This window comes from Vidua macroura, chromosome Z, assembly GCF_024509145.1.
Source record: "Vidua macroura isolate BioBank_ID:100142 chromosome Z, ASM2450914v1, whole genome shotgun sequence".
In the NCBI taxonomy this organism is placed as follows: Eukaryota; Metazoa; Chordata; class Aves; order Passeriformes; family Viduidae; genus Vidua; species Vidua macroura.
In genome coordinates, this window is record NC_071611.1 from 16,808,583 (window position 1) to 16,879,713 (window position 71,131).

Here is a 71,131-nt window from a genome sequence, read left to right on the forward strand (position 1 = left end):
AGCTCTGACGGGGCAGGTCAGGGCAGGAACCCTTCCCAGGGACCGAGTAGGCGCGAGGGAACACCCCGAACTCCCTTGCCTGTCCGGCGAGGAGGGGAGTTTCCTCCGGGCACATTAGAGGGGAAGGAAGGGGCCGTGTAGCCGGGGGTAGGAGAGGGGCACCCCCACCGAGTGCCGCGCCCCGAGGCGGGAGCGGGCGCCGGACCTGGCGGCTCGCCCGCCTCCCCCCGCTCCCGCCTGTCAGGCCGCCTCCTCTCCTCCCCGCCGCGGCCGCTCACCTGCCGCCGGCCCCTGCCCCTCGAGCGCGCCGCCGGCCGCGCTGCCCCCGCCCCGCCGCTTCGCCGCTTGCTCGCCGCTGCCTCAGGAGCCGCCGCACTCGTCACCGCTCCCGTTTGGGGAGGAAGCGGCCACCATGTTACTTTCTCCCCCTCCAACGCCTACAGGCGGGTCCAGGGCCCGCCCCGAAAGGAGGCGGTGGCGGCGGGGCCGGGGAGCGGCGCTGCGGCGGCCAGGGGGCGCCGGCGGGAGCGGCCGGAGCCCGGGGCTCGCCCCGCGGCAGGGGCACCTGCGGCGGGCACCCCGAGGAGCCGGCCCCGTGTCCCCTCAGGCGGGCAGCCGGGCGGGGGTACGGGGGTGCTCTTGTCCCCGCTGCGGCTTCGGTGAGGTGTTAGGTTGTACCAGGAAAAAAGTAGTAAGAAAGGAAACTTGGCGAATCACTGAATATTCTGAGTTGGAAGAGACCCACAAGGATCATCGAGATTCAGTTCTTAGTCCTGTATAGGACAGCCACAAGAATCGAACTGAGAGCATTGTCCAAATGTTTCTTAAACTCTGTCAGGCTTGGGGAGCCTGTTCCAGTGCCCAGCTACTCTCGGGGTGAGGAACCTTTTCCTAATATCCAATCTAAACATCCTTTGACGCAGTATCTTATAATTCCCTCGGGTCCTGTCACTGTTCACCAGAGAGGGGATCAGCACCTGCCCCTCCACTTCCTTCCATGAGGAACCGGTAGACTATGATGAGGACTGTCCTCAGCTTCCTCCAGGCTGAACAGACCAAATGACCTCAGCTTATCCTTGTACAACCACTATCATTTCAGCTACCTACTGTGATGAGACTATGCACTTTATAGGTGACTCTCATTTAACCAAATAGTGCTCATCACATTTTCTGAAAGATATAAAAGTGTAGTGGTATAGACAAGGTCAGAGGAGCTTACCTTGAGTGAAGGGAAGATGGTAGACACAGTTTTTCTGTATTTCAATGAGGTTATTTGTATTTGCACCATCCTTCTGGACAAGTTGTCCAGCAGTGAGAGGAGCAGGTTCACAGTGCAGTGCATGAAGAACTGGCTGAAAGGCAGTACTCAAAGTGTGGCAGTCAATGTGGCTACATCTGGCTGACAGCAGTTCATAATTGGTGTTCCTCAGGGTTCAATTCTAGGGCTAGTCCTGTTTGATGTTTTTATCTGTGATCAGGAGGCAGGAGTTGAAAGCACATTTAGTATATTTGCTGATGATACTAAATTGGGGGCTGTTATTGACTCTCTTGGGGGACTCTTTGGATGCAGAGCAATCTGGATATATCAGAGCATTGGAAAATAATCAGTGTCGTGATGTCTAACAAGAACAAATACCGGATTCAGCACCTGCGCTGGAGGAACACTGGACACAAATACAGACTGGGAGAGGAGTGTGTGTAGAGCAGCCCTGCAAAAGGGATCTGGGGTGCTGGTCGGCAGCAGCTCAGGCTGAGCCAGCAGTGTGTGCCCAGGCAGCCAGGAGGGCAAACCCCATCCCGGGGTGCATCAGACACAGCATCACCAGCTGTGATTGGGATCACAGCTGCTGGATTCAGCCCTGGTATGCTGAAACCTGCTGGATTCAGCCCTGGTACAGCCTCACCCTGCTGAGCACAGTGCTGGGCCCCACTGTCTGAGAAGGGTGGGAAGGTCCTGGAATGGTCCAGAGGAGGGGAAAAAAGGCTGGTGAAAGGGCTGGAAGGAATGTCCTATGAGGAGCAGCTGAGTTTGGGTTTGTCTAGTTTGGAGAAGAGGAGGCTGAGGGATGGCCTTATTGCCCTGAACAGCTGCCTGAGGAAGGGATGTGGAGAGGGAGGTGCTGTTTTTTTCTCCCTTGGACCCAGCAACACGATGTGTAGGAATGACTCAAAGCAGCACTAGGGAAGGTTTAGACTGAACACTGGGAAGCATTTCTTTACAAAGAGGGTGGTCAAACACTGAAACTGACTTCTTAAAGTAGAGGTCAATGCCCTAAACCTGTCACTGTTTGAGAGGGTTTAGGATATTGGCATGAATAAAGGACTTCTAACGTTTAGTCAGCCTGGGAGTGGTCAGGCAGCTGGACTAAATGATTGTTATAGGTCCCTTCCAAGAGGAACTATACTATAGTTCTCTATTTGGTTCTGCCCTCAGGTGTCTTCCTTTCTGGCTGCAGATTTCTACCACCTCTCAGCAACTCTGACATCCATCAGGTGTTCCACTATTCTGGTTTTATTCAATAACTGACTAGGGAGCTCAAGGGGTGCTTTAATGTGTTCATTTTTTTTCTGACTTCTTGATTGAAAAAAATATCCCAAAAAGTCACTGAGTAGCAGATCTGCCATAAAAATTGAGATGACTGTCCTTCTAGTAGCTCTTAGTCATGGTATTGTTCATGCCATCCTTAAATTCCACCTACCCAAAGGAAAGAATGAGGCTAAGAGAAAGGCAGCTAATTTATGTGGTCTTGAACCTATTTCACCCAGAGAGGTTAGCTCTGATCCTTGCATCTAAAGAAATAGTGGGTTGTGGTTTTTCTCTTGGAATACCATGAGTTTCTGGATCCATTCTGCCCTTTTTGTCTTTTAACCAAAGCAGATAATCTAAGCATCAATGGTTTTTTTAAATAATCCTCTAAATCATGCATGTGTCAGGTAGCTTGTTACTGACCCTGAAAACCAATAATTTAAGAATTTTTATGTTATTTATTCTGTTTAATTTGTACTTGAGTAGCAAAATATCTCCCTCTGTTCAATGTAATTTTGGATAGTTTTCAAAAATTGCCTTGATTTTGATTAATCACCAATTGCCACATTAATACTCCAAGTAGGCCTGATCGTTCAAACTCATTGAAGCAAATAATTTGTTTATTTTGAGTGCTTGGGAATAAAAATGCCTTGCCTTTTCAGATTTCTGACAGAACAATTGAAAATTTCTTCATAACTGCTGGAAGATTTAATTCCTTAATCTTGTGGTTGCCTCCACTCATATGAATTATGGAAATTACATCAGAGACCACTTCATCTTCTCTGGTTTTTGGAACTGACAGATGGAGTAGGAGTTGGGTCTATAAAGGGGGTAGTGAAAATTAATAAAGGGATGGTTGTCTGCTGCCCCAGGGAGTTCTGCTGATCGTAATCTATTAAAGACTGTGTGAGGTAATGCTATCACTGTAATACGTGGAAGATCTGATCACTTTACTTTTGAACAGTTATAGCTTTGTTGTGGAATTCCATGTAAGACAGAAAGCTCTGAATCCGAGTGTTTCTTCTTATTGTGTAGCTGGTTATGGTTTCACAATTTATTTGCTCAGACTGTATGGTATGGGTGGGAGTTGAAGATTCACAAGCTCTCTCTGGCTTTAGTAATTTAATCAGTGACATACAGAGATGGGATAAACATAAAATCATTGTCATATATAGCTTCAGCTTAAAACATGTATCCTGTAATTGGCAACTGTATTTCAGCAAGCCCATCTGTTGAAAAAACATCATATTGTCTGAAAGTGTCAGGATTTCAATCCAGTATTATAAATTTTTGCTACTTGTCGCTGTGTTATGAGATCAAAACCTAAGTTAGGCTATTCTTGCTGAAAGGTCTTCATGAATACCAGCAGGGGAGGGTAAGGATACCTTTCTTTATATTAATTATTTTTAAATGAATAATATGTGCTGCTTAAAGTACTGGCCTAAATTTGAGAGTACTTTGAAATTAATAACTTTAAAAAATCTGGTTATCTTGAACTTTTCTGCGTGAAATGTGGCAGGATTTTTTGAGATATTTATCTTCCAAAGGCTTTCTCAGTATATTTTTCTGAAAAATATCACGTTCCCTTTCCTTGTAAAAACTTTTGGTTAGAGTCTCTCTGTGTCCAGCTTAGAAGGCAAGAGGTCTTAGAATTGTTTTCAAATGTTTATGATTCCCTCAAGTATTATTTCTTACATAAGTCCTCAGTAGTTGGAAAAAAGATGTTATTTCTGCTAAAATTTATTGAGCATGATACCTCTTGGTTTTGGCTGCGTGTAGAAAATGGGGGTTTCTGAAAGCACAAGCTTGTTGCAATGCTGTAGAGGAATTTCTCATGGAACAAGGGCATGATATCCTTGATGGTATTTCTTTGCAGGAACTGGACAACCCTGGCCTGCAGATTACAGAGATATTTTAGTTACTTTAGAAGTATTTAGGACATCCTTGAGAAGACAATAAGCTTTGTACAAACATAATAGTCAATGCTGGATGCTGAAAACTGTCACGTACTATAACCTGATCAGATGCTTGTAGTATAACAGTCAATCAATAGGTGACTTGTATATGAAATCATATCATGTTAGCCAATGAATGTTAATTAGCTATTGTATTATGTAAGGCAATAAGGTATAAAATACGGATAAATTAGACAATAAAGGAGGATGACATCTTGCCATATTGGTTTGAGTGTCATTACTCTGGCTGGCTCTCCGTGGGACCCTCTTCACAATGCCTGTTTTTGCTAGGACTCGCTCTGTCTGCTTTTTGCTGTTAGATCTGGCTCTGTATTTTTTTAGCAGGTTCCTGGGTTAGCTGTCATACAACAGTCTCTATACTCACAGAAGGTTCTCTATGCTGTTGCATGGTGAACTTGACTGATCAGCCTATGTGAGCAAAAAGGCAGAAAAGACAGTAATTTTTTAAGTACACTCAGGTTTGTGTTTTGTGTAATTTTTGATCCACCTGTAATTACTGAGATAATTGAGCCTGTAATAGGAACGGTTCTGAACATAAATGCTGTTTCAAAGTCCAGGTCACTTTATGCTGACTCACTTTGTCCTTCACTTACCTAACCTGACTTCTTAACTGTAGGTACTTACTCAGGTCTTAATGGCTGGTTTTAGTAACATAACCTCATTTTTTAATTCATTTTCCAAGAAAAATCACTTCTTGGAAATGAGAAAACTCTTTTTCTTGAGCAAAAACTTACTCAGTTTATCAAAAGATTTGGGTTGACTTGATTGAAATAAATAGGTACCTTCACAAAATCTAAATAGGACCTTTTAATTTAGAGAGAAGAAACAAAAAATAATGTCTGGAATATAATGTCATGCAAATTGCACCTGGGTGGGGGAAATCCCTGGTATAAATACAGTCTTGAAGATGAACAGATGAGCAGGTGGATGAGAGACTGGACATGACCCAGCAATGTGCACTCACAGCTCAGAAAGCCAAACGTGTCCTGGGCTGCATCCAAAGCAGTAGGGCCAGGGAGGGAATTCTGTCCCTCTACTCTGCTCTGCTGAGACCCCACCTGCAGGGCTGCATCCAGCACAGGAAGGACATGGACCTGTTGGAGAGAGTTCAGATGAGGCATGGAGCACCTCTTCTAAGAGAACAGGCTGAAAGAATTTGGATTGCTCAGCCTGGAGAAGAGAAAGCTTTAGAGTGGCCTAATTATGGCCTTCCAGAACCAGAAGAAAGATGGAAAGAGATTGCTTACAAGAGCATCTAGTGACAGGACAAGGGGGAGCAACTTAAAACTGAGAGCAGATTTAGATTAGATATTAGGAAGAAATTCTTTACTGTGAGAGTGGTGAGGCACTGGCACAGGTTTCCCAGTGAAAATGTGGATGCCCCATCCCTAGGAGTGTTTATGGACAAGCTGGATGGAGCTCTGACCAACCTATTCTAGTGGAAGTTGTTGCTGCTGAGAGCAGGGTGTTTGGAAATAGATGATCTTTAAGGTCCCTTCCAACCCAAGACATCCTATGATTATCTGAAACTCAGATATGAAATAAGACATAGTTTCTTACTGTGTAATTATAAGTGATAGAACCCACTGAAGAAAGGTAGATATTTAATTTCTAGATGCTTTTTGGGGCAGCATTGTTTATTTATGTGTAGTCTAAAGAAGGCAATATGAGCTAATAACTTTTCTAGGCTTTAACATCTATGATTAAATCCAACATTTAGCTCATTTATTTTATAAAATAGGTCCACCCAACTGATCTTTAATTGGTCCTCTGAGCACAGACTGGAAATGCATAACAAATTAATTTGTCATTTTATCCACACTTAACAGAAAGATAGAAGTTAGACATTGTCAATATTAATAGGATGTTCCTTGTTCCTTGTTGAATCTCAGAGATACTGCTGGAAATGGGCATTATCCTGCAAAGCTGAACACAAGAGAAACAGGACACAAGAGAAAAGGAAGTGGAGGCAAGTAAATATAAACATTATCATTCTATTGCCATTTTAGTTTAAGAATTAGAGAAGCAACAATTCTTACACTGGGGGAGAGCAAAATGCTTTCTGGGAAGAGAGTAGGGATGTAGGCTGGGGACTTCTGTTGTGAGGATCTTTGGCTAAGAGCCCAGGTGTCTGGGAGCTACATGGCATCAGTTAACTCACTGGGAATACATGAGGGTGTTTCTTCCTGAGAGTTAACTACGTCTCTCTTGCTGGACTGTAGCTTTCTCAATACTTTGTCCTCTGACTTTGCCCCTCCTCCAGCGATTTCTTCCCTGTTGACTCCTGTTCTCTAATCTCAGTGACAGCGGAATGTCCTCAGTCCTCAGTCACCTCACTCCATGAGGATACATATGAGGGGAAAAACTCCCTCATACAACATATGACAACATATATAATACAACATCCTTGCTTATCCTATTAAGTAAGGCTATTATACAAGAATACTTGACTATATACTAATGAACACTAGGTTTTCTGTGTCTGCAGAGACAGATGTCTTAATGTAATCTGAAACCTGTTAACTCAGGTTGTGATTCCACAAAAACTTCAAGCCAATTGAGGAGGCCAAAAAGCACAGGTTTAGCTTTCTTGTGGCTCCAGGGATACCACAAAGACATCAAAACAAAGGCTTTGTTTTCCTAGCAAGAAAGCACCCTAGCAAGGGTGCTAGTAAGAGCACCCCCTTCCCAAGCCACTCAGTCTACTTAAAGAGTTCAGAAAGTACCTTTGAAAAGTGGTTGGAGACTCATAGTAATTCTAGTCACAGTGGAAGCAGGTAAGTACTGTTTGATGTGTGGGGCAGCAGGTAGAGTTGCCTTACTCAGACAGTTTGGGTTTCTATTAAAAAAACCTGTTTACATTTGGTGTAAGTGAACTTAAAAGCTAAATGGATTTAGTAAAGTCCACTTGTAAGATTTTAATCCTGGAAGCATTTATCTGAGACACTATCTCAAGGGGAAAAATAATCACACAGTGTGACTAATGGAGTTTGGTCCCATGTTCCAGAGCATATGTAAATACAGCAAATGGGTGTGTACGTTTGGTTTTGTTTTTTCCTTTCACAGTTCCTTTTTCATTTATTAGGTGCTTTACAGGGAAAAGAATGGGAATTGAGATAGGACAATAGACTATGTACAGAGGCTGGTTTGTATATAGAAATAGAATATTTGATCCTATTGGAGCATTCCAGAATAAAGAAGTGATTCTCTTGCAGGACCCTGCAGGTAAACAGTTAGCTACCTATGAATGCTGCCTAGCCCTTTTCATTCCTGAGCTAATGGTGTTGTCATTTGAACATAAAAGACTTCAGCATTCTCAGAGGTCTCTCTGTTCAAGTTTTCTATCTCCAGCTTGAGAAAGCTGGAGGGAATGACCTTTTAACATATTTCTGGCATCAGATGTGAGAAATGAGGTCGGATATCTCCCTACACTACCGTACCCATTGGCTCAGGAGTGACTCAGCCTTTCATCACGAAGTAAATAAACAGAGTTCTCTGCAGTGTACCATGGGGGGTGGTTTCACTCATGACCTTAGAAGTTTGTATTCGCTTTGCTCCATATATTTCTCTTCAATTTTTCAGAAGAGTAACTGCTCATTGTACATTTTTTCCCTGAATCTTTGTTGTGCTTCTCCACTCCTTTCCTAAATTTGTAACATTTCACATAACAAAGAGAAAGCCTAGATGTATGATCAAATCAGTGCCATTTGATGGCAAAGTGTGCAGATATGTTCCAGATGCATGCTGTTCATTTATATCTTTTCAGGCAACAGGAAAATCTAGTAGCCAGAGCATATCACACAGGTCCTGTATTTCCACTTCTTCCCCCAGGATTTTTAACTACCTTTTATGAATTCCTTAATCTCTCGATGCTAATTATAATATTATATAAATAATATTTTCTGAAGCATTTTGCAATATCAGGATAAAAACACATCAAAAGTGTTAACTTTTTTTATGTTACTACTGACTAACTAAAAAACCTAGTACTCAAACAGAAAAATATTTCTCTGCTAGAACAATGTTTTCAGACTTCATTTTACTGTTCCATGGGTTTATAACTATGGAACATTGCAAAACCCTGTAAAAATTTTGTTTCAATCAGAGATAATCCAAGCACATAAAAACAAGATTTTCCTCAAATTGTCTGAAAGCAAAAGTTATTTTACAAACAGAATGAGTAACAGCAAGAATAAACATATAGTTAGCACTGGGTGAAAAACACTTATATGAATTAGTTCCAAAACAGTTGCCTGATAAAGTAGTCAGCCTTGCTAACATGTTGCCCAAGCACAACTGTATATAACTGAGAGCATGGCCTGTTAGGCTGTGATTTTTGTTATTTTGACTATATTTAAAATAATAGAGTGATAAATACTTGATATAGAGCTTTAAAGGCTCATAACTGGATACTGTTGTATAGCAGCAGAAGCTGTTCCTCTGGTGTTTTACATTACAAGCATATATAAACAATTTAGTATGTGGATACTAATATGAATATCAATGAATTTCAGAATAGCTGTGTACTGTAGTATAAAGTCTAAAATTGCTTATTCACACTAAAATACATACATTTCAAAAAAACCACAGGCTTTCCTATTTGCAAAACTGTAGAAATAGAAAAGATGCTTAATGTATTTAAAAAAAAAAGGTGAAGGAGCTTGACTGTCATTAGAATCTGGATCACTGGAACACAAGTGTCTTAACAAGAAATCAGTATTGTGTATTCCACAGTTTAATGTATTTCTATTATGAGTTTACTGAGTTTTTCTAAACATAACATTTTGCAGAATAGCCAATTTTAAAGCAATGTTACAATAAAATAAAAAACTGATAAAACAATGACAAAATAATTAATAGCATATTTTTCTTTTAAAATCTAATAAAAATTTAGTCGGGGTAGCTGATTTAGGTATAGCAAGATTTCTCCTTAATGCTGAGCAAACTAAGAATTTTTAATGGCCTATTAAATGTAATTCTGTTAGGACATGTTAATCTACTTTTTAGGGTCTACTCATTCCTCTTGTCTATTTAATGCTGGTTTTCCTCTCATCTCTGTGGTTGTGTTTTTTTGTTTGTTTGTTGGGTTTTTTTGTTGATGTTTTTGTTGTTGTTGTTGTTTGGGGTTTTATTCCTGTTTTTACATAAATTACTTGGAATTTCCATTTCAGCTGTATTCTGTTCTTTCATAGAAATTTTTTAGCTAAGACCAAATCTGCCCATACTTCATGACAGTATCTAGAACCAGAAGCACATACTGTAGGACTAAAAGGTATACTATTGGAGGTAATCTGTGTATGTCTTAGTAAAGGTATGGATGATTTGTATATTATAAGCCTGAGAACAGAATTATTTTTGGGAAAAAGACAAACCTTTTTTTCAAACCTTCCTTAGTAATTTATGGTACTTTGGGAGAAATTTTTGTATCTTATTATGTATTGCAGTGTTCATAAGATTATTCAAATTGGTGTTTTTAATTATATCCACGGTAGTAAATACAGAATTTTTCCATATCTACATTAAAAAAAACCACCAACCTGATCCGCAGGATGTCACTGAATTGATCTGATGGGCTGTGCTGCAGGTTCACACCTAGTGAAAAAACCTCATACCTGCAAGTACCTAGTGAATTAGCACATAGATCTTTGAGCAGCATGTGTGAAGGGCTTTGGTTTTATCTGGAGAATTCATGTTACATGAGTAATTGGTACAGTATGGAACAAAGCTTCAGCAAACAAAACATGACATAAGATCTTCATCAGTGTAATTTCAGGTAGTTCACTCAAGTGCTGTCAGTCTTTACACACAAAGGACCTTTCCCATTATTTAATGTACAAATGCAGCAACACTCAGGGCATTCTCTGTTCTTTGGAAACTACCATGATGCCATTGATCTAGTTCCAAGGGTAGCAAAAATCCATTAGCTATTGAATGCATGAGGTAAAATTGCTGGTGTTTCTTAGTTATTGCTGCTGTAAATTCTACTTATAGTGTTATTTTGATATAATTATATTTATTACTTTGATGCACCCTATTCAGTTGTGTCTCCAAACAGTGGTTGTGTGGTGTACAGAAAACCTTTTCCTTTATGACCATTAGGTGGAGCTAAAAATCTCTTATACGGGAAAGTTATTAGACTTTCCATCAAATTGTTCCCACCTCTATTTGGTTTTGTTGTGTTTTAGTTTTCCCTGACAGAGAGTGGCAGTATTGTATAATCTTCTTTCAGGAAATTTCAGACACTGGAGTTGGTGTTACTTCAAAAGCTCAGCAATAAAATCATCATAACGAAGGCTTCCCTAATTATGGATGTTGTCAAGCTTTTAAGTTAAAAAAATGTTTAAGCACGTTACTAGGTTGTGTCTTACATATGCCTTATATGTCTGGATTGCTGCACTAAAATACCAGGTGAAATAAACCTGCATATCACATGGACCCTAAATACATAATTACCTGTCTTTCTGATATCAGTTTTTAAAATTGTTAAAACCAGCTACAGTTTGTGATTTGGGAGGTCCTGATACTTAAACATAATTCAAATGTGTTGTTTCCTGCTGGTGTTGCATGGACTTTCTTTAGGGCAGAGTGCTGCTACACACAGATACAGTTAAAACTGGAGTGCAAATGTCTTAATTTTATTTGTAATTCACAGGGCATGCAGCTGTCCTGACCAGAGGGAGGAAGGTGACAACTTGTGGTTTATAGCATTTATTCTTCTTTGTAATGAGGGAAGGAAGCACAAGATATTCTACACATTTTAACAATAGTGTGATTTTTGTAAGAAGAGAAGGAAAAGTATTCCAAATTATAGGTACTCCTTCTGAAAATCTGTAAATAAGTTTGTGATTATTATAAACAGGCAAAGCTGCTATTTGCATTCTATTTTGTTTATATTCCACTGAGATAATTTGAAGAATTCCTGCATGTTCCTTCATACTGTCCTTCACACTATGTATAAGGTTCTAAAGATTTTGTAATTTTTAAAATGATGTAGTATTCATAAGGTTTTTAAAATTGTGGTTAATAGTCTAAACTTTAATTTCTGCTGTGACACATGTTTCTTTCCAAATCTGATACAAAATTCAGAAGCCAGTATTCTTTTAATTTGTTCAGTTAATGATTTTAATTTTTAATAGCATGTAAGCTGCAAGCCATAGAATACTGTTAAATTGGCTAGATGATACTTGCAAGGCAGAAGCAAATCTTATAAGTGGTTTTATGGAGGAGAAAACACTTTTCTTTTAGGAAATAAAATGGTATTTCTGTGGTATTTAAGGGACAGAAATCATAATCCATCACTGGCTGTATTAGGGCCTAATACTGTTTTCACTGAGAAGATAATTTCAGGCTTTAATGGTTGTCACTGTTTTGGAGATTCTCCTGAGTGAAACTGGTTAATTGTCTCAGTTCATTGAAGGCTCTTGTAATCTATGAGAGTCTCTTCCTGCCTCTTGTCTCACTAAAATCTTGTGTGTTTGAGGAGTCTTGAAAAGTCAGGAGGAATTATATTGATGTTGCTTGACCTCTAAGAATGGGTTTTCACAGTAGCCACATGACTAGGGCTGGCCATCCTTTAGTATTTAATAAGAATAACAGTGTTTCTTAGATGTAAATTAGTAGTTACCCCGAGAATGACATAATTTTTTAAAAATTCATATGATATATTAATCTTACTACTCAGCAGATCTGTATTAGTGTAACAGGAATTAAGTTTTCACTTCAATTATTATTTTTGTGTGGAACTGGGCAGCACTTTTGTCATGTTACTATGGTTATGGGTTTCTTATATGTCTTATGCAACTTACAAAAGTAAGTATGCTTACTTCTGAATAATTTCTTCTAGAATGATTGTTTCACTCTTATATAGCTAGTTTATCTGTTGTTGTATGTGGAATTGCACACCAGATCTCCTACTTTCATATGAAATTTTGATCAGAGTCGTGTTAGTGACAGGTTTTATGTTGTGTATCCATATTGGGTTTGCCTGGCAAGGTTTTGGTATCAGGGGGTCTGCAGGGGTGACTTCTCTGATAAACTCCTAGAAGCTTTCTCAGTGTCTGACAGAGCCAATGACAGATGGCCCTGAAAGGAGCCCACTACTGGCATTGGCAGTGGTGGTAACACCTCTGTGATAACGTATTAAAACAGGTATTGAGCAGATGTAACAGCCTCTAGAGAAAAGCAGGGAGAGACTACTTGAGAGGAACCACTCTGCAGTCACCATGGTCACTGGAGAAGGAGGGGGAAGAGGCAGTCCAGGCTCCAGACCTGAGATTCCCCTCCAGCACATGGTGCAGACCACAGTGAGGCAGCTTGCAGTCATTCTGCCACAAGTTACAATGACTGAAGATTGAGAAAAGTCTGTGAAATTTGCTGGTCAACATGGCAAGGACAGTAGAACAGAACTGCATTTTATTCACTTGATAAGGTCAGTAGGACAGAACAACATTTGATCTTATCAAGGATAGTAAAACACAACAGCACAACTTTGGAGAAATAAATAAAGGATGTAACCTAGACAAACAGAAATCATGCAAAACACAAGCAGGATGCCAGCTCAGCTCTACAAGGCTGGCAAAGTAGAAGTTGTGCAGAACAACAATATTTCACTTACTCAGAAGCAGAGGTCAAGGAACAGCCACATAGAAAGGACACTGCAGACAGATCCCAAAGAATCAGATGAAGACTTCTAATAAGGGGTATGATTATGTCAAATAAAGTCAAGTAAGTGGGGATAGCTAATGAATATATAATCAGTGTGTATGATAAAAACTCTCTTCACTCAATTCTCAGGGCACTCAAATGGAGGAAGGCCCCCCTAGGCGACCAGTATGCTTTCTAATACTCAAAACTGTGTTAGAAATTTTCTATCCAGCCATTATCAAAAATACTAAGGAATTAGAAGAGCTTGGTGTTCCCAAGGATTTTGTAAATACTTGTTTTTCTGGTCTTCAGAATATTTGTTTGCATCCAGTAATAGAGTTAAAAGTTAAATACTAAATTACATGAAGTTATAGTGATAAAAGTTACCAAAAATATAGAGTCTGCTTTAAGACTATATTCCTCAGGGTATAGATTTCTTCTTTATTCCTGGTCTTATGACTGGCAAATTCATCTCAAGGGTTTGAGAAACAGAAATGATCACCAGTAATGTAGTGAGACAAAATTCATGGCCAACATTTACACTAAGTTCCCATTTTTTTAAAATATACATATAATGCCATCTAACACCAAAATCTATTTTTGTTTTTTTAATTATTTAGGATACTATAATGCTTTCATAAATAATGTGGAATTTATTCAAGAATATGTTAGCTGAGTGTTTGTCCATGAGAAGGTACCAGAACTATTTTTATCAAAAAATTAATGCATTGCTCACATCCAGCTATGAATTTAGCAAATATATGTATAAAACTAAAATTACTTACATGTGAACAGCCTTGGCTTGTGATAGATCCACTACCTAAACAATTTGGCTACCAATGGTACTTACAGGTACATTAAATAACGACTAGTGGAGGAAATTCAAGCGAAGTTACAACAGTAAGCAGAATTAAGAGGCCAACTGAATGAGGTTAAACAAGGCCAGATGCTAGGTCTTTCCCTTGGGGCACAACAACCCCATGTAACACTACAGGCTGTAGGGGGCAGTTTGCCTGGAAAGCTTCCTGGTGGGAAAGAACCTGGCAATGCTGGTGACTACAGCTGAACGTAAGCCAGCTGTGCCCAAGTGGCCAAGAAGGCCAACTGGCCTGGATCAGCAATAGTGTGGCCAGCAGGACCAGGGCAGGGATTGTCCTTCTGTGCTTGGCACTGCTGGGGCTGCACCTCAAATCCTGTGCTCAGTTCTGGGCCTGTCACTCACTGCGGGACAGACATTGAGGGGCTGGAGCATGTCCAGAGGAGGACAATGAGGCTGGTAAAGGGTCCAGAGCACAGATTTTATGGGGAGGAGCTGCGGAAACTGGGGTTCTTAAACCTGGAGAAAAAGAGGTTCAGGGGGACTTTATCACAATCTATGACTATCTGAAAGGAAGTTGTAGCAAGGTGGGAATTGACCCCTTCCCCTAGGGTAGCTAGTGACAGGACAAGGGGAAATGGCCTGAAGCTGAACCAGAGGAGGTTCAAGTTAGGCATGAGAAAGAATTTCTACCTGAAAGGGTTATCAAGTATTGGAATGAGCTGCCCAGAGAGGTGGTGGAATCACTATCCCTCTGAGTGTTCAAGAGATTACTGGAATGATGCTTAGTGCAGTGGTTTAGTTTGGTCAAAGTTTGGACTCAATGATCTTGGAGGTCTTTTTCAATCTTAATGGTTCTATGATTCTTCATCTAAAAGCAAGAAAAGAAATTTACTCATCTTGAATTTTGAAGCTTTGTGAGAAAAGCTTGGAAGATCAGTACTGGGTTAAGACTATCAACAGAAAAATGTTGAAAAGCTGATAAAGACATAGCTGCTAAGGAGGAGGAATATTAGTAGGCTTAAGAATTGCATACTTAGTGACCTTAACCATCCATAGGTCACAGCCACCCATTTTTTATTCAAATACAGATACTCTAGAGTTTGTCTAGAAATCAACAAACCTGAGCAGTTCGAGTAAGTTCATAAGGGTTGTCTTTGAAAGAGGGATGAGGATGTAAGTATGAAAGTGAAGTCATTCTGATGGTAAAAGGTTTCTAAAACCATGGGAATTCAGGGACTTGAGCTTGGTAGGACCTGGGAAAATGTTACAGGTAGGCCCTGGGAAGATGTTAGACCTTGTCTTTGCTAGATCATGTGAAACTGCACTGCACCTGTGTAATTATTATATGAAAAATTATATGATTGTTAGATGTAATGCATGCTTAGTAATTAGATATAAGTATTGTTTGATCATAACAAGAATCATGAGAACTATGTTTGGGGGTTTGGGGGGGGGGTCACAAGAAATCCATGCTTGGATGAAATCAAGGTATACAATAGACCAATATAAGTTTAATAATTAATATGTAGTTATATAACAATAGAATATAAAACATGTTCAGCTCAAAACCATGTCAGTCTGAAACCCCTGACTTCCAGAGCTCTTCAAATAAAAGCACATGCATATCATCATATTTGTGATTATGTGTTCCTGAATGCTAACAATTCTACGAAAGCAAATGCAAGACTGTGAGGCTTGTATTGAGGCACCTGAGGGAACAGAGTGCATCAAAGCTATTAAGTTGCATGTACTCTCATAGTTTATACTGATGCTGACCAGCCATTTTATAGCATGATGCTTTATTTTTGTATTTTGATTTAGGTCTAAATGAACCGTTATCTGCCAATAACCTAAGAAAATAGGAACTTTTTTTTTTTGTCCAGAAAAGGACTGACATAGAAGAATGGCCTCCAAACCTTGAGAGATTTTTTCAGTACCTGTTGGAACCTCTGTCTGCTCATTAAGGGATGTTTGACAGATCACTTGCATTCTAATCCAAAGTTTAGTGAAGTTAACAAGTTTCTGATGTATTTTTTAAGTCTAAGAATTAGGACTGTCAGAAGTGGAATGCTTGTTTAATAATAACAATTTTTAAAAGCCCTTTTGCTTCTAATTAAGTTTTTATACACTTTATTAATTATTGGTGCAAAATAATTTTGAATATCATTATTATTTAGTGTTATTAGCATAATTTCCACAAGGAGCACCATGTTTTGTGCTTTAAATAGTGTATAATGCATTTGAGAAGATCATGTGGTTTTGGAAAGTTATAATTTTTTCTTTGGAATTACATTTTCAGATGTCACTGTTAGTGGTTCCAAAATTTCAAAGTTCTTATGAAGCAATAGCACAGAGCTGGGGGTATTTTTGTTGGTTTGTTTTGGTTTGGTTTGGGTTTTTTGGGTTTTTGTTTTATTTTGTTTGCTTGTTTTTGTTTCTTTTTTTTTTTTTTTCTTTCTTTTTCTTAGTTTCAGCTGCTATAAGAAATATTACATGTCTGTAAAGGAAGCCATGATGTCTGTTTTCTGACAGAAGCTCCATAATTTTGCAGCTCTATCAGTAAGAGAGCTTTATAAACAGGCGATGCTAAAGGGATTTAGCAAAAAGTGAGGTATTGACATTAATTATTTAGGAGAATAAATTAATGGATTTCTGTTACCTGAATAGTTCTGTCCTTACTATTTTTGTAAATGTAGTTACTGATCAGAGGGATAAGCAAGTAAAAAAAAAAATCAGGGAGAATATACCCTAATTTGTGAATCTGTTGGGTTTCCTTATTTTTGAAATCAAGGGTGTTTGCTTTAATACAAAAGACTATGAACATACAAAAAGAAAAGCAAGAGAAACTAGAGGAAAGGTCAAAAATTAAGTATTTAGCAATTCTGGTAAATACATACAGCAGTCTGGCAATCTTTGTCTGAAACATCCCATTGCATTACCGAATAGAGGGGAAATAGAGACCACTGACTTCACTTAGGAAGTTTGTTGTTGGAATAGGTTTAAACTCCACATGATATAGTTTGTTTTTCTGGGGTTTTTTTAAAGGCAGCCTAGCTAGAACAGAAATGCTGACTAAGCCAAAAGCATACCTGCTTAGTGCAAATAAAACCTGATTGTGACAAAGTAAGAAAAGTTGAAGAAACATAGGCTTTTGGTAGGCTGCAGGAAAAAGACTAGAGATTGACGCTGTTGAGCAGGACGGGAACAGAGAACTCCAGATCAGAAGGCTAAGAAAATGAACTCTCTCCTTTATTTCAAATGCACCGCTCTATATATAGAGAACATCGAGAAGACTAATTTCACTGGTCTTAGAGTAAAAACATGTCACACCATTGGTGTGCAGTGAATGCCGCACAGTGGCAGAGCATATTCATAAACAATGTGAATAACAAGATAGATTAGAGAATTATTTACATTCTTTCCCAACTGTTTCCCAGGCTCTCGCCTTGTTAGAAAAACCTTTCTCTTTCTCTCTGACTGAGCTGAGAATACCCACAAGAGATAGTTTTGTAAGTAAAGCTTGAAGTAGGTTCCACTTGCTTAAAGTACTAAAGAGAGATGCTTCCCTTATAGGGAGATGTCTGCAGATGTTCAGAAAAAAGGTTTTCAGAAAGTAGTTACCCTGGAACTCTCTCACTGCCGGAGTAGGAAGGGCATGGCTATTTAAATGGCTCTTTGCATGCCTTTAGATTCACTGCCTGCTTCCTGGGATTTGAGTGAAAAATCACTTGTAGAGGTCTCTAGTTGTTCATTCTTATGTGACGCTAGCAGCAATTTAATGAAATAATTTTTAGTGGCTATCTGTCATTATTCTTGTTTGAAAGAGCAGTCACAGCCTTAACACTATTTACTTACTAAGCAGCTGGGGTGAATTTATAAATCTGTTGTCCTAATCTCTTAAAGGAAGAGACATACTCTTACGTTTTTTTAGCAGGCATGTAGTAACATAGAGAATTAATTTCTGTTTTGTCTTTGTATCATCCTTTTGCTTTTAAACTTAAATATAGAAACCTTAAATTTCTGGTGGAAGAAGAAAAAACCAAAGAGATCTAGAAGGTGCAAGAAGTTGGCTTGACAGAAATAAGAAGAGTTCTCAACCCTTGAGTTCGTTTTTTTTCTCCTCTCAGCGGTTGTTGGTTACTGGAGCTATGAAATACATTTGTGTGAAGGGCCCTGATACCATCCCTTCTCCTGGGGGTTTGGCTACCTAATTTAATGTCATTGAGGACTACCCCTTCTCTCTCGTAAGCTTGGAAAGATCCCTCCAAGAGACATCCCTTGCAGACAGCACTGCAGAAAGTCCTTACCTTCTTGTGGGAAGTGACCTAAGTGATTGAATCTGACCTTTAGTGATTGGATCCTACCTGAGCTACAGGTGCTACCTCATCACAATGCTGTCTATGCCTGGCCTTTAGCCTGCTAATCTGGGTCCAGACCCTAGGGCACAAGATGATGTCCTATCCTGACCTTGGACCTTCCTCATCACTATGGTCCTGTCTGGTGATCACTTGTTAGCCTTACAGTGCCTGGTCCTAACTCTGAATTGCTGGCTTGTATTTCTGGCTTTCCCTAGCCCATCTCATGACCTTGACCTTGCCTAATGTCCTGTGCTCCTGGCAAATTTCTGGGGTCTCCTTCAGCTCCCAGCTCTCCTCCCTTATGGAGTACCCAGTCTGTGCAGCATGGTGACCTCAGACTTTCTTGAACTCACAACCTGGTCAGCCTGTGAGGAGGGATGCACTTACAGTACTTACACTGGCATACATTAGTGGGTCAGTTGACACAGGCAGGCAGAGGGAACAACCACAAACTTGTGGCTTGAACACAAAGGGCGAATTAATTTCTGTTACTTTGTGAACCGGTATATCCACAGAGCAACACCTGGGCAGAGGAATACAAGTGGACATGCAGGCACTCTTAAAACCTCAGTCCATGCTAGAGGATCACTGACCTGCTCTTCACATATGCTATCCAGAGTCATTCCCAGCTGCAAAGTCACTTGAGCAATTCACAGTCCTCCTCTCCAGCTTTTTAATCTATATGCCACAGTAAGTAGCGTATACATTACACTAATTAGTGTGTAAAAATTTTACATTTATTTTGGTATTTGAAGCAGTGATAGGTATCCTGGGAGAAAACTGTGCTTGTGAACATACCTAACAGCACAATGAAAGGTGTCTCTCCAGACCCAGAAAATTAGGAACCAGATTTCATTCTGGTTGTTGTAGAAAACTGTTGCTCAAAGAGAGGAACTACAACAGTCTGTAATTGGTACAGAAGTACATATGTACCAAAGGCACATATGCCTTCCAGGAATATCCAGGATTATCTAAGAAAAGATATATTAAAAAAAAAAAAAAATCCACCAAAACAGTCCATTTTCAGTTTCACCTGGCATTAATATGCTCTACAAAAGAGCCTGATGGTCTTGATCATTCCATTACATTCTTTGATTTTGTGTTCTACCCTGCTTTGTTCTTTATGTGTTTCCTTGTAAGAATGGAAGATGAAGTTCCAAAAAATGACCTTGTTCTGCACACATAATTCAAGCTGGCTTTACTTTAGTCCTGGAACCTTTTATGATCACAGTTTCACTGTCTTACTGCAGAGTTTTTCGTAGGCTCAGTACCTATTGTTCATTTGGTTACAGAACAGGGCTTTATAAAGAAAGTATCAGAGTACTGTTCCAAGTCCTCATTCCAGCTGTTTCAAAATTAAAAATCTGGGAGACTATTCATGTATAAAATTATACTTTGGTGAGAAAGTTCTCTTCTGTGATGATTTTACTGCATGGTTACAGTATTGTACAGGGGAGATACAGCTTTCTGTTTCACCAATGCTGATGGAACAGATTGTTATCCTCTACTAAGTTACAAGGGTTTCAGATCTAGAGGTTGATCTTCTTGTGTAAATTATTCATTCATTAACCCATGTGAGGCAATGTGAGATGAGTTAACAATGTTATTTAAACTATCTGAAATAAGCAGGTGTAATTTGATGGACACGTATTACACAATTCTCTCCTTTGGAAGGTCTGAGAAGGTGTTGACATCTCTATCTACAGAACAGGAGACGTGGGAAATGTTAAAGTAGCAATTTCTTCTCTATTTCTTTGTATCATTTTGTCTCTGCATTTAACCTGCCAGGGCATCAGAGAAATAAGAATGTAGTGATTTTGTTGAATAAAATGCCTTTCAACTCCTCTTCAGTGAACTTTGTACAGGCTTCAGAATATTGTCATCATACCCTCAAACAAATATGGTTGCTCCTCTCCATAACAAATGAGGCATTATTATCCATTAATTATTTGTGAACTTGATACAAATGGATACTTTAAGATGGGTAATTGCTGAGCTATCCAAATTCTGAAGGTTCTTGAGTGATAGAATCCTGCCCTGGTGGGCACGTGGGAAAGAGGACCATATTTTTTAACCCTCAGAATATACTTAACAAAATAGTATAAATGATGACTTTCTATCACTTTCAGAAATTCAACTAAGTTTATGCAGATGCTATTTTTTTATTCTAAGTGCTTTCCTTCTCCTTCTGGACTCCATTTCAGTTTCTGTTGCAGGTTTGGACCTTTGTGGACTTGCTGATGTGTGCTCTTCTGTTTTTTTAAGAGGAAACAGAAGCTGGTAAAGAACAGCCTTCAGCATCTGCGTGTTTTACTAGGTTTCCTTAAACTTCAGATAACAGAACATTGAGAAACATCATCCCATGTCCTCATGCAAGTTGCTTGTTATCTGCCTTGAACTTGTCAAGGCAAGTTTAGCTAGATTTATTTTGCCAGAAGTAAATTAAGAAACACTCTCAGGAAGTCCTTTGCCAATAAACTTAAGGAAGAAGTAACCTCATAGATCAAAACAAAGACAAAGAGATTGGGAAAGAGTTTTCCACATGCTCTTAAAAAGAAAAGGAAATAAGTATTCTTAGATTTTCCTACGGATTGTACAGTTGATGAAGGTATAGTTTTACACAAATTTACAGTTTAACTGTCACACTTCTTAGACTATTCCATTGACATGAAATCTACAAACATTTTTCCTTCATTAGGACTTTTGGTTAGTTAGTTAGTTAGATGAAGAATACTTTCTTACTCAGATTAAGAAAACTTTTTCCCCTCCAGTTGTAAGACAAAACTGTAAGAGTGCTAGTTAGATCCAGAGTATAAAATCACAGAATCATAGGATAGTTTGGGTTAGAAGGGACCTTAAAGGTCATCTAATTACAAAGATACAGGACTACAGATCAAAACTCCTGCAAAGACTGGAGGTCACTGAGTGCATTTCATATTTATTTGTTAATAACAAAGTGAACTCATCATTTTAATTTTACAGTTGGGAAAACTGAAGCACTAAGAGAGCTAGAATCCAGCTTCTAAGGCAACCTGATTTTGAATATCTAAGTTGAGCATGCCTTTCAGAGGTACTGAATATTTGGAAACTCATGTTAGAGCTGAGGGAAATTTGCCCTTGTTCAAAGCTATGCTAGCTATCAGCCCAGGCTTGCCAATTTGAAAGAAAACACTACTAGATTATGAAGCATAGTAGGCTATGAATCTGAAACCAGTTACATTCCTTGTTTATTAAGTTCACTTTACTTTGGTTTTGAGCACTGGGGGTGAGTGGCTCTGTTTCTGACTACAAGAATAGCATTCAGAAATAAGCAATTAAACAGATTTAAGCAGCAACCCTGTGGAGAATTTTTGAGATTATATAATAATCTCAAAAAAACAAAGTAAGTAGTTATAAATTCTGTAACTTAGGGTAGGTCAACACTGATGAGCTCCATGTTCACAGCATTACACTCCAGTCTGGCAGGAAGCCATGCACCCCTGTTAATAAAATGGGATACTTAAACTCTGCTTCTCACTGGAGCTGGTGAATTGGAAATGAATGGCATGCTAACATAGCAATAGAAACTTCCAGATCACCAGTTTTTGTTTAGCAAGTATTAATCTAGGGGAGACCCTCATTGTTACCAGTGGATTTTGAACCTTGATCTGCTGCTTTTCATTTCCCTGAATCACTGACCAGAATACATAATCTTGTGTATACGCATTTCACAGTACAATAAAGCAAGCACCTAATAGCCTGATTTAATACTATAAGATAGTGTTTGATTTAGCAGGTTGGTGTACTCTGTACTGCAAAAAAAGATGTGTCATTTTTATTGATTGTGGCAAAACAGCCAAGTGGGCCTTAACCAGGGCATGTGAACATTTCCATGCATAAGTTGCATATCAGTAGCACATATTCAAAGCAAGTATCTTGTCAAGAGGATAATTTTCAGTGCTACTCAGGGACGCTAAAATGCTTGTAAGAGAAAGACATTTGGCCTTGTTCAAGGGAAAAAAAACCACTATGGTGAGCAGCTTGTGGAGAACTTAGAGTATCACAAGTATCCTCCACAAACATGGTGGGGTAACAGCAAGGCTTCCATGGAAGCCTCTTTGAGTTGCAAAAGAAGAATGTCTTCCACACTGCCAAACCTGAGACTTGATTCTGTCTCCAAAGGCTTTTGCCTTTGCAAAGGATCCTGCAAAAGATCAGAATAGAACCCAGGAAGTCAGTAGCTTGATGATGATTTCCAGCAACTGTCTGGCCTTCTTTCCTCTATTTGTATCAAATCAAAAGAAATGTAAGTAAGAGAAAGCTTGTTTTGTATTGCATTCACCTTAGATTCTTACATAGTATATAAGAATAAATATAAGTCTAGTAAGGAACTAGATCTTTTGGAACTTAATAAAGGAAACTCTCAGATCCAGATAAAAAGAAATTATTAGTTGCTAGTAAGTGGCTTGTTGATAAAACATTAAAAAAGCACATGGTTTAGGTAGAGAATAACATGAAGTATCCCAGGTTTTGTGGTGAGAAGGTCTTATAGTAGAGCCATTATAGTTTTAATAGCTATGTTTTAATATTTACATTTTAATTAGTTATTAATTATATTAATAGCCCTAGAACTGTTGCTTAGTTCTAGAATAGGCCTGGACATTTTTCTCCTGTACATTTTGTATCTACTGACAAAATCCTTATCCATAGCTACATCTCCTCACTGTTAATGAAATACAATTAAACAGTTACAGGATCTTGTTAGCATAAATACAATACTTGGTGTATTGTTTAACTGATGGTACCTAGATAATTGCCAAACAAGGACATTTTTCTTTATAATGGTAAGTTATTATGAAGTAATTTGTCTTTTAAAATAGCACTGCTTTATTGATAACTCCTGTTGTGGCCTCATCTAGTGTGTTTTACTATGTAAAGGGTGTTTTACTATGTAAAGGGGTACACATGGGCTGATAGGAGTTACATTTCACATAAGACATGAAGGCTTGCTGTTATCTGTCTGAAGTGGAGCATGACACCATAACAACTGGTTGCTGCCTAGCCTTCTGATGATATCTGGCAGGGTTATCAATGAATTGTAGTCAAATTTTAAAAAAATCCTGTAAAATATGTAAACATGTATAAGGACTCCCTGCCCTAATCAAGCCAGAATGAGTTACTCCCATTCCTTCTTCTTCTGTCTTAATTAAATATATAACATCTGTGGTGGGGGTGGTTTTATAGTGCCTGTCTGCCTGTAATTGGTGATGCTGTTGCTTGCTTTTGCCTTTCTTCAAGTATTTAGAGGAGAACTAAGTTTGACCCAGTTAGTCTCTTTTGAATCAGGTGTCAGGTTAACTCTGTTACAGCTGAAGAGGAAAGAGGTAATGATCCTTGGACAGCTAAAAAACATAAGACACACTGAAAGATAAATACATTCCAGAAAAAATGAGTATGTTATAGAGAAAATCTGCAGGTTGTGTTACTCAGAAAAAAAAAAAAAAAAGGTGGAGTGCTTTACTTCTGGACAGAGCAGAATAAGGATGTTGTTCTAAGTACAATTAGTGTGGACTTAAAAAAGGAGGATCAGGCCTCACAAATTTGATATCCTCTTCTGAAGACAGGAAAACTAAGTGAGTCACAGCAGGAAAACTATTGACATGATTAATCAAGACAAGGGTAAAGCTTTTCATAGAGGAACATACAAAAGGCTTAATCCCAAACCCAAGGAATAAGGCAAATACACAGTTTAAGTGAATAAGAAGTTAGTTGCAAGTTCCAAAACAGAATGGTGCAAGACAGGATTACAAAGACTAGAAAAGAATTACTGTGAGACTGGAAAGAAAGGGGAATAATGAGAGAGCTGAGAGAAAATAGTCTTTGACAATTCTGTTATGTCACAATTAACAGTCTCAGGGTGACCAACACAAGTAAATTAGTTCCCAGTTCAGTAGAATCACTTGCATCTCACATGACACCTCTAAACACATAAAAGAAAAATGTTCCTTGAATATTAGACATCTGTGAGGTCAGATGAATAGGTGTAATGAATTGAATTGATTATTTATTTTATGGACCCAGAACCATCCATCCTTCATAGCTATAAACACCTTCATTTCCTTTGTGTCCCTACAGCATTCCTGACTGCTGGGAATACTTTAATGCTGGTGCTACTGGCAAGAACTAGAGGCAAAGACAGCATGTCAGTTTTCTTGTGGTTCTAGTTTCCTACTGAGAGCCTCAAAAACTGCCTGGCAGCAGTCCTTCAAAGCCTGCTAGCTTCCTAAGGCTGTGAGCAGACATAATTTGTTGACAGCTCCAAAGGGCCACCCTTCTCTGCTCTCTGCAGGCCAAACTAGTTTTTGTATAGTCTCATTACATGGCTAGGAGTATGACACCACTTCACTATTTGAACAGTCATTCTAAAGACTGAGAAGAGGCTATGGCTAGCTATCTCGATGTGCAAGCATGACTACTTTTAAATAAAAGTAACTTTAATCTGTTGGAAGGGTTCTCAGTCATTTTTTGAGTTCCCAAGATTTCCCTCCATCCACCAGCTGTGAGGTGAGGTGAAGACCCCTGTATCAGATCTGGTTAATACACTAGCACTCTAGCTGTCAGTTAGCCCTACATCAGCATATTAGACTATTAACCTGTTCCTAAAGGAGTATTAGCAGACTACTCACGTCCCTTCAGACTTAGCACTGCTCTCCCCTTTGGCCTTTCTGTCACCTTGTTAGGGAACAGCTGATAACATGGTCTCAGGACAAGTGGAAGTACCTCTCCCCTGCTGGAACTGTTGGTCAGGGCCTCGATGGCATGGATAGGACTTACTGTCCCTGCCCCACCTTCTCTAGAGCATCCCACATCCTGCCATTTCAGCTTCCCAGGGCTGCCAGCCCCTGCCCCAGTGATGCCATAGCAGGGATGCTCTCTAGATTCCCTGAGCACTGCTAGACCCCAGGGTAGATGTTCCAGTAGCTCCTCCCCTTGGCTGTACTAAGATGGTAAGAAAAGCTGAAGGACCCATGTTATCTATTGCTGCTATCTCTGCCAGAGCTGTGTTACAGAGATAGGGGGCTGAAACCTGAGGTGTTCTATATCACGAAGGACATTATTATGAGTTTAAAAGAGATGCAAGGAAGGATAGATAGGCTTATTGTCTGGTCAATTAACTCATATCTTTAAATTTTTTTTTCTGCAGTTAAGGATATGTAGGTGGACTTATTTTCCAAAATGTTAATTAAATGGACTTGGATGGATGAATGTGCTGATGTATTACTGTGAATTACTTCTTGAAAGAATGAAACTTCTTAAATGCATTATGTGACTTTAAACATCTGCCCTTGCCTCATGGAAGAGAAGGGTAGGGTATATACTATTATTGCCTTCCTCTTTTAGGAAAGGCTGGTGTGTCATGCTTTTGTGTTATCTGTTACTACTGCTTTTCTTGATACTCTTCTGCCTTCCTCTTCATCAATCTTGACATGGACCACACCACTGCTCTCTCTGTTTTATGATATTTAAGGAATTTGGTCAATCCAAGATTTAATGTCATCCTTTCCCCCCTCCTCTCCCTGCCTTCTCCCTGTCTGCCTGCCACTGTAAAAAAGGCAATGTTCTCAAGAGGCATGTTTGTAGATTTTCAAAACTTCAGGTAAGCCCCTCCAAGTTTATAAAATACAGAAAGGCACCTAGTTGTGAAGAAAAACATGAGCACAATCTACATTCTTGGCCTGCCAAGGACTGTCACGGGGTTGGTACTATCTCTAGTTACTGCATTCTGACAGAGTGTGTCACTGGGCTGTGAGAGTCTCGGGTGTTTCTGTACTACAGATGGTGCTACTTATTAGTAAATAAATCCCTGGGACAGTATAGAATTCCCTGTAGAGACACTCGTGACAAAGGGTAGTCGTGTGGTAGCCATGGGCACGCTGAGTGGTTTACACTTGAGAAGCCACATGACCGGGAAAATAAACTAAGAGAGCTCTCACATGACAACAATGTAATGAAAAGAACAGAGTGCATGTAAATTTTGGTATGCATGCTAGCAGAGGTGTAATAAATCTGTTCAAAGAATAAAAAATTCTGGTTTGTTCCACTTATTCTGCTCTGCTATCAGGGAGGTTTAGGTTGAATATTAGAAAAAGGTTCTTCACTCCTAGGGTGGTTGGATACAGGAATAGGGAAGTTCCCCGCCCCCCAGAGCAGTGGTCACAGCACCAGCGTGACAGAGTTCAAGAAACGTTTGGACAGTCCTCTCAGGCACACGGTGTGACTCTTGGGGCTGCCCTGTGCAGGGCTAGGAGCTGGACTCGATGATCCTGTGGGTCTCTTCCAACGCAGCATATTCTGTGCTTCAGTGAACCGGCCTTCTGCAGGACCGGTCGCACACGAGCTCCCCTCAGTAAGGCGCTCCCGGACAGGGCAATGCCCTCCCGCTGACCGCCGGTGCGGTCACTACGTGTCCGGGCCCGCCCCGCGCCGGCCGTGACGCGCGGCGGCGGTGACGCCCCATAAATAGCGGGGCGAGGCCGGCGCTCCGCACGCAGCGGCGTCGGCGCCCGTGCCCGAGACCCTGCCCGTGCACCCTTCGGCGGCGGCTCCGGCTCCTCCTTCCGGGTGAGTACGGCCGGCCCGGTGCTGCAGCGCGGCTCTTGGCGGCCGCGGCAGCGCTGGGCGCCGGCCCGCCCCGCGGGGCTGACTCCGCAATATGGTGGAGTGGAGCGGCCGGGGGTGCGGCCCCGTGCGCGGCCCTGACCGCCGGGCCACCCCCGCTGCCCTTGCCCCGCGGGCCCCGCGGCCCGGCGTGCTTCGGTGCGCTGGCCGCGGTTCTCCCGGGACCAGAAAGTCCCGAGAACCTCGTCCGCCCCCGGGAGCGGCGTTGGAATGCCCCATCCCGGAAGCGGCCCGTGGAGGCACTTGGGAAACTGGTGCTCTTTCCTGCTTCGGGTACCGTGGCGAGCCACAGCAGGCTCCGTGGCTGTTGTGCATGGCTTGTCGCGCTGCTTTCTTGCACTTCTCTTCATAGGGAGGGGGCGAATAGGAAAGAAGTTTGTGATGTAGCCTGTGTGCTTTCCTCTCCAGAAACTCTTGCTGTCTGTGAAGTATGCTTGGCCTTGGATTCCAGGCGTCTCGCTCACCTGCTCCAGAGGATGGATCCAGCTTTTGCTAGGGCTGAGCCTATTCAGGGGGTCTCTGAAAGCGTGCAAATTCTAGTTATCTTCCTTGTCTTTAGGAGCACTTCACAGGAAGGAATAACTTCACAGGCTAACTGGGCTGGTTTATTGACTATAATTCAAATGCATGCCCTGCGTGGATTGATCTTGTGAGACACACTACGAATATTGAATAATCCTTAAAGTGATGGCCCTTCTTCCTTTGGAGGCCAGATTCTGTGCCGTTAGCATTTTCTGTTCTGTAGCATGCTTTGTAGTTCATGGTGAAATACAGTTGTACTTCAAGTGATCTGACTTGTAATGCTGTGTGAAAAACATAGCATGTTCCTGCAGGTATTTAAAATCTTGTTAAATTGAATGAGAACTTCTTTGTTACTGCTGTAACCATTGTCTATTACTTGTCTTCCTTGTGTGTTCCACGTACAGTGGTTAATCTCATTACTGGCATTACTTTATGGCACATAAAGTATGTTAATATGTGCAAATATGCCTACAAAATGTTAACAGGATGCCTTTGTTCTTGTTGCCTGTTATGTAATGGGGAAAGTTTTATTTTACCTCAGATGGAATATTAGCATGTTCCTTTTTTTGCTGTCATACATATGAGACAGAAAACTTCTGTTGGCTCTTTGACAAACGTAGCAAACCAAACCTGGCAAACCTTGTAAGCTACAATGCTTTTGAGGACGGACTCCTAGTTTACCTTTTTGTTGCCTTCATTCATGCAGATTCTTCTGGAACTGCATCATTATGTGAAATCATTAATGGAAAAGGTGCTTTTTGCAGATTTAGTTCAGCCTGCATGTGTACATAGGATGACAGTGTGCTTCAATGTGTTCTCCTTTTGTAGTACTGCAATACCCTTCCCCTCCAAAGGGTTCTTGGGGGGACAACTGTTAGTATTTTCTCCATGGGAATACATGTTGGAATGCATATTGAGTACTGTAGATTTGTTGAATGACCAATGTTTGCAATTTGTTTCAGTGGGGAATGTGTAATAATTTAGTCTGAATTAGCATAAAGGAGATTTATTTTCTGCAGTAGGGAAATCAGATGCTCTCTGTGTCACAGGAATGCTGACTCCTTAGCAAGCAGAACAGAGTGAGCCTTAGGTGGGCTCCCTAGAATCTAATCTGATTAAAGCTATTGGTGGTGGGTTCTTTGTCTGACTTGAACATTCTAAACTAGATTTTCAGTGACTTGCAGACTGGCTTTTGTTTGTCCTGGCTCAACAGATAAGTCTGTCTTAATTCTTCTAGAAAAAAATGACTCCACCACCTGGTTATTCATCAATGAACTGCTGTACCTTAAAGTTTGTCTCGTGCATATACTGTACTTGGATTACCTAAACCAGGATTTGGATTTGTAAATTGTTACAATAGAATAATTCTTGTATGCATGATGAACATACTGATCCCAGTAAATGGGGTGGATCACAAGAAGGTTGTTGGTTTCAAAGTTTGGTTCTTAGATGAAGCAGATATGATGCCATAACTCATATATGCTTCTTTCACAGGCTGTGTAAGGTTCAAGACCTGAAAAAATGGCATTGGCAGCAATTGATCCACAGCAGGTATGTCTGAGTTAGTCCTATAATTTCTTTGTCTAGATCAGAAAATAGGAGTCAACTAACACCTTTCTCTTTTAAAACAGAACATTGTATCAAGGGTTGCCAACCTTCCTTTGGTGAGCTCCACCTATGATATGGTGTCCACAGCTTACATCACCACAAAGGATAACTATCCTTATCTGAAGTCAGTATGTGAGATAGCAGAGAAAGGAGTGAAGACGATTACATCAGTAGCCATGACAAGTGCTATGCCTATCATTCAGAAACTGGAACCACAAAGTAAGGCAAAGATTAAGCTGTTGATAACTTTAGTTCAAGTGATTGCTTTTTATATCCAGATGCACTTATGGTTTAACATGGTCATGCTGGTCTTGAACGCTGTTTCGCATACCTGACTGAACCTGTTGCCTGATTTGTTGTGTAACTGATTACATATTGATAAGACTTTAAAAAAAAGGTAATAATCCAGAGTGAAAACACATTCCAGCTTTCATAATACTAATTTGATGGATGACTTTTATACTTTAGATGATTACGCAGTCTCTTGCTCAACACCTTCCTCACCTTTCACCTGGTTTCAGATGCTACTGTTGTGCTTTCTTACACTAAGCACTGGTTAAATTTGGAAGCTGTGTCACAAGGCTGTTGTAACCAGAAGCCTGGTTTCATAGAATGGCAGAGAGACAGGTGTTTGAACTTCTTCTGCCAGTTGCTTGTAAATTATCAAATTAATTTTCTTTGCCTGCAAGTAAGGATTTTTTTTTTTTTCTGGCACTGTAAATCTGCCTTTTTATTTGGCTTTGCTGAGTCAAATCTCACTGAGAAGAGGAAGAAACTGCTTCAAGGGTGTTGTATGAGTTCTTTTTCAAGAGGAATTTTCAATTTGAGTTGTTTTACTAGGGGAAAAATAATTAAAACCAACTCTTGTAATTTCTTTTATAGTTGTAGTTGCCAACAACTATGCTTGTATAGGTCTAGACAAAATTGAAGAGAGACTGCCTATACTGAATCAACCCACTGACAAGGTAAGTTCTTTCCATTTATGTATACTAAGCAGAAGAACCATAAACCCTTCTTTTCTATTAGCACTAAAACCCAAGGGAGAAACTTTTTGAAAAGCTGTGCCTGAAGCGCAGCTTGGAGGCAATGAGAAATTCAAAGATTTATCTGTAGAGCTGTTTGTTGCCTTTGGGAGACCATTAAGGTTTTTTTTGGTTTTTTTTTTTTTTTTAAATTATTTTAAATTGCCCACCACTTGACAACATTTCTCTATGGGTGCAGTTCACGGTGGGTGTCTTTTAAAACTTGAGTCTTTGTCTCTTTCTTGCATGAAGTGCCTGGATTACATTCACTGAAGTTTTTTGAAAACTTCAAAAGCTGTGTGGCGGTCATGTTTTTTTTTTTTTACAAATTTTTTTAGGGCAAATTTTCTCCTAGATATCCAATATTTGTACAAGCTTTAGCATATATTTATTATTTCCTGGATTATGTAGCTCTCACGAGTTAATACTCTTAGTAAATCCTTGAATGTCTTATGGCAGGTTGTTGCCAATGCCAAGGATGTAGTTGTTGGAGCCAAAGAAGTTGTAACAACCACTGTGACTGGTGCCAAGGAAACTGTTGCTCACACGATCACTGGAGTTGTGGGCAAGACAAAAGAAGCCATGCAAGACAGCGTAGAAATGACCAAGTCAGTTGTTAATGGCAGCATTAACACTGTCCTGGGAAGTCGTGTGGTGCAAATGGTGAGCAGCGGTGTGGACAGTGCTCTCACAAAGTCAGAGACCCTTGTAGACCAGTATCTTCCACTTACAGAAGCAGAACTAGGTAAGACCACTTGAAGGTTTGATTTTGTTGGAATGCTTATACTGGAGAGAAGCAAGCAATAATCTATTTATTGCTTACTCATAGTGGGGAAGGGTGCACATGCTTCCCAAACTGTCTTTTGCCTTGCTGATTGTAGTTGCAGCATCTTCACAAGGAAGCAGAATGAAAGTAAGGATTTCTCTATCAGCCTAATCGTGGTGCTAAAGGACTACTCAACAAGCCCTGTATTTGTCTGTTACTAGGCAGATAAAATTGTCTCAGACCTCTTAAGTTTTCCTCCAGTGATCAATTTGCTTCCTTTCTACATACCTAGAGAAAGAAGCTGCAAATGTTGAAGGCTTTGAAGTTGGAGTCCAAAAGCCAAGCTACTATGTCAGACTAGGATCCCTGTCTTCAAAGGTCCGCACACGTGCCTACCAACAAGCCTTAAACAAAGTTAGAGATGCTAAACAGAGAAGCCAGGAGACAATCTCTCAGCTCCACTCCACCGTTAGTCTGGTAAGTTTAAAACTTTCACTTGATATATAAAAGCCATATGTTTGCCTTGGTTTAGAGTGAAGAAAATAGCCAAAAGAGTCACAGGAAAACTGGGATTGCTCTCTGACTAAATCCATTAATACATTATTACATTAAATACAAAGAATTTGCCATTAAGCTATTTTTTTCACCATTCAGGAGAGTTCTAAATCAGGCTAAGCTGTGAACTAATGAGCAATTGCTTGTAACTGCAAGCACTGCAGAAACAGAAGTGACATGTTTGAATTTATTCCTGTTTTGCAGTGCTGGTTTTGACACATACTTCATTCAGTGAAGAAAGTGTAATGAAGTTTAGAAACACATCAGTCCTTTAAATCCTTTTTGTTAGTATTTCAAATTCTTGCTGTCTGGGACTTGCTGTCTTTCTACTTCTATCTCTGAGTATTTCTGGTACTTCAGTAGTCTTATCCCAGCAAATACCTTTATGTACATGACAAAGTGCACATAGAGTCATGGCCTTCTATACACTTTCAATTCCTCCTGTAGAATGCCAGGGAGAGATGGGGAAATAGTTGGAACTATAGTGGGGAACACTACACAATAGCTTAAAACTGCTTTCAGTATTCAATTCTTTGAAACTAAACACACTCTTACACCCCGCAAAGTTGTTTCTACTGAATTTCTGAAGTATTTTATAAGGAGGTTACAAAACAGTCAAGGTAGAGAAGCCCTAAAGGAATTGTTTGGACTCTTGGCTCTACTTCCTTATTTGGCTGTATTTCAGATCGAGTATGCCAGAAAGAATGTGAATAGTGCCAATAAGAAACTTCTTGGTGCTCAGGAAAAGCTTTATCAATCCTGGGTAGAATGGAAGAAAAATACAGGCCAAAATGATGGTGATGATCTGCGTAGTGCTGAGGTAAATAAATGTAATAGATGTACACCAGAAATAAATGTATTTTATCCCATCAAGGTAATGACAAACTAATGGTCCCCAAAGTGTGCAACAGAGAGGCTGGATGCTGAAGCTAAGGACAGCTGACTTCTGAGAACTAGGGGACCCAAACTCTTTAAATGAGCCTACTGGCTGCAAACACTCTGGGTTCACTCTCCTCTCTTGAGAATGCTCATCCTATTTAGCATATTAACCCATGTTTGGATATCTGTATGTAGATTAGCTAGAAACGATTTATGTGATGTGTCCAGACCAGAAATAATGATTTGTCAGCAGTCTTAGGGACAGACTTACTGAGTCCTACACGTAGCTTTCAAGGATAGTTCATTGATTAGAGTGTACTTACCTGCTGTGACTTGTTAACCAGAGTTTAAACAAGAATCTGCTTGACTGTTGCTGGGTAGAAGTTATCAGTTTCTTTTCACAAAGTACTTGAGTGTTGAAGAAATATCTTTGATGCTTCAGACTTAAAACCTCGTTTATTGTCTGCTATAGCTTTATTTCACCTACATCCCCTTTACTTTGCTTCTTTATGTATCTTGAATAACATAAAACTGCTACAGTCATAAAAAGACACTAATGTGCTGTTGTGCTTGTTCTTTCTAGTACATTGAGTCAAGAACTTTAACTATTGCACGGAGCCTCACTCAGCAGCTTCAGACCACCTGCCTCACACTGGTCTCAAGCCTACAGGGGCTGCCACAGAATGTACAGGATCAGGTTTACAGTGTTGGGTCAATGGCAGGTGATGTCTACCAGAGCTTTTGGTCAGCATCTTCTTTCCAAGAATTATCAGACAGCTTTATTGCAGTTAGCAAAGGACAGCTGAAGAAAATGAAGGAGTCTCTGGATGATGTGATGGATTATCTTGTTAACAACACACCGCTCAACTGGCTGGTAGGTCCCTTTTACCCACAGCTGCCTGGCATTCAGCATGCTGAAAGCAAAGGTGAAGGGGAAGAAAGTTCCAGCCAGAAAAACAAACAGCCTGAACACACTACTGAACAAACTGCATAGCACGCATGTACTCTGCTGACTGACCAAAAGAGTGGCCTTACTAAGTGTAGGTGTCAAAAAAATCCATTTTCGCCATTATTTGGTGAACAATTCATAAATACAGGAATAGGGGAATCTACAGGCCAGGACACTTGCACATGAGCTGTATTGTCCTGTGTAGTTAAGCCACTCTTAAAAATTCAAACTAGACTAAAGTGCCTAAGTATGGGCAGCTGACAGTTGTCAAGATGCCCTATTAGTCTGTCAGGCACCTCATTGTGCTTCAGTGGTATTAATACCATTAGTCTAAATGAAACCCACGATAGCTGAAAGCCTTTGATTTGTTGCTTAATCTCTACTAGAATGATGTAAAAGCCTTACATACTGTGAAATGCATTTAACAGCTCTACAGTCTAGCTATATACACTTAAATGCTGTGTTTGCTGCAGATCACACATTTGATAAATATGCATCTGACTATCTCAGATTCTATTGCTACATAATTCCTGATAAATGTTCTGTGAGTGCAGAATGCCAAAGCTGAAGGTGGGGTTTCTGAATGAGTCAGCCGGAGTTAAATCCTGTGACAGTGTTACCATTAACTATACAAATTGAATTACTGTATAACACAGTAACTTGACCACAGAATCATAGAATATCTCAAGCTGGAATGGACCCATAAGCATCATCAAGTTTGACTCCTGCTCCTTGCAGGACTACCTGAAAACTAAACCATATGACTAAGAGCATCATCTAGATGCTCCATGAACACTCTTCAGTGATTGACCAAATAATTATCAACACATTTTTTAATATGCAGTATAAAGGCAAGATTCATGCTGTTTGTACCCAGGTGCCTGCTGTTGTGTGTGTGTGTTTTTGTAGCCATCGTTTTGTAACTCATTTTTGTACGTTAGTAATAAATGCTTTAGTAGCCAAAGCCTGTCTCCTTTGTTTTAAAACAATCTAACTTGCTCTTCTGTGACTCTCTCAGACTGGGTCCAGCAGAAAGCAAGTTTGACATGCAAATGATGTAGATGTGCGTTGAAAATGTTTGTGTATGTATTGACGGATAGATAAGATACTGCTGCAGCATTTTCTTCCTTTTGAATTTCTATGTATCAGTGCATTAAGTCTTAGCTTTACTGCTGCTTTTGCTGATCTTTGCTGTTGTCACCTTTAAACATGACCTAAGCTGTGAGCTGCTGGATATTCTAATATTGAAAAGACATGGATATGGACAAAAGAACTCTCTCATCCCTTCACAGTAGGTGTTGTATGTGCTTGACATGGCCATCTATCTGTTTAATCTTCTGACTCCCTATAAACAGTGTTTACTTCTCAGCTGCATCGCCAGTTTTAACTTAACTTTGTCCTCTTGAACGTGAGCGACAAATGTATGTTAACACTCAACTACTTCAGTGGAATTGTTGTCAGTAAGTCCTGTGGACCCCTCCACTGGAAAAGAAGTAACTGAGAAATAAGCTTTCTTGGGTTAGGGCTGTCCAGGTAAGCTGTATCCTTTTTCCTGATGCATGCCCTATACAACTTTGGGTTGCAATCATCTAGTGTAGCAATGCCAGCCACCACTTTCAAAGAAGTCACCAAATAGTGAAGCAAAAACGCAGTTCAAAGAAAACTTACGCATAGTCACACATTGCTACATGGAACAAATACCTCCACCTGGCTTGATGTAGGCACTAAAGCAAATTTCATGTTGTCCAGCCTTTTAATGTGAGAGGATTAGCTATTAGATCAGGGTTGGCCTAGAAGTGTGAGGAAGACTGTTTTAAGCACAGTATTAAACAGAACTGTAGCAAAACAGGATTGCAGGTAAAGATTCTGTAACTTACAGCTTTTAATAGTCACCTTATATAAGGGCAGTGCTTAACATGAAATTAACATGAGATGATGAGACTCCTTTCCAGCTAGGACCTGAGTTAAGACTTCTGGAGACATAGCACATTCAGGAATTAATTTATTTTTAAGTGTACTTTACTATTGCGTAGATCCAGGAAAAATAACCTTTTTATCTCCACTTGCAATAACACTTGTAGAGTGCATCCTAATAATATCTACTATTGTAGATATTCTCAGAAACTGAATGGAACTAATTAGTGGTTGGAGCAGTAGGCTGTTCAAAGAAAGGAATTCACATTCTTCTGTGCGTATTTTAAAGTCTAGTTGCTCTAGGACTTCATCCTGAGGTGATCAATCAAATAAGATAGTCAAACTTTTAAATGTCTTTTAAGGACTGAGAAATAAACAGCGTCATCTGTTAGTAGTTAGCATTAGTGCAGGAGCAGTACATTGTGTCTGTTCTATCTTCTGTTACTGGTTTGTATTCTTGCATGGCTCTCCAGCTTTACTAAATCTCAGCAAGCAGATGAAGTGGAAAGCAAGGAAAACTTGTTACCAGCCCAGACCTCCAAAGCACTTCTTCCTTACCATGCACTGTTGTGTGGCTTCTCTTCATGGCAGCTGACCTACAACTGGTGGCTGCAAACAGGGCAAGACCTGGTTAAATGCTTACCTAAGTGTTGGGCTCTTGTGTCATACTGTTGTGATAGGTGCTTGTTTTGTTGGATGCTGCCCACCCCCCAAATGTTTTTAAGTTTCTATCCACACATACACAACCCTCCGACCCCCCCCATCAGAATTAGCAATTCTTCCCTAGTGGAAGAGACGGCTGAGTAATAGCAAATTTGTATGTTCCTGTTTTTTTTAACTATAATAAAGTTCTCTGATTAAGATTATTAGACTCTGCTAATAAGGAGAGCATTGAATGTTTAAACTGATTTGCAACTGTAATTGCTTGGGTATCTTATTGCAGGTAATTTAGCATAGCATATTCCAGACTCCAGTCTAACTGCAGCCCTACAGACAGAACTTGGGATTTTTCTCTAGTGCAGCTGGAGAGAGGGACTATTAACATGTCCACTGAAGGCAAGAATGATGCCTTCCGAAGTCTTGTCTTTCTGCTGCTGTTTTTGAAGTGAGGAAGCTGAGGTGCTTCCTCACAAAGAAGGGAAAGCTAAGATACTGCTATCTTATCTGTTTAACTCTGTATTAAACAGCTCAGTTACACTGCACAGAAGCTTGCTTCCTCTTAGTCTAAAATAATGTTTGAGGATATAGCTTGGGCTAGAAAACTGTGAGGTTTCTCTGGAACCTTTTAAAAAAGGTAAGACCAGATGTGTTGAAAATGATAGGAAGTAGATTCAACTATTTTCAACAAGGCAGGTAAACTAGATTTAATGGAAGAATATCATAGGCTTCTAGCGTCACAAAATCTGGGATGGTAAAGGTTAGAATACTAACCTGATAATAAGATCATTATCACTTTTAAGGTTTTTAGGGTTTATTTAGAATTCAGAAAATTACTTTTTCTCTTTTAGAGATCACTCAAAAATTGTTCATGTTCGTTGACATTTCCTCTTCTCAGGTGGATTTAACAGAGAACTATTACTCTGTCATTGCTGCTAATTGTTTTTTAGAAAAGCTTTCAATATAAGCATTTGTAAATAGCTCCATATGGTATACAAGTTTTGCAAACATATTTATAGCATTGGTCAAAGCCAAATTACAAGATTTGTATAAGGCCTGGAGTTGCAGTTAGTTTGCCTCAATCTAAAGAAAGATGTAAAAGTTTGGAAATGTCTCCTATTCTTCTAATATTTTTGCAATAATCTTTTCCAGAATTCAACTTAGGGTAATATTTTATAGCTAGTAAAATAGGTGAAAGGGTTTGGGAACAACTGATTAATTATTTCTCATTATTTAAAAAAAGCAGTAACTACCACCAAAAGGCTTTTTTAAACCCTCAAAAAGATGAAACAGAACCAAACTTATTTTTAAGCATCCTTGGTTAGTAATTTGCATGATCAAAGAGTCTTACATGCAGCAGCTTGCTAGAGGTATTATGCACAATATTTTGTTAAATGAATTTATTTTCATTTATTGCAAATTCACGGCAATTTTAGTTCTTTTGGATAATACAGTCTCTGATGACTAAAAATAAGCGCTTGTTCTGAAAGCTCACAAAATGACAACACTATGTCAAAATGCTAGTGGCTCAGTTCTAAAAATTTAGCAAAAAAAAAAAAACCAGATTGAAGGTGTTAGTATTGACATCAACATTTGTATATGAAGACAACAAAATGCCAAAGTATTTTTTTGCACTGTTCTATGTAGGGATTTTGCAAGTATTATATCTTTGTAAATGATTTACTGAATCATACAGAGAAATTGCATGAAGAAGAGTTATATCTAGTCTTACTCTTTTATTGCAAGAATTGAAAGGAAGTTGAAAGAACGCAGTGAGTCAACTGTGAAAAGTGGAGTGGAAGCGAAGGTCTTTTACATAAGCAATCCCATGACACCAAGGGCTTTGCATTATTTTAGTTAGACTTGTGCTGATATATTTTAATAGAATTTAGCATGGTCAGAACTGAGGTTAGTCATATTGACATCCAGTTTATTTTACTCATGCTGAGATACATTCCAATTTGAAATTCTCTCATGGCTATTGAAATTTTACTATTATATTAAAGGAGTCAGGTTCTTCTACTGCATGCGTTAAGAAGATGAAGAAAGCAGAAACTTAAATTTGAGCAATTACTCTGTTGTCACTAAGAACAAAATGGATGTAAGTAATAAAAACCTCTTAATTGTATGATAGAGAAAATTCTTATTGAACATGGCTGTGTCCTGGTCAATGAAAACACATAAAACTATCCATTTGGGCACATTCTTAAAAACTGTATATGGACTACTTAACTTTTTAGGATACCTACATTTGTACTGCAGTATGAAATACAAGATCATGTGCTGATACTGGGGAAGCCTGTTGCTTTCTCTGAGTACAGTAATGAGAATTTTAGGAAAACTACCATAAGCAGAAAGATGCAAGATTATTCTTGCTGGTAGAAAGATGTGTTTCCTGCATTCCTAGTGCCTTTTAATCTTTTGGGAAACAAAAATTACTCATCTTATTTTGATCAAGTTTAATTTCCCAAAGTGGTACATGCATTTCGTGATATTCACAGCAGTGCCTGGTTAGTCACATGCTGCTTAAGTTCTTCTAAAGATCAGTTTTAGTAAATAATTAATATTTCAAAGATCCCTGGTGTCCAGTGACAACCTACTCTATAAGACCAGTAAATTAAAGTGCAGTGTCTCTGGGTTGTGTACAATCTGGTAGCTGAAGCAGCAGTCCCTTTATTTGATACATTGTCTGACCTTCTGACCTGTCATCATAGCAGGCAAAGCATAGATTTTTCTTGCTTGCTGTCTTTTATAAAAGTAAGTCATAAGGTGTTTTGCAGTTAGGGAATACATTAAAATGCCTCTTCAGTCAGTGCTGAGCTTAAGTTATAGAAATGCCTACAAGCTGCTGTTGCTTTGAACATGCAGAACCAAGGTCCTGTCAAAATGCAGCAGTAGTTATTTGCTGATACTGTGTCTGGCTTCAAGTATGTCACATCACCAACATTAAAACTAACCATAAACCATATTACAGATGTGAATATTTTTCACTTGGGGCAAAAAACTTATGAGTAAATTGCTTAATTTTATCCCATTTTTCAGAACTGCCTAAGTAATCTAAGTCCTACTAAGGGGACTTAAGGGTTGAGACTTAAGCTTCTAAGTGTCTTAGCCAACATTTTTAGAAGTCTCTAACATCCATGTATCCTGATGTCTTTCTGGCAATTCCTGAAACCATGTGCTGCTTAGCAGTACAGAAACATGCAGGTAAAACAGAGGCCAAAGTGAGATTGCTGTTCCAGGTATTTGTTTCATCAGAAAAGGTCTGATGCAGTAGGCAGGCAGAGCAACACAGCAATCCGTACCAATCTCTTCAAGGCAGATTACTTTGTATAGTCCATTGCTTCAGTGAAAAGAAGAAAGGAAAAATTAGTTCCAAAACCTCCTTTCGTAATTTTCTTGTCACCAGTTTCACTAAACTTAGTCCACTACATTCAGCTTTTTTCCATCTCTACTATAAAATCCGACCTTCTTAGCAACAGATTTCCGTCTTGTGTGGTATTTTTAATTTGTCTTAATGGTTCCCGTTTCCTTTGCGCATGAGCATATTTCACTCTGTAACCAGGATGTTTGGTCTGATTTCTAGTGCTGCTGAGCACCTTTGTGTCCTGTTTGCAGTGAAGGAGTACTGGACAAATTTGTTTAGTTTTACTTTTGAATTGATTGAAATTTCATTCCTACACAGGTTCCAGATTTCACTATTACAGACCTGTCTTCAGAGTCAGATGATGTCCCCGACATTTTGGATTTGGATGAAGAGGATCAACAGGATTTTTCACGCACAAATGGTCCTTACACTACAGGGCAAAGAGCTGACTAGAGAAGCATAAAAATGTCTTTTTGATACAATGTACCTTTGCCATGTTTAATTTAGAGTCCTCCTTTTTAAAGATGAACCTGCCTAGTTTAGGGATTATGGGGATACTTTTTTAAAAAATCAGTACTGTTTCACTTAGCTGCATCAAAAATCTGGGGTTTTCAATGTAAGGAATGCATGCTACATGAATTGGTTAGCACGGGTGTTAGGCTTCAATCTACAAGCCAGGTATAACCTAACCAGTATATCCAACTACTCTGATTTTTATTGATGATTTGTTCTCCTGCTGGTAGCAGCCATGAGAACACCCCAGTGCTTTGCATACAGGGCTGCCAACAAAAGGAGTTGATGAGGATTTGCCCACTTTCAGTCTATGTGAAAAGCAGTGCTGCATCCTACCTCTTTGCTGCTGGAAGGGGTAAGAGACTTTGTCTATCTCAGATTTTCTCAGGTTCTTTTGTTAGGCTCTGCACCTACAGAGCTTAGACGCTTAGAGCTTTCCTTTGGCAAGACTGCTTTATGCACAAAAGGACTTCCTTTCTTTCCACATGCCTTCTGTGTGCAAGTATTTTGGCTGTCATGATGCTATAAGTTGTGGCGCCTGAGATTAAAGGGAGTAAATGCTTCAATATTAAAGTGTTTTGGGTATAAGAATAGTATTTAAATAAGAAAGAGGAAGAGATTGTAAAAAGAAATGAAGAATAGAGAGTAAAGAGATAAAGGGCAAAAGAAAATTTGGAAAAAAAAATAGGCATTGAATGTAAGGAGAGTTCTGGCGACAGTGATTTTTAAAAATGTTTTAATAAAATTTCAATCAGTTGTTTGCTAAGGGCTGGTGAGTCTCCATTGCTCTCTCACAGTAACTTCCGTAAGAGTTGGGGAGAGTGGGAATGGGACTGGAGGTGGACTGGTTAACATTTCTTTCCGAGGACCAGGCCGAGCTGCTGTCGCAGCGACCTCTCGGTGTCGTCGGTGTGACTGCAGCGCAGTGCCGGGAGCTGCGGCAGAATGCCGCTCTGCTGCGGCCGCGGGGACACCGCTGTGCCCTCGTCCTGGGACACCTGGCCTTGTGAGGGCCTGGGAGTCTGGTCACTGAAATGCCTTGGAATAAAAGTTTGAACCGCACAGCACGCTTGCAGTGCGAGCTTTTCTTGTTAGGGTATTTTTGGTTGTTTTTTAAATTATGTTTTGTTGGGGTTTTTTTGTTTGTTTGTTTGGTTTGGTTTTGTGATTTTTGTTTGTTTTGTTTTCTTTTGCTTTTGGCGTTCTTTGCTTGTTCGGGTTTTGGTTTGGTTTGGTGGTGGGTTTTTTTTTTTGTGGTTTTGTTTTGTTTGGTTTTTTTTTGTTGTTGTTGTTTTGTTTGTTTGTTTGTTTTTGGTGAGTTTTTTTTTTCCCCCCGAGTAAATTCTGCAATCCGATTACAAAAACGAAGGGCTTTTTGCAAGGATACCGGCATCCGGACTACAGCTCCCGTGAGGCAGCGCGTCCGGCTCGCCTCGCCTTCGGACGCCGGTGGCGGACGGGAGATCTCGCGAGGGTCGGGGCGTGGTGGGGGCCGGCTCGCGCGCGGGAGATTTTGGCGGGCTCGGGAAGATGGCGGCGCGGGAGGTGTCTTTTGCCTCCTCTACGCTGAGAGCTGCCGTGGGCACTAAGTGGGAGAGCGATCACCTCTGGCTCTGCTTGCTGGCCTTGGGCTTCAACCCGAAATGGCACCATGGCGTCAGACTAGGGAGGTTAGTGCTAGGGAGAGTCGGGGGAGGGCGGAGGCGGGGGGTCCGAGCGGGGCCCCGAGTATCACTCGGGAGCGCGAGGCGGGAGCGTCTCGCCATGGCCACCGAGGGGCCCGGTGCCCCATACGATATAGAGCGCCCGGGAAGTGCCCTCAGTGTCGCCGCAGTCCACACTATCGCAGACTTTCTGAAGAAATAAAATCCAGGAATGGTGAGAACTCCTGCTCCCCCTCACAGTCCTGTGGGGAAGGCAAGGTGAGGGGCTTCCTAGCGCGTGTTTTAAAAACTTATCCTGAAAGATACCACTCTTGCCGGAATTGTTTCATAGCATCGTGACCGTTAGGGGGCTCGAATGAGCCTTAAAAACATCCCACGGATCCAACCCCTGCCCCTCCGCCGTGGGCCAGGGTATCTCGAGCTAGACTAGGTTGCTCAAGGCCTTACCCAACCTGGCCTTAAACACTGCCAGGATCGGGGCATCCGCAACCTCTCTGGGCAACGTGTTCCAGTGTCTCACTACTGTCACAGTAAAGGTTTTTTCCCAAATACCTAACCTAAATTTTCCCTCTTTCAACTTGTACCCATTACTCCTTGTTCTTTCGCTACAATTCCTGACGAAGAGTCCCTCTCCAGCTTCCCCGTAGGCCCCCTTCAGATACTGTAAGGTTGCTATAAGGTCTCCATGTAATCTTCTCTTCTCCTGAACAGCCCCAGCTCTCTCAGTCTTTGTAGGGGAGGTGCTCTAGTCTGCTTTTCAACTTCGTGCCCTTTCTCTGGACTTGATTCAACAGTTCCATGTCCTTATTAATTTGGGGGCACCAGTGCTGACTGCAGCACTCCAGGTGGGGGGAAGTCTCATAAGAGCAGAATGGAGGGGCAGAATCACCACCTTCGACCTGTTGGCCACACTGTTTTTGTGGCAGCCCTGGATTTCACCTGTGCTAAATCGGATGAAAAGTGTTTACTTTTACATAGGAAATAGAGTGTTCAATTAATTATTCTGTAACATAACACTGTTTTGTAGTCTTTAGCAGCCAGTAAAAATGCTCTGTTAATTAGTCACCATAACTACCTCTGATGTGGCTGTTTATTTGTGTCTTAGGGATATGTTTGCTAAACCGAACAGCAAAGCGCTTTCTGTCGTTGCCTACTTCTTGTTTACTAAGCTGGATAAGCGCCGTGCAAGACAAACTTTCAAGTAAGTGTTTGGCTTCTGAGATTACTGCTGTGCCCTTAATTAAGAATACATTTTATATAGTTGCTGGAGAGGAAAGAAGTGGTTTCTTGGGGAATACTTTGGAAGAAGAGCATACAGGCAGAGAATTTGTTTCATTTTGATCACAACTCAGTCAATTTTGATCAGTCTGAAACCTTGCCTTAATTAGTTGTTTCTCTTACTTAGCAACTTTTGATATATATTTTAATATCTGATGAATAATCTACTTGTCCCATTCTTTCTGACCAAACAGAAAATAACATGTGCCATTTATGGATTGTTTCCAGGGCCTTCAACATGGCAAGAACCATGTGTTCTTTAATGATTTTTTTTTTTTTTTTGTATAACAGAGCTTCAGCTTACGCATTTAAAGACATGGCAGGAGGAAGACCAATGATCTGAAAATGGTTGGGGTTCTGCCCTCCTTTTTGTTTTTTTCTTCTTCCCCTGTCCCAAGTTAGAAAGAGCTGCAGACAAACCTCTGTCTGAAATAATCTGTAATTAATTTACAGAAAGAAAACATTGTAACTTGACAAACTTTTATCTGTTCTTGGTCTAGGGTGTATGCTCCTCATTTTCTGGCTTGGCATCAATAAGAAATCTGTGTCTTACTCTTGTTTTTAGAGTGGTTAATTAGGAATAATATTTGAATGCATTTTGATGTGACCTTTTTTTTCCCCTTCTTCCCCTTCCTTGTTAAATGAAAAGGCAATCTGGATTCACAAAACTACCAAGTCCTGGATTTAGGAAGCACTGCTGTCTGTGGCTAAGAGAAATTTCAGTGAGTATTACGAAAAGTGGAAGTTGATGCTCTACTGCTTTCTGTGACCTTATTGTTTTTTTGAGAGAACTGTTTTATATCAGAGTTTTAAATAAGGAATTTTTTATCAAATAATTCACTTTAGCTTTTGTATATCCTTTCATATAGTTTATCTTGGACTTCAGTGAAGAAAAGATGTTGGCACTGGAGAATTTAGAAGACAGAGTCCTAAAGGACTCTTTTAGAACCCTAGTTGGGTCCTAAAACTGCTATGGCTTGCTTTTGGGTAACAGTATTTGATTAAATGGAAGTCTAGAAAGTCCCTTAGCCCTGGGTGAGAATAACTTCCTTCAGCTTGAGGGGTGTTTAAGTTGCCTGGGAAGGTGTTTCTTATTGTGAAAGCTGATTCACATGCATGAAAAATTTAATTAATAGTGTTTTCTTGTATATGGGAAAGGGGCTAAAATGTAAGGCAAGCTTTTTAAAGACAAAGCAAAACTGATTGCTTCAAGTATCATTGGTTATTATGTTGGTTTCTTATGCTGCCTTTGTTTTAATGATTGTTCTAAAAATCTCTACACTTCAGTATTTTAATAATAGTGGGTAGGGTGAAAACGAAGGATGCAATATCTTTAAATATGATTAAAGTACACTGATTCATGACTTCAGTAGAAAATAGGAAAGAAAATTGGAATGTGTTTTCAAAGATAGAGGTTAACAGTTAGGAATGAGGAGGGCACCAATTTTTAACATTTATCCAACAGTGATTTCAGTATTTGCATTGAAACCGTCTTGTGTACAGAACTGAGTACGTGTTGGGAACATTGGAAAAAGCTTTATACTCTTCTCCTGACTACAGTAGGTGTTAACAGTGATGGGCAAAGTCATTTAGCTTTGTCATCAGGCTTGCTAGTGGGTAATTTGTTATGCAGACAAGTCTTTGATTGCTGTTGTTTATGCTTTGCTTCTCCGATTAGTTTTGTATTTAAAATGATTGTACTTTTCTAGCAGCAGAAGAAAGTAGGTTTTCCACGAATTACACCTTCCGCACTGATTTGTCCTGGTGGTGCTAAAATTGTTCACATGTTCTACCATTTTGCAAGATACGTAGTGATTGAGAACATGAAAAAGCTCTCTGTAGGTAAGCTGTATGGGACAATAAAAATGCTTCAAATGTTATGTTTGTAAATGTGTAAAGTCTTTAATATATGACAGGAGCCTTAAGAAGTTCTTAGCTGGATGCTCAGGTCAGAGTCTTTCACAGGGTTCTGTGTATTTGCATAGAGCTACTGCTAATAGAACAGTGCAGATGGTTTTGCTCTCTATTGCTTTATGGGTCTTGTTCCAAGGTTCACCTGTGCAATGCTCTGCACCATTACCCACACAAGCAGTTTTGGTCCAAAAATATTGGACAGCTACATTATTTTCTTTCTTGGAACTTGAGGAATTCTGAAGGATCAGATCTGTCTGTTTTAGGCATCTTGTATTATTGTAACCTAAAGAATATAGAAAGGGAGTGAGAGTGAGGGAATGAAGATGTAAACAACAGAAAAAAAGGCAAAAGAGGCAGTACACTGCATGCTATGTTTCAGTCCAGGTAAAAATGAGCATCTTGATTTGTGATTCTTGCCGTTTGATCTAGGTAGATTAGGAGGTTGTCCATTTGCTAAAAGCAAATAATGTAATCCAAATCCTGGCTTCTATTTAGGCACTGGTATACCTTTTGCTGAAGCTGTAATGTGGAGACCTCGGGATATGTACATGGCAAAAGCAAGACACAGAGTTGCATACAATAAACTGCTGCAAATTCTTCAAAGGGAAGACTTTGTTTTTCAAGAATATAGGGGAAAAGCACAGTAAGTAATGCATTAAAAGAAAGTGAGTATTTTTATAAAAGCTGACTTGTGTGTGTGTTTTTAGAAGGATTTGAAAAGTCTATATATGCTTTACATCACAGAACTCATTCTGTTGAAATCCTCCCATATTTTCCCCCTTTACTTTCTTTCATCAACAGTTTTACTGCTTGTAGATCTTTTGTGAAGCATAATAGTCTAAAGCAATGAATTGTTTAGAAGATGCTCTATGTTACTTAGGCATTTAAATGGTCAGAGAATTCTACATGTATAGCAGTATGATTTCTTCTGAAGGGTCATATCCTAAAATACAACATTCTGAAGATGAAATATTTGGTTTTGTTTATTGACTGTGAGACACATTTTATTTACTTAAACCTTAATTATTTCACCAAAAGTATGCTATTCTTAGCTCTTGTTTATGACAAGCACTCCCATCTCGAGAAATGTCATGAGCTGGAACTTCCTCTGCAAGCATAGAGTTATGAATCAGCAGAATTTACAGAATTTGTGTGGGATAGTTTACGTGGCTGGAGCACTGTCATGGACAGTTGTGAGTTGTTTAGTAAATGGCAGAAAAGGGCGAGGGGTTGCACTGTAGGTAAAAGAGCAGTGTCAGTAGCATATGTGCATGTAGTATAGCTCCATACAAGAGGACCGGTCATGTTTCATGCCTTTGGATGAGGGTTTAGCATCCATGGAGACCTTGTGGTGGGTTTCTGCTGACCTTGATTCTTACAGAGGGCTTCAGCTTACCCTGGTATTCACTGAGAAAGTAGTTCAGTGGTGGATTAGCAATGTAAGAAACAGGAGTACCTAGAGGATGACTTTGTGATGCAATCACTAAGTGTGCTGAGTAGGAGTGGTAGTCTTTTGAACTTGCTGTGTGTAAATGAGAGAAACAACTTCTTTGGAGATGTTACTGGGCTTTTATGGTCACTGCAGCCAAGACTGTAGAACTTTAAATGCAAAGGAATGTGAAGAAGACGAGGAAAACTGATGACATTGGCCTTTTAATTTGAGTGTATATCCACTGGCCTAGGCAACTGTAGGAGGTATCTTGTGGAAAGCAGGAAAGCTCATGAGCGATAGGATACTTTCAGAGATCCTTGCTGAAGTTCATGTGTGATCCATCTTCTTAAGTCAAAAAACAAACAGGTACAACAAGGAACCAGCCTGATTAAGACAGTGTAGCAACATATGGAATATAGAAAAGGGAATTGACTCTTAAGGCACAAGTACAGAAATATTTCTGAGGTGTGCAGTGATTTATCTAGAATGGCCTGAGTTCAGCTAAAGCTTTCTCTAAGAGCCTACTAAGAGCTTGAATAAAGAATCTCGTAGTATGTCATTAGGAGGTTGAAGTGCATGGAAGATCTAGATCTGCTTCTGAACAAAATGTAAGTTGCATGTCTCACAGGTTGGGATACCCAGTATGTACCTTGCCTTAGGCTGCGTGGGTAAGATCAGTAGCCCAGTCTCTGTGCCAAGAAGCAATGGTGAAAGAAACAACAAAACACTGATAGCAGAAGAGTATAAAGCAAAAATTTCATTGCTTTCATCCAAGAGCACAGGGATACTTACCTGACGTTGTGTCGGAACAGATCTGACATATTTGGAAAGACAGAAAGCTAGTTAAATGGGTGAGCCCAAAGGGTGACAGTGCCTCGAAGTTACTCAAGTAACTGGTCTTTGAGTGGAGTTCCTATGAGGCTGGTGCTGTGTCTTCTTTAGGAATATGGATGACAGACTTGAAGACAAACCCACCAAACTTGCAGATAGTGCCAAATTGTGAGGAAGGAAGATAACTGCAGTGGGGAAGCATTTCACAGAGACCTAGCTGGGTCTGGAGACTTGCACAACAAAAATTGTGTGGGGTTTAATAAAGACAAGTGTGAGGTCCTGCACCTGAGAGAGAGAATAGTCCCCATCAGCAGCATAGGTTTGTGGGTGATTAGCTGTGGAGTAGCTCTGCTAAGAAGAATCAGAAGTGAGAGTAGTGTGTGGCCACAAGCTGAGCATGAGTCAGTAGAGTATCCTGGTAATCAGGATGAGCAGCGTGCCATGTTGTATGGGAATGAGCACTGGTCAGCAGATGGTGGGCAACTGTATTATGCATCACTCATTTTTCTTCAGTTTTACTCTTTTCTCTCTTCTTTACATCTGTATTATAGTATTTTTATTTCAGTTATTAAACTGTTCTTACCTCAGCCCATAAATTTTACCGATTTTCAGATTCTTCCTATTCTGCTGGGGCTGGGGAGGTGGGAGGTGAGTGGGCAGCTGTGTGGTACTTAGTTGCGGGCTGGAGTTGGCAATTTTAATACCACATGTGGCATTAAAATGTTCAGTTTTGATCAGCCCACTTGAAGGTAGAGAATGAAAGATGGGAGAGATACTAACAAAGGACTGCAGTGGATTAGAGGCTTTCAGAGTGTGAAATGTATGAGTAAAAGCTGTAGAAATTTGGTTTGTTTAGCTTGAAAAAGGCAATTCTAGGGGTTTAATCAGAATTTCAGTATCTAAAAAGTAGGTGTAGCGAACATGGAGGTACTCTTCACAAAGATGTGTTCTAACAGGACAAGGCAGCAGGTGCTTCAGGGAAAATTCCATCTGAAGATTTGTTAAAATCTCTTGTGAGAGCAATTAAACTGAAAAAGGTTACCCTCAGAAGTGAAATATTGGAAATATTCAAGACTTGGTTTGACAAGATCATGAGCAGCATAATTAAAGGCTCTGCTTTCAATGGAAGGCTCAAAAATACAATTTCCAGAGGTCAAAATCTCCTAAACATCTCTGATTTCTGTAATTCTGTGTCCCCTGTGACCTTGTTTGGGAAATATTACCACTGTTTACTGTTTGAGTGATACCCTTCACAAATGTAATTCTTTATAGTTTTTTTTTTATTCTTGGCAATGCATCAGAGCTCTGAAGATCCTTTTGAATGCAGCATGATTTAGGCACCCAATTTTTCTGAAAATCAGACTACTACATTTTCACATGTTTAAAAATGCTAAAATGTCAATAAAAGCACTTTGACAAAGGAGCTTGTGTGGTCCAGCTGCTTGTACTCCAGTATTCTGTTCTCTGGTCTTTTGAAAGTGAGGGATTTGGGTACTGTAGAATTGCTGAATATATTTGTAGTTCACATTGATAATAGATGCTTATAGTAACTTACTGCTGTTGGGTATAAGAAACAACTGCCTCAGTATGTAGATTTGGAAAGAATGGACACAGCTGGTTAGTGACTGTAAGCAATTCTGATAACCCTGTACTAGCTGTTGAATTTTTTCCTAGGGTTTTAATTGGAGAAATAAAGCGGACAAAGTCTGAATATGCAGTTGTGCGGAAGAAGTTTTGCAGGTAAGTGCTTTTCCTTGTAACTAAGTTAGGATGTATGAAATAGATTAGATGCTCAGTTTTATGAAATATGAACTGTAATTTTCACTGTAGTCCACTTGAACTTTTGTTTTGCATGTGCATATAGGAAGAAACAAAATGACCAAAACAAAAATGACACAACTGAGAGGATCCAAAAGGTGAGCATTTTGTTCCTGCTGTGGCAGCGTGTTGAATTTGAACAGTTCTGCATCACCTACTGTCAGATGCTGTTATTTGCACTTGTCTACCTGTGATTATGCTAGCACTTTCATCTGCCTTCATGCTGTTTTGACACTCTGTCATTATTGGTATTATAACAAACATTTTAACACAGTGTTTTTTTTTTTTCCTAATAAGGTCCGCAGTATGTGGACACTTATAGTGGAAATGCTTGCATCTCTGAAAAAGGAAAAGGAAGTTGTGGATTCTGTACTTGAAGACTGTGTTAACCCATGTATTCTAGATGGAGCTGATGTTGTTTTGAGTGTTCCAGGGTTGTTAACTTACAGAATTGAAAGTAACATACATGGAGTAAGTGGTTTTTGTCCTTCTTGCTAAATTGCTAAACTGCTTTCATTTAGTCCCCGGGGATGCAATTAAATGTCTTAAAAATTAAACAAGTACTTCATGGATTATTAGAGATAATTGCAGAAGGATGCATGAAAAACGTATAATTCATATGCAGAGATTTCTTATCATTATAGTGCTAGTTTGTATTTGTTATTAACTTTTTCAGTTTAGTAAATACATTGATAAGTCTGCCTGATTATAGTACTTCTTTGTTATTTAGACGTTAAAATTGTGTTGACTGTTTTAACCGGTGCTTCAACTAATTTGTTTTTGTTTCCATTCTGTAGTCTATGGTGTTGTTCAGTTATGGCATTGGTGTTGTTTGGGCTGTATCTTTTGGGGAAATGGTCAAACAGAATACCTCATTGTTGGAATTTTCTTGGCTTGTATTGCTTTAACCTAGAATGTATTTTTTGAAAAATGAAACTGTCAGGACCTGAATCTAAGTATAATGTATACAGTGTCTTGGCTCTGACTACAGAAGATGTAACTTTCTGATATTGTTACTGTTCACTAGTTATTTTTTTAATTGCTTGCTCTACTTCAAGTTTGCTACAGGAAATTTATATGAAGATGGAAATTTAAATTTCCTAACAGTTATTCAATTGCTAAATGAAGCCCTGATGATACTGAGCAATGAATGTTGTCCTTGTGAATTAAAAGAACTTCACAGAGTTGAGGACATGGTTACATCCTACAAGAATGCACTACAGGAGTTGAACACAAAAAGGTAATTGTTAGGAGATTTTCTCGAATTGCTTGTTCTTAAATGGTAGGATCATGTCTCCTGGAGTCTTTTCTAGAAAAACGTTACAGCAAAAACATGTTGGTTCGGTCTTTTTCTTATGCCTCTGGAAAAATTAGTATTTGTTTTAATTATTTATATAACTTCTTATTGAGATTCTTCTGTAGTTAGTTTCAGCTTTTTTTTGCCTTTGTTTCATTAATATTTTAGTGTTTGTTCCTGGGGATCTCATTTGCTTGCTGATATAATTTTTGCTTTTTTTTGTCTTGTTGCATTAGTAAGTTCTGAGATTTTTAAAATGTTTATTTGTAACTGGCTTAGGGGAATTTAAAGTGTTTATTGTGTATATATTTTAGTGTAGTTTTTCCAGTTCTGCTGTAAGAAACAAGACTACTTAGCAGCTTTTCTGGCTGTGCATTTCAGTTCTTAGTGTATGCATAAATGCATGAATAAATTCATATATATCGAAGGTTTGTCAGGATAAGAAAGAATATGTAATACTTACTGTCTTTATGTAGAATTGTTATCTCTACCAACAGATGTCTTCATTTTCCATGTTTTTATGTTACAGTCTAAGAAGAAAGCAAGAGCATTGTGAGCCAAAGTGTCAGTCTATTTCCAGAAAACAGGAAATCTGGGAATCGAAGTGGAAAACGATTCTTGGCCATTGTCCTTTTAATTTAATCTTGAAAGATGATCTAGTAAGTAGTACTCATTTTATCTGATTCTAGGAAAGAGAAAAGGTGAAGGTGAGAGAGGATGTAGGTCTAAACTAGTGTGTTCTCTTACAACACTTCAGCTTTATATGTAAGGTTAGGGGGACTCACGTAATGCAGTATACCTGATTCTGCTTTAAGAAGTAAAGAGAATAAATGTTTCTTAAAGAGAATACATTGGACTTTATTATACTGATGTATTCACTGGAGATGCCGAGATTGTAGATTGGCTTAAGAGTGAGCAGATTGGTTTTTGTTTTGTTTCTGTCTGTCCCTCTGTGGAAGCTGACCATTTTGTATGTACAGTCCAAATATTTGCTGATTTCTGTGTTCCCCTTCTAAAACTATGTATTTGATGAAGGAACAATAATTTCCATTTTGATGTTCACACTGACAGAGGTTATACCCTTATGTAGCTACCCAGCAGAGAGAGAGAAGAAACTTCATGTTGGGTCTGACAGCTGGTTTGCAGGAAAGTTGTTTTAAATAACTGTCTGTTAATTGCTGTTGATAAACTGACTTTTTCTGCCTGCTTATGTAACTTTTTCTTTTCCTTTTGAAAGCAACCAGCTTCATCATTTCAATCTTTTAGTTCTTCAGATGAAGATGAAGATAGTATCTTTTATCAGTTGTTTTCAGGTGAGTGAACAGGAGAAACTTCTTTTCCTTCTTCCTCACCACCACAGTTGTTGAAAGTTAGGTGGAGTCAAAAAGGCTCCCTACTTGCATTTGCAGATGGTCCTTGACAGTCTGTGGAAATGACTCATGCCAAAATTGCCTTGCATTTTTCAACTTCATAGTATCTTGGAGATTCTCTGAAGCTTGGCAAAAACCCAGTGCTGAGCTGTTTCATATTTTGTTGTTCTTGCACAAAGGATGTTGAACAGATGTCCATGTACAAAGGTTTATTCATGGATTCTGGAGAGTACATTCAGTCTAACAGTAAAGGTTATTTTGGGTTGGAGCACTAATAAAGAGAGAAAGAAGGTAAAACTTTTCCCATTTACTATCTAGGAAAAGAAATTGAAGATGTCCTCCCATGTGACTATCTTTCCCTGATGCACTCTGAAATACTTTATTCCTTAGTAAGTGTGCCATTTGGTTAGGACTTCACTTTTGTGTTAGTTGCGTTCAGTTATTAGGTTGATAGTCACAGCTCACTTTGATCAGGCATGGTTGTTGCACATGCTAATTGGCTGATGATCTGATGATATTTTACTGCATAACCTCATTTTACTTACTGACAAAGTCTTAACTGTCACTAGCACAGTTAAGTAAGTTAAAAGCTACAAAGCAAGGAGGAAGACTGCTTGGATTATGTCATTTGCAGTTCCTTTTAGGAAAAATGGCACAGCAGAGGTGTATTGGAATTTCAAGATGCAAAAAAATAGCGTGAAGATCTTTTGGTTACAAAGGTGAAAGTACTGCTCCAACCATCTGACTGTATGTGGCTATAAGGCTAGAAGCTGCAGAGGAAAGGCTACAGAATTGGATTTGGAACATAGTTTACCTTAAAAATTTAAAAGATTGAAGCACTGTACTATGATGTTTGAGCTAGTAGGATCAGAAAGCTTGAGACAATTTGATGTCTGTGACATTCTCTCTGTGGCTGAGATGCGTTATCTGATAATACAGCCACTAAGAAAGCTGAACTTCTGCCTATTAATGGCGTCAAATCCAAAAGCAAAATACTGACCTCACCTAACTACTGAAGTGAGCTTGGATTTTTGATGTGTTGAGTTGAATGTGACTCATGGAAATGCCATTTGTCCCTGCAGAAGCTGAAATTTAGGATTAGTAGAGAACTACTGAGGTTAAACTTTGGCTGTGTATTCAAGATGTGCCAGAGTTAGTACATTGAAAAATATTTATTGATTAATGCAGTTGGGGTAACGGTGGGTGGAATTGTGCTTTGTGGAATTGATGTACCATGCAGTTGAGGTGTATGTGGAGAGGAGGGGATAATGATGATGTGTCTGTGACTGTAGTTTGGAGGAAAGTAGAAAGTCTGATTGATATGTGCAGGGCAGCAGACAGAATCATGCTTCTTGAACATGTGTTCAGGAACAACAGAAAGAGGTGCTAGCTGCTAAGGGCATCTGTTACTACAGCTACTGCCTGAGCAAAAGGATTGATAGTACTATCCTGCTTATGTATTAATTTATTTTTCTTGAAGTGTAAAATCCACCCAGTGTGTAATCTACAGAAGTAGTGTGAGTGAACTGTGTCACATGTGAAGCCTAAGTGAAGAAAATGGAAGCAATACTAAACTTTTGGGTTGCTTTTCTAGATAATTATGACTATCATCATGAAGAATGCCATGAGGAAAGTGATGGGGCTTTGGAAAACATGACTGGTACAACATTAGTACCCTCAACATGGTATGCCTAATGAGAATTTGATAAAAAAGCAGTAGAAAAATTAGAAGTTGACTTACTGGACCTGAATATTTTGCATCACTTGAGTCTTAGTGGAATATTTCAGTAGCCCACTCCTTACATCACAACTACTTGCTTTAGCAAGATAGTCCTAAAGTAATTGCTGCTTTCTCCAGCTGATGACAGATTGATCAACTGGTTGCTGCTGAATAGGAGGAGTAGCAGTCAAATTGCAAGGTTTTTTCTTGCTTTCTAACTATATTCGAGGATTCAAGAGACAGATGGAAAGAACAGAAGCTTCTGTTTCTCAGGCTAAAACTTCTCTAAAAGACTTTTTTCATTACTTTTCTTGAGAGTTACAGTCACACTGTTCTGTAGCTACTCTTCCTACAGTACCAGCAAAGGGTTAAACACAGAACAATGGTGTCCTAGAAAGTTTTTTTCCTTTTGTCATTTGCTTAGTCCAGGAATATTTCATGACCTTTTGAATAATGCTATCTTTCATAATATGACTCCTATGAATGTTTGAATGTTACCTACTAAGAGACAAATTGATGTCTATCAATGCTATCCATTCTTAGACATCAGTAGACATAGTTGCATATAAGTCTCAGAGGCTTTCAAAGTAGTTAACAATTAAATCCTGGGTTTCTTTCAGTAACTTCATGCAGCATGGAGGCTTGTCTGCTTCTGAGGCTACAGACAGGTAACATAAAAAACATTTTAAGGTGTGCTTTTCCTAGTAAGTGAGGACTTGAGAGCTCAATTTGAGAGCAAGTGCAGTTTTGAGAGCTATGTAATTGGCACAAAACTTACTATAAGTGATAAATCTGAAGTTTTTGGTAGCCAGGTGATTGTTAAATACCAAGTTTACATAGGAACAGAGTTGTGGATGCCAGAAATGGTTCAGACAAAGACTACGTAGGAAAAAGAATGTTGTCAAGTCTGCAGAAGACTTTCCAGTTGTCTATTATAGTAGAATGCAGAAGACTTTTTTACTAGTGTATTGAAAAATCCCTTCTTTTCCTGTGTGCTAATCAATAGCAGAGTTTATTAATTTACTATTTTTGGGAGGCTGATACACAACTAGGGCTAAAGCTGCTCTAATTGTCACACTGTTCTCCCTATAGTAAAACTGCTTTCTGATGACCGGGACGAATTGAGGGAAATCGTAACGGACAGATACGGAGCATACAGTATATAACTGCCTTCCAAGATTTGCATTCCAGTTGTTTAATTTGTCTCTAAAATTGTTGGGTTTTTTTTTGTCTCTCTCCCTTCTTGAGGAGCTCATTGGTGCCGTCGTCGTCAGAAGCATCTGAAAATGGAGACCTGTTAATTGAAAATGTATATATCTTTGAAATAAGTTAAACTTACAACATGTCCTTTTTATATTGGTTGAAACTTTGACTTTGTGGAAAAGGGTTTTGGGGGTGGTTTTTTGGGGGCTTCGGTTTGTTTTATGAGATTTTTGGGGTGGTTTTTTGAGCAATATTTTTACACATTTGAGTTAGTCTGGCAAAAATGTAAAAGCTAACTCTCAGTGACTTTGCTAAGCTTTAGGAAATAACAGTAGGAAGTAGGTGCCCTAGTATCTGACTTCCTGTATAACATACAGTGTATGACTGATTCCCTGTTTGCTGATACAGTCCTTTAGGTGTGGGCAGTGGTCAGGCTTTGTTTCTTTAAGTTGAAAATTAAATTTAAGTGTTAAAATGTGTTGTAAAAGCAACTTGGATGTGCAGTTGTCCATTGCACAACTGTTTACTGTACTGTGATCAGGATTGTTGCAAGTGTAGTCATCTGTGTTGTATGTAACACCTATCCTAGTCACTACTTAGGTCCTACTTTGAATACAGTTGTAAAAATACTTTGTATTTAGTTAGAATTCAAGACTGAAATAGTTTTGTTGACTAAACACTGGGGTCATTGCAATTCAGAAATTTCACAGCAGTTTATGCTAATAACCTTTCTTGATTTTAAAACTACTAATAATTCCTGTGTATTCCTGTAGAACTTGAATACTTGTATGGGAGATAAAAAACTTGTGCCTCAAAAAAATTTAAAAAATGGAAAGGAAGAGTTCCCTACCTCAGAAGTAGAGGAGAATGCAGATGAAAATGTCACCCAGCCAAAGTCTCCTGTGAAAAAAGATGACCTTGAGAAAGCCAGAGATGAACTGGCAGAAGAGGTTAGGATGTAATTTTTGTTTGTTTTAAAGTAAATGATCACTAAGTTTGGAGAACAAATCACTAATTATAACAAAAAATGTCTCTTGTAATCCATATACATCAATTCTATATCTATATCTATTCTGCTAGATAGTTATCAGTCATGGACTTTTAGTGTGGACTGATAAACACTGAAAGCATCAAGTTTGTGCAGGTATCATACTTAAAAATCATGGTGCAGTGAATAGCACGTTCAGTAGAATCATTGTATGATTACACGTAAGTCTGTGAAGTATAAAACATATATTCAGAAGCAAAAAGAACTGTTGAATTCTTAAGTTATACAGATTAAATATTTAACAAGAACTTGGTAATTTTAAGCAGGAATGTAAGTTTCCTTTTTGGTATTCTATTTAATATTTGATTGAGGAATTCCTTTACAGGGGTTACTGTAAAATGTGCCACTTCTTATTTTGGAAAGTAAATTGCATTTTTAACTGAAATGATAGTTGTTTTTCATCTGCTAAAATTTTTGAAATAGATGAATATATCTCTAGTCTTCAAGCTTATGCAGTTCTTGTCTAATGTCTTAAAAATATTCTATCTGAGCACAGTTTCTTATTTGAAAGGTGTATTCATAGATGATGAGTGAATTGATTGATTTCAGATTGATTTTCAGATTGAAATTGAATCTGATTTCAGTCCCTTATCTTCATTTTGTGTTTGTAGGATACTGTGGTCATTGTGACACTTAGTAAATAACAGAAGTTAGGCTATTCCAAATTCTCCAGATGATTTGGAGAATGAGATTTATTTTTAACCATAACTGATAGAAATGAAGATGTTATAATTTTGATTTCTTAGAATTTGCTTTTCTCTGACATTCTACAGATTGCAAAGTTGGTGATGTCTGAGTCGCCTCACAGTGATGAAAAAGTAATGGCATTAGATGATCTCATTAGCTCACTGTCTTTCAATCCATTTTTAACAAGGAAACAAATACCCCGAACTCCAGAAAATCTGCGTGAGTTTGAAACTCTGTTTTTATAATGCTCGTTGATAAAAAATGTGGTTAGTTCATTGACATGTCACACAATAAGAAACATAATTATTTCAGTGATGTTGCATGTTTTTCTAATGGCTCACTCTAACACAACACAGTAGACCTAATAAGATGTGAATACTTTGAATTTGATTTAAGAGATTTTTTTCTTACATAGAATCCCCTTTGTGTTGAGGAAACATAAACAATATAAAGCAGCTATACATATTCCCTCTTGAATTGCTTATGTCCCTGAGGGGACAGGAAAAAAACAGACTGATTGAAAGTACTAAAATTTTATCTTGGTTTGTTCCGTTTAGTTACTGAAATTAGAAGTTCGTGGAGAAAAGCTATTCAGACTGAGGACTCATTAGACCTAGAGCAGTCCTCAACTGAAGTGGTGACAAAAGAATCTTCAATGAATGCTACACCCAGTATCCAGGAGGAGGTGGACTCTACCTTTGGGTGCTCTGAACCTGTGTCTTCTGTATGTGACTTGGGTCCTCCTGTATCAGAAAAGAAGTCTCAATTAAATTCTACAGAGTCTAGTTCTCAGGAGCAGCTGAGTGTAAGTCATAGATTTGAATCTTCAGATTCAGAAACATCTGGAATTCAAGAAACTGCGGGAACTGAATCAGAGGAACTAGATTGTTTTGCTTTGAGTGGAAGTTCTGTAAAAGATCTAAGCCAGAATTTGCAAAATGTAGAGAAGAGCATGAATATTCCAGATACTTGTTTGAAAAGTGGTAGTAGAGCAAATACAGTGCCTTCAGACCACTGTCGCAGTTTTCTAAGGGATGAGATGCTGTGCTGGAATGTATCTGTGTTAAATTCTGTCTGTCATGAAACTGCTGATGTGGGAATATTGGATGAGACACTTCCAGAATCTGATAATATAGATCTCAGCATATCTGCAGACTCAGACTCCATTTTTTTTACAATGGACAGTGAAAATTTAATGGATGGCTCAGAAAATAATGAGGATATTAAAAAAACAGACCTAGATACACAGTCCCTGTCCAACTCACATGAAGTGCTAAAAAAAACTGCATCTAAGAGTGAAGAGGAGCTGCATCAAGCACATAATGGGGACAAATCTCAAAGTTATAGAGCTAAACTAAATACGATAGCAGAAGAAGGAGAGGAAAATGAGGATGATCCTTCCATGGATGAAGAATTTACCAAGATGTCATTGCCAAACTCTCCTGATGAAAGCAAACATTCCCTGTCATCTTTGCTGGTATCCTGTCAACAGATGGATGGTACATGAAGTCCCATTAGACTTACTACATAAATTGAAGGGTAAGTATCTGTGTTCTTTATGCATCAAGATTTTGTCCATTCTGGCTATACCACCATGAATAACATCTGAGTAGTTGGACTGTGCTGTGGAAGTGGAGGGTAACAAATTATTTGTATGCTTGTTTCTCACAGAGGATAAAACATTAAAAATAAAGAAAACACGCTTTCTCTAGTTCTAGAGTTCTATCAAACATCTTCCAAGTACAATAAAAGATGTTCATTTGACTTTCTGCTGTAATCTGGAGTGGTTTAAAAAACAAAAAAGCCTCAAAGTGCATTAACTGCAATCTGCAGTTAGATTTTGAATAATCTGAACTTAGATTTTGAGAATTCACAAAGATAGTTTGAAGTTTTGTGTTTACTCTGAAGAAATTTGGCTATTTAGAAATGTGTCATGTCATTGAAACTTCTGTGAGTTCATTAAGGTGTTGACAGAACTTTCCTGCATTCCAGCCTGCCTATCCCCTTATCCCATTTCCAACAGAAATGTCAACTGTTTAACCAGTATTGCAGTGTTTAGTTACATGTGAGGTTAAATTATTGAAGTTCATTGATAAAAATGAACTAGTAATAGAGGACTGTAGGCCACCCCAGGATCCAGTCCAGCAGGGTGGCCCGCAGCTGGCTAATCCACAGGTACCCAGATAGATAAGGATAGCTCCACCAAAGAGACAGGCGGACTCTCATGCTGCTGTGATCCACGAGGGTTTTATTGAAGGCAAGGCAGAGGATGAGGGAGGAGGGAGAGGTGCAGGAAGATAGCTGCTTGGAAGGTAAGCAGACTCTGAGAGCCCCGAGGGAAGGCGGAGCTAGGGTATATAACAGTGGGCGGATAGGAGTGGTCAGGGTACAAATGACCCAATAGGGGAAAAGCTAAGGGGAGGAACAAGAATGGGGTGACACGAACTGAGCCAACGAGGGAGGAGGGAAGGAGTGGTCTTACAGAAGGAACCAATAGGGGTAATGAGAACAAAGAACTTTCTAGAACAGGGGAGTAGAACAACTGTTGATTGGCATGAACCAGGGAGGGTGCAGTATTTGATGGACAAGTCCCCTTACATTTGTGTAACCTCCCATGGCATTTCAGGGGCACCTCCCACATCTCCCCCTTTTCTGTTAATTAAATAAACATCCCCTAAGGTTTTAACTAAGGTCTTCTTAAAAATGGTTAGAGGAAGAGAAACAATGAAGATAATAAGCAATATCCAAAATAAACCTTTTAAAATTGGAACCACCCACCCAGGAACACCCCATTGTGTAAGCAGTCTGTTTACAGTGTCCACAGCCTGTGTCTCTGTTTTGAGGTCTTGAACTTGTGCTTGGATCCGCTGGATGTTTGCTTGGATGGACGTGCTTCTTGATGACAGATTGCAGCAGCACATCCCTTCAAAATCTTTGCAGCTATGGCCATGGGCGAGCAGCAGGAAGTCTATTGCTGCTCTGTTTTGTAGGGCAGTGTGTCTGGTGGTCTCCTCATCTGCCAGTAGGTCTGATAGCGTGGCGGACATTGTGTTGGCCTACTTACTTAGCCAGTACCCAGATGAGAAATCTCACTGAGGGCCTTTGCTGCCGCATACCAGGGTAGAAAGATGGATGTGGCGACCCTCTTACCCTTGTTCTAATTATAAATTTTTGAGTTGCAGTTTGGGTCAAATTTGCCGTTAAGATCGTTTTTGGTATGCCAATTGGTTTCCCTTCTTCCATTCTAGAATTTGGGTCTTGTTGGGGGTCAGCGTGGTAAGTTGGCCAAGGCTACAGGGACTCCTTTGATCTTGGCAGGGATCCCAGTCCACACCCTGTCCCTGCAGATCAGAAACACTCCCCTGGGGAACTCCTTGGGAAATGGGAAGGACTTGGACCATATGAGGTTCGTGTAATTGCACCAGTCAGTCCTATACTTTTTATCAATTGGTGACACATCTTTAATAACTTCTTGAGTCTTTTGGTTGGATTTATAAAAGGACACAGAAAAATGAAGATAATTTTGTGGACCCCAGTAGGTCTAATTCCTGGGGTTCCTGTGGTGCATGTGGTAGGGTCCTCATCCACACAAACCAGGAGTCTGCCGGGTTAGGTTTCATCCCTGCATATGGATAGTCATTTTGGGACAGGGGGACTCCTACCACACACGTTGATAGTGGATATTCTACACTGTCCATGGCCATGCAGAAGTGATCCTGTTTAAAGGACTTTGCCAGTGTGATCCAAACGTTCTGCTTTGGCTGTGGTACAGTCCAACCTTCTGCTGCGTGGAACCACAAGAAGAGTGTGATTGTGGCTGCAGCGGTCAGGTGGCTGCAGGGTGCTTTAGTTGCTGACATCTGGGTAGATGTTGTCTGGGTGGCTCTAACATAGCAATAAAGAAAAACATCTGTTAATAAAATCCTTTTGGTTCCCTTCCCTCCTCTCTCCCTCTTTATTAAATGTTATAAAATGAAATAAACTTCAGGCTAGGGGGAAAGGGTAGAGGATCAAGGGAAGTGGTAAAAGGGAAAAGGAGGATATATTGGAGGGGAAGGGGTAACAGGAATTGTATTATCAGTAATTGGTAAGTATTGCCAGGTGATCAGTACACGTGAGACGAGATTAGGTGGTGCGACGTTCCTTTTCTTGTGACGTCTCCACACGACTGAGGTGTCTTGTTGGGTTGTCTGGGGTGTTTCAGAAGCGTGGTCAGGTGACGTGTTTTCTTTGGGCTCAGTGTCCAGGTAAGGCTTTATCCACTTTCTGGGAATCCATTTGGGACCCTGCTCAGTAGAGACACACCCATACCTTCTCCCCCAAGTTATTAGTGGATATGAACCTTGGATGCACTTAGATTCTGGACACAGAATTCTTTGATGAGGACAGGGGGTCTTTCTTTTAGGTGTGCATGGGTGTTATTATGAAAGTGCCTTAAGATAGGTGGATTAGGTTCCCTTTTGGAGCAGTTTAAAAATTTATAGACATAGAGCGCTTTACATAGTTTTTCGACTGGGGTCATGGGTAAAGTGGAATTGTGTTGCTGCTCAATAAGCTTCTTAATCTCTTTATGAGTTCTTTCAACTATGGATTGACCCGTCGGGTTGTGTGGAATGCCGGTGGTGTGGGTAATCCCCCATTGTTGTAGAAAATCTTTAAGATGTTTTGATGTAAACCCTGGACCATTATCTTCATAGATTTTGGCACACCTAAAGTAGCGAAAGCCATATAAAAATGTTTAATTATATCTTTCACCTTTTCCCCAGTGTGCACGGAGGCGAACACTGCTCCTGAAAATGTATCTACAGACAGATGTATGTATTTTAGTTGCCCAAAAGGGTCATAATGGGTAATGTCAGTCTGCCACAATTCCAGAGCTCCCAGTCCTCAGGGGTTGACCCCCATCGCCACAGATGGAAGGGCAAAGGACTGGCAATTGAGGCAGGTGTAGATTATCACTCTGGCTTGTTCTCGAGATATTTTGAATTGTTGAGAGAGTGCTGGTGCATTTGATAATAGAAAGCATGGCTGAGCTGTGCTTGTTGGAAAATGTCTGGTAGGGTAGGTTTGTCAGGGGATGTTTGTATCAACGTAGCTAGCAGGTCCGCCCTCCAGTTATCCTCAGCGATGGAACCTGGTAAGTCGGTGTGCAACCGGACGTGTAGGACATGACAGGGTTGCTCCCTGTGGGAGATCAGCCACATTAATTCTGAGAGCAAGCTATATAATTCTCTGTTCTGGATCTCTCTGAGCAGAGCATGTTATGCCCACTCTGCTATCCCGGCGACATAAGCCGAATCTGTTACCAGACTGAATGGTTGTTGAAATTTTTTAAATGCTCTCACGACTGCAGCAAGTTCTGTGATCTGGGGGGAGCCTTCAACTATTTGGATGTCAGACTCCCACTTCTGACTGTCCGGGTCCTTACAGGTGATCACTGACTTACGGGATTTGCCCGATCCGTCAGTGAACACCATGAGAGCGTTCTTAATAGGGGTTTTGCTTTTGAATGTCTTTGGAGCCAAATATAAAGTATCCTTGAACAGTTTATGTTTTGGATAATGAATTGAAATCTGTCTGGAATAGCTATCAATTGCAATTTGTAAATTTTTGTGTGTTTGTAGTAATGAATCCAATTGTTCCAAATTTAATGGTAGGTAAATACTTGCTGGATCACACCCCGCAAGGGTCCGAAGGCGGAAACGAGCTTTTGTGATCAATTTTGCCATGACTTTGGCAGGGGTGGACACGGTTTTTTGTAGTTGATGTGGTAGGAACAACCACTCGATGATGATGAGTGGGTCCTTTTGGCCAGTGTCCCATTGAAACAGGAGGCCATGGAAATTGGGACACTTACCCAGGATGCAGAATTCGACAGGAAGGGACCGGACCACACAGTGCGCTTGGTGCTGTTTCAGTGCATATGCGACTCTCTCCAGGGGTCTACGTGCCGTGGGGAAGCCAGATCACCGTCTCCTTTCAGGAGGGTGAAGAAAGGCGCTAGCTCTTCCGTAGTGAGTCCCAGGAGAGGTCAGATCCATGTGATGGTCCTGCAGATCTGCTGCACGTCGCACAGTGTTCGTGGGTCTTCCCTGATGGTGAGAGTTTGGGGTGCGATGGTCCTTCCCGTGATGAGGAAGCCTAGGTACTTCCACGGGGATGACATTTGAATCTTCTTGGCAATCTGAAATCCTGCAGACTCGATGGCATGGATTGTCTTTGAAAGTGCCACGTCTAGATAGGTCTTTGTGGCAGCACAGACCAAAACATCGTCCATGTAATGTAATGTGATTGCCTCAGGGAAGATCTTTTGTACTGGTGATAAAACTTGTGCCACAAAGGTTTGGTAGAGCACTGGGGAATTTTTCATTCCCTGAGGCAGGGTGGTCCACTGATAACTTTTGTAAGGTTCGCTGTCATTAATAGATGGTACTGAAAATGCGAACCTGGGAGCATCTCTGGGGAATAAAGGGATGTTAAAAAAGCAGTCCTTGATGTCAATGACCGGGAGCTGCCAATCCTGGGGAAGCATAGAGGGAGAGGGAAGGCCAGGCTGAAGGGGGCCCATGTCTTCTATGACATCATTGACCCTACGGAGATCTTGGAGCAGGCGCCATTTGTCTTTGCCAGGTTTTTTAATCACAAAGACAGGTGTGTTCCAGGGACTGGTCGAGGGTATTAAATGTCCCAGGTGCACCTGCTCCTCTACTAAATCTTGGAGCGCTTTTAATTTCTCCACCGGGAGGGGCACTGGTCCACCCACACCAGTGTGTCTGATTTCCAATTCAAAGGTGGGGTGGTGCGCTCTGCAGTGACCGACACTAAAAATCCCATTTAGGGTCAGGGATGTCTAGTTTGGCTCCCCACTGGGACAAAACGTCTCTGCCTAGCAGCATGATGTTAGATGGGACTACAAAGGTCTGATGGTTGCCAATTGACCCTGGGGTCCCTCTACGCTTACCAGATGCTTACTCCTTTGAGAATTGGCAGCTCCTCCCACTCCAGAGATTGTGCCACAAGGGGACACTAACTCCCAGTCGCGGGACCACCTTGCCTGAGGGAGGATGGTAACGTCCGCTCCAGTGTCTGCCATCATGAGGGAGATGGATTTTCCCTGGGAAGAAGTAGTAGATTTAATTAAAGGTCTTTCCGTGCACACGTTCTGTGTAAAAAACACACGAGCGTCACTGTCCTCACCATAAATGTCTTGTCCACTTAGGATGTATAATAAAGCAAAAGGCGATCCTTTGCATAGAGTATATGGGGGGTGCGGCGTTCTCTCTTTCTCCCTGGTCTGGGGCAGCTCCAACACCCTCTGGCACCGCCTCCCCTCAGACTTCCGGGTTTGCCACTTCTCTCCCACGTGCTGCGGGCACCAGCACACGGGTCAGAGTCTGCCGGGTTCTGTCGCCCGTGCTATGGGTCCGAGGTAAAGAGTGAAGGAATGTCCAGATCACCCAGGAGGAAGGCAGGAAGGCTTTATTGTCGCTGAGAGCTGCGGTGGGGGGGTAGCGACCCGCACTTCCCACGCCACATGGAGGAAATGGTGCCAGGACCCGGGAGGGAGCAGGATGATATAGGGGATGTGATAGGGAGGGCAGACGCCGCCCCCCAATCCGTGTGGGTGACGCGATGATGACGTGAGACAGCGACCAATCAGGGAACCACAGGGGCGGACGCCAAGCCTCGGGCTGAGTGGGATTGTGGGGATGGGGCGGCAGACACGGGGGCTCTCGGGGCCGAATGGGGGAGTGGTTACAGGAGCAGTGGGGGGGGAATTGCCCAACGGCAGGCAGCATGGGGCCAGAAACCGGGGCGGGGGAATACATGGGGGAAGCATGGGGGTACACAGGACTCGGCTAGCTAACACAAATAAGAATCCCTAAAACCCACTCCCAGGATGCAACAGGGGGGTTGGTACATATTACGGAGACTGTGATCTCATTGTTTGGCTCGATGCATACTACCTCTGGAAGGATGGTAAGTTCGTCACGGGTATGCAGGCTGTCTCCAAGGAGGAGGATGGTAGTGGATTGCTGACTGTAAGGTGGCGGCAGGAACCCCGCAGGAATGGGTACCAATTCCTCATCAGGGAGAAGGATATGGATGGAGCTGCTGAGGACTTGGCGTCGGTCTTGATCTAATTGATTTGTTCGACGGAAAAGGCGGAGTCTGTCCTCGTGGCTGTGCCAATCCATTGAAATGTGCCGGGTGGGCAGTGGTTCTCCTGGATGGTAGGGAGACTGGGACGTGCAACGGGCCACTTGTCCTCGCGCGGCCCCTCATCACGCTCTGCTGCCTGTTTCACGGCCAGTGTTGCTGGTGCTGGTAGGGGTTCCTGTAAGCAGATCTCGGATACTAGATGTTAGAGTGGAAAGGGCGTTCTGGTTGCCAGTGGGGACAGTTCGCTTGGACACGTCCAAGTTGGCCGCAATTGAAGCAACGGGTGTTGTTGAGGTTGATCATTGCTTCCCCTACTCCCTTGCTTACAGCCAGAGCTACGGTATGTTCCATTGAGGATGCTTTCAAACATGCCTCCACCATCTGAGAGATAGTGGGTTTAGGATCCTGAGACAATGCCCAAAGCACCTTTTTAGTCTCAGAATTCGCATTTGACGTGGCCCTTTTACGGAGAAGCTCATCTCTAGCTTCGATGTTATTAATCTGTCTTTTGATAGCTTCCCTCAGTCTGTCAATAAATTTTACTAATGTCTCTTCTGGACCTTGCAGAACGGACGCAAAGTTCTGGAGGGGGGTTGTCTTGTCAGGGATTTTAAGGAGTGTGGCTTTGCCAGCGTCTCAGATCTCATCTAACAGTGTATTGGTAGTAATATCTGGTCTTCAGGCAGACTGAACTCCCCCTCTCCAGTGAGGGCTTCAAGTCCCTCAACACCTTCTCCCAACACTTCAGCCAAATCATATTTTTTGATGAGTGGTTTTAACAGTTTTTTCCAATGGACCTCCCATAAGAGGAGTTCCGTGGGAGACAGCAAGGCCTTTGCAATATACTGCAGGTCATGTCAGACTAGTGTGTGTCCTGAGAACATGAGATCTAATAGGGTTCTTAAAAAATGGTGAATTGCGTCCATAATCTTTGGCAGCTTTTCGCAATTCTTTGACTTCAATGTACAGTAATTGTTCCTACTTGGGTTCCTTTTCTCTCTTTAGGACTACAGGTGCCGCAAACGCTCCTAGATCTTTGGCGAGATCTAGGTCCCCATTCCTAATGGCCTCTTTCTGGATCTGAGCCCAGCCCATCCCCGACGTGGTGGTGGGTCGGGGGTCGTCACTGTCCTCATCCTCTTCTGAGGATGAAGCAGGACGGGCTAGGGCACGGAGCCTCTCCTTGACCAGCGGGTCTCGGTGACGGGAGACCCGGCAGGCCAAGATGGCCTGCTTCTGGCAAGGCCTGCTTCTGGTTCTGGTGGCGTGGGAACCGGAAGTGGCAGGAGAGGGGACGTGGCCTGACCCACCCACTGGGGTGTGGCCTTCCGGTAGGCCTGTCCCACTCACAGGAGGCCCTCCCAGGGGTGTGGTCAGGGAGGCAGGCAGGGCGGGTCCTGACAACACAGATGTCCTTGTAATGGAGAGGGAGGGACCCGATGCAGGGGCGGCAACCAATGAGGGAGGAGGTGGCGGTGGAGTCGCGGGAACCCAAGGGAACAACGAGGAGGGGAAGGTGCCATTTTGAGGATTGTGGCAATCGGCCATGTGGCCATCGCCATTTTGTATCATAGAACTACCATTGAAACTATCATAGCAACTGGGATTAGAACTGGGATCAGGGGTTTTTGGAGTGAGGGAATGGGTACGGCTCATACTGGGGTGGCCAGTCCCAGTACAAGAGAGGGACAGAGTGGGATGAGAAGCAGCATGGAGACGGCAGCAGCCCTGTGCCTTTTGGCAGGATCTATCTTCTGACCCACCCTTAGGGGAAATGGGACAAGGACTGGGGAGGGAGGAATGAGGGGTAGGAGAACTGGGGACCCAACTCTTCCCTTTCGATTTGACTAAATTAAAAATCAAATCATAAACAGGAAAATAACGTCCCACTTTAAAGTTTCCAGCAACTTATAAATATATCTCCCAACTCTTCCCCAAAAGACTACAGAAGACGCATCTTCCCTGGTGACTTCGGGAAAATGGTCAAAAATGAAATTAACAAAAGCCTTAAGATCCCTCTTTTTAAAGGAAATGTTCCCCAGAACAAGGGTAGATTTAACTTGGGAGTAGAACTCCTGTCTAGCTGGGGAAAGGCAATTGCCCATGTTTCCCACAGCAGTGTAATTCCCCACCAAAGCAAAGGAGATTTGAAAGCAAAGGGCCTGTATCGGCTGCTATTCCAAAGCAGCAAAGACTCACCACAAAAAGACACAGGCAAAAAGAAGGGAGCTTTGGAGGGGCAGTGGAGTCCTGCCGGTCCTGTAGGGTCCAAAGCTTCCCCCGAAGCTGTAGAGTTGGACTTCCACAGGGTGGCGACAGGGCCAGGAAACAGAAGTCTTCTTTGACAAAAGCGCGACTGTTCCCAGAACTGGCTCCGAACGACACTTTAATTCCTGAAAATCCGGATCGCAGATCTGGGAAATCTGAGGAGACGTTCAAAACTGGCCAGGGAAGTGGTCAGTTTGTTCGGGTGCCAATTGTAGGCCGCCCCGGGATCCTGTCCAGCAGGGTGGCCCACAGCTGGCTAATCCACAGGTACCCAGATATCTATCTGAGAGCCCCGAGGGAAGGTGGAGCTAGGGTATATAACAGTGGGGGGAAAGGAGTGGTCAAGGTACAAATGACCCAGTAGGGGAAAAGCTAAGGGGAGGAACAAGGATGGGGTGACACGAACTGAGCCAACGAGGGAGGAGGGAAGGAGTGGTCTTACAGAGGGAACCAGTAGGGGTAATGAGAACAAAGAACTTTCTAGAACAGGGGAGTAGAACAACTGTTGATTGGCATGAACCAGGGAGAGTGCAGTATTTGATGGACAAGTCCCCTTACATTTGTGTAACCTCCCATGGCATTTCAGGGACCCCTCACACAGAGGACTTCCATGAAAACAGATGGTATGCAGGAATGTGATGAGACAGGCCACCACCCAGTTGGAATTGAGTCTGGCAAGGGTTATCAATAAGTACATCAGCAGGAAAAGGAAAGATTAGGGAAAGTGTGGGACTGTTGTTGAAGCAGACAGATGTCCTGGTGATGGAAGACACAGTGAAGGTGGAATTAGTTAATGCCTTCTTTGCTGTAGTCTTTACTACTGATGCTGCTACTGATGTCCTTCAGGAATTCCAGACTTCAGAAATAAAGAGAGGAAGGCTGGAGAAGGGAGGACTTGCCCCTGGTCATAAAGGTTTCATTTAGAGGCCAGCTAGACAGACTTAACACTCATAAGTCCATGGGCTCCAGTGAGATGCTCCCATGGATGCTGAGGTAGCTGGCAAATACTGTTGCTAAGCCATTCTCCATTATCCTTGAGAAATGGAGAAGAGAAGGTACCTCATGACTGGATGAAAGCCAATGTTACATCCATCTTCCAAAAGGGCAACAAAGAGGAACCGGAATCAGGAAACTACTGGCCAGTCAGCCTCACCATCATCCCTGGAAAGGTGGTGGAACAGATCATTCAGAAGATCATCACCAAGCATGTAGAAGAAATGGTCATCAGGAGTAGTCAGGATGGATTCACCAAGTAGTCAGGATGGCCAATGGGAGTAGACAGGTGGAAATCATACTTTACCAATAGCCTTCTGAGATGACATGGCAGGGTGGGCTGCCTAGGGGAGAGCAGTGGATGTTGTTTGCTGTTAAGGAAACTTCCCAGTCTGGCCATTCATGAGACTCTCTGGCAGTGGCATTCCCAACGTCAGAGACTTTCATTGTTGGGAGTGAAGCCTGCGGGGACTGCTGGACTCCAGGACGGTTTGGATGGGTGGTAACGAAGGATCTCTGAAGCCCGGTCTTTAGAGCATATGGTTTATTGTAAAGGATGAAGGGCCCTGCTTAGAGTTGCTAGCCGCAACTTGTGGCAGGCCCAGGGAGAGCGGGGGGGGAGAGAGAGAGAGAGAGAGAGAGAGAGAGAGAGAGAGAGAGAGAGAGAGAGAGAGAGAGAGATGGTGCCAGGTGGGTGTCCCAGCAGGAGGGTCCAAGAGAGAGCGTCCGGTCCCTCGGCCACACCTTATCAGGGGGCTTCAAGGTGGGCTGGGAACAGCAGATGTTGAGTAAATGGCATTACCCTAGAAAATGTCAAAGGAGAAATAGTGAAATCTGTTAATTTGCTCCTAATCCACGTCTCATACCCCATCCCAACCCTCAACCCAACAGATTGAAATTTTTCTTGGTGCTCTACGTTACATTGCATTCATCTCCCTTACTGAGACTTCTGGTCTATATTGCCATCAATTCTACCTGTTGATAGAGGCTGTTCCCTTTTTCTAAACTTCACTGGAGTGCATATTTCTTGAGCGATATTACCGAATAAATGCTTTACACTAAAGTTAAAAAAATGTATTGCTTGTGGTAGTGTTGATGCTACTTGATATTAACAACTGACATGCACATTATGTTGTGATGTAAAAGTAATAGGGCCTGTGTTAAGAGGAGAAAGTACAACTCAAGATTCCAAGAGGTAAACTTAGTGTTGTAAAAATACTGACTCCTAGCCTGATCTGTTTAGAGGCATTGTTAAATAAAGTAGTTTTTCTGTTCTGGATTGTCTTCCTCCTTTCTTCCAAAACAGTTACCTTGGGTTTTAAGAAGAAGATTCACCTGTATTTGACATCTTCATTATAAAGAGAATTTGACAGACTCTGTGAAAAAGCATGTAGGTGGTTGAGGAAGCTGTAATATGTAAATGGAGGTGTACATTAGCAGATAAGAGGGAAGTGCTGCCTAATAGCCAAAGGTCTTTTCAAACCTAAGTTCTATGATCCTGTTACCACCTTAGCTACTGGCTGCCTGGAACAGGCCCAGCTGTGTTCTGTCCACGCCTGGACTCTAGAGCTTGGCACTGGTGACTTCACAAACATTGCCCAGGTAGCTAGATGAGCTGTAGGCTAGCTACATGTAAGGATGTGGATAAGATTGTGGCCTGTCTTAAGAAAAGTTAAACTGCATTTTGTGTTGCTACTTCATTGACAGTTTGGGATTAAAAAATGGCATTTAAAAATTTTGAGTTTCCTGTGAAGACCTGGCCTCACATTTTGAGTTATGTATAAAAGCAGAATCTTTCCTCCTTGTAGTTAAATGCAACATGATTTTTGTATTATAAGTAGTAGCTCTCCTGTCCACTGGTTTGTGTTGGACACTTAAGTCATTTTTAGTTAGGCTTATATTGGAAATCCATCATAATTAATTTGAAAATCTAGGCAAAATTCTCATTTAGAGCAGTAATTTACTGATTAATTGTGGAGGATCAATAACGGGACATCATGCCATGATCAATATGAGCAAGTGAAGCTGATTTATTGCACAAAAAAGGCCATATTTATACTGTGTTCTACTGTTCATGTGCCTTAAGCTAATACATGATTGGCTAGTCCTAACTGTTCATGTGTCTAATGTTAAAAGCTGATTGGGTTACTTCTTCACGCACCATGCTCTGGTCATCTACCCTGCCCCACTGTCTTGCTTCACATCCTGGACTTGCTTACTCCTTAGTCAGCTCTTCTTCATTTCTTGCCCTCAAGGACACTCTGGCCTTACTGATTAGGCAGTTTGTCTCCATGAAGGCTGGATTGTGCAACTGTTACAAGTGTCCATTGTCTTGCAAGAAATCCTGCAAAAATTCCTCAACAGTTAATAAGGGGAAATTGAGAACAGCAGGGTATTATGAGCAGCCAGAAATATAGCTGTCCGTATTTCTGTGACTTCTTTAAACCTAGGTATTTGCTGAAGATAATACAGTATTCCTAATGTACAGTGTTAAATATCTCAAGTTATCTATCAGAAGTTCCTGCCCATTAAGCCTGGAGAAATTCAGTTTCTCATGAACTTCCTAATCAAAAGATTCCTTTGTTTGCCTTCCTAAAAGTATGCAATTTGGGCTTCTGAAGTTAGGTGTGCTGTATTATAATTAGCTGAAATACAATGCAAGGTACAGTACCTTGCTTTCCACTCCAGATGAGCCATAATTTTGTGCAGCAGTGCACAGCAGCCAGTATTTCAAACTTTAGAGTTGCCTATTATTACCACATAAGTGCCAAGGGATAGCTTTATGAACTTCTGTATTCCTTAGTCTCTCTTTTTTTTTTTTTTTTTTTTTTTTTTTACTTTGGAAGATTATACTTAGGTTTTCTTGCCAGAGCTTATATGCATTGCTCACAAAGGTTTGATGAAGTTTCTGGAATATCTTTCCTCTGAGTACTATAATATTTATTATATCAGAGCAATGTGATACACAGAGAGAGTTGGGCCTGTTCAGTCTCAAGAAGAATCAATTGATAAGGGAGCTCATCAGTGTCTGTGTCTGAGGGGAGGGTGTCAGAGGATGGATCCAGGCTCTGCTTGGTGGTGCTGAGCAATAGCACAAGAGTCAACAAACTGATGTGCAGTTAGTTCTACCTGAACATGAGGAGGAACTTTACTGTGCAGTGACAGAACACTGGAAAAGATTGTCCAGAGAGGCTGTGGGGTCTCCCTCACTGGAAATACTCAAGACCCATCTAGATGTGACCCTGCAATGTGCTCCGCAATGACCCTGCCTCAGCAGGGAGGTTGGACTGAATGCCGTCCTGTAGTCACTTCCAGCCTGACCCATTCTGTAATTGTATCAAGTGCTGTGGTGGCTGGTAGTAGCATATCAAATAATACATTTGTCACTGTGACAAAACATAAATTGCTCTGAAATTATATACAGGATAATAAATAGCTTTGCAGTCTGTGCTTTGTATGTTCTCTCTGTACTGAGCATACAGCAGTCTATTGAAAAGTAAAGCTGAAAGAATGTTTGAATGTCACTAATTCACTGAGCATTGAAAAATGCAAGTACAGTCCTGTGAGTTAATTTCTGCAAGTAATGGGAGAGAATCTGAACGGCGAAAACTACAAAATTAGTGGTTTGAGCCCCATACCAGCCACTGTGAACAAAATCAACTCTAGCCCAGCCAAAACAGACTGGGAGAAGATGAGATTATTAGGGACATG

At 40.7% G+C, this 71,131-nt stretch overlaps 2 protein-coding genes, 2 long non-coding RNA genes and 1 other non-coding gene across 6 annotated transcripts; 3 read left to right on the forward strand and 2 right to left on the reverse strand.

Moving 5' to 3' along the window:
• Window positions 1-25,443: 25,443 nt before the first annotated feature.
• On the reverse strand, window positions 25,444-26,850 carry LOC128821868 (uncharacterized). Its single transcript, XR_008441258.1, has 2 exons — window positions 26,482-26,850; window positions 25,444-25,812 (listed from the first exon to the last, which is right to left on the reverse strand). It is a non-coding gene; the product is annotated as an uncharacterized LOC128821868 (long non-coding RNA).
• A 10-nt stretch (window positions 26,851-26,860) lies between these two features.
• PLIN2 (perilipin 2) lies at window positions 26,861-40,801 on the forward strand. Of its 2 annotated transcripts, XM_054003235.1 has the most exons (9): window positions 26,861-26,925; window positions 28,999-29,055; window positions 29,136-29,331; window positions 29,995-30,077; window positions 30,594-30,875; window positions 31,189-31,377; window positions 32,141-32,275; window positions 32,918-33,208; window positions 39,540-40,801. In XM_054003235.1, exons 2-9 carry the CDS (start codon window positions 29,026-29,028, stop codon window positions 39,672-39,674), a joined length of 1,341 nt encoding a protein of 446 aa, XP_053859210.1. In that variant the 5' UTR covers window positions 26,861-26,925; window positions 28,999-29,025; the 3' UTR covers window positions 39,675-40,801. The 2 variants fall into 2 exon arrangements, with proteins under 2 accessions (XP_053859210.1, XP_053859211.1); XM_054003236.1 differs by lacking the exon at window positions 39,540-40,801 and having other exon boundaries at window positions 32,918-34,247.
• Window positions 40,802-41,263: 462 nt separating this feature from the next.
• Window positions 41,264-57,760, forward strand: HAUS6 (HAUS augmin like complex subunit 6). Its single transcript, XM_054004186.1, is given in 18 exon segments — window positions 41,264-41,404; window positions 42,504-42,599; window positions 43,326-43,398; window positions 44,386-44,518; window positions 45,086-45,233; window positions 48,528-48,593; window positions 48,718-48,769; window positions 48,969-49,142; window positions 49,730-49,911; window positions 50,498-50,627; window positions 51,206-51,281; window positions 52,933-53,023; window positions 53,679-53,726; window positions 54,307-54,367; window positions 55,035-55,211; window positions 56,083-56,215; window positions 56,554-57,490; window positions 57,492-57,760. Coding segments are annotated over 18 exon segments (2,820 nt in total). The 5' UTR covers window position 41,264; the 3' UTR covers window positions 57,595-57,760.
• On the forward strand, window positions 54,089-54,219 carry LOC128822702 (small Cajal body-specific RNA 8). The gene has a single exon (XR_008441569.1). It is a non-coding gene; the product is annotated as a small Cajal body-specific RNA 8 (non-coding RNA).
• Window positions 57,761-68,192: 10,432 nt separating the features above from the next.
• Window positions 68,193-68,896, reverse strand: LOC128821667 (uncharacterized). The gene is made up of 2 exons (XR_008441197.1): window positions 68,731-68,896; window positions 68,193-68,223 (listed from the first exon to the last, which is right to left on the reverse strand). It is a non-coding gene; the product is annotated as an uncharacterized LOC128821667 (long non-coding RNA).
• Between the last annotated feature and the right edge of the window lie 2,235 nt (window positions 68,897-71,131).

Bases quoted from the DNA above. Each gene is read 5' to 3' on its own strand.
- PLIN2 (XM_054003235.1), top strand. From the start codon at position 29,026: ATGGCATTGGCAGCAATTGATCCACAGCAG. The intron at 31,378-32,140 runs GTAAGTTTAAAA...GCTGTATTTCAG, and splicing joins TCCACTCCACCGTTAGTCTG to ATCGAGTATGCCAGAAAGAA. The intron at 32,276-32,917 runs GTAAATAAATGT...TGTTCTTTCTAG, and splicing joins ATGATCTGCGTAGTGCTGAG to TACATTGAGTCAAGAACTTT.